At 38.5% G+C, this 72,089-nt stretch overlaps 1 protein-coding gene across 1 annotated transcript; it reads right to left on the reverse strand.

The window, feature by feature from the left end:
- Window positions 1–726: 726 nt before the first annotated feature.
- RBBP8 (RB binding protein 8, endonuclease) lies at window positions 727–30,230 on the reverse strand (the record flags this gene model as incomplete). Its single annotated transcript, XM_084211498.1, has 18 exons — window positions 727–824; window positions 2,747–2,888; window positions 6,042–6,138; window positions 7,102–7,171; window positions 7,784–7,936; window positions 8,838–8,952; window positions 9,332–9,432; window positions 11,323–11,449; window positions 11,533–12,418; window positions 13,353–13,480; window positions 14,090–14,187; window positions 14,890–14,991; window positions 16,405–16,571; window positions 19,647–19,722; window positions 21,248–21,360; window positions 23,418–23,513; window positions 25,051–25,093; window positions 30,119–30,230. The coding sequence occupies 18 exons, from the start codon at window positions 30,228–30,230 to the stop codon at window positions 727–729; spliced, it is 2,724 nt and encodes a 907-aa protein (XP_084067624.1).
- Between the last annotated feature and the right edge of the window lie 41,859 nt (window positions 30,231–72,089).

The raw sequence follows: 72,089 nt of genomic DNA on the forward strand, positions 1-72,089 counted from the left end.
AGAACTCTGGGCAGAGCTGTCACCCAAATTTAGAAATAACAATGCTTATCTCGATCAATAAATGAGACACATATATGCAAAGAGATTTCAAGGAAAAAATAAAAGGAATATTGGACATTCTAATTTAAACACTGAGGAAAACATGGTGCTATACATTTAACACCAGAATTGAAGAAAGACACTTAGACTTCCTGGTTTTCACACTTCCAAACTCTGAACAGTAGATACATTTCATATTTAATGCAGCTTTATTCCAAGTAGATACAACCATTATTGCAACAAGAGAAAAGAAATACAAGAAAATCCAGAGCAAAATAAAAGCACCCTAGAAAATTGTCATTTCTGTTCCCATTGACAGACATTTACTCTTGCAAAAAAACTGATTTCAGTGACTTCAAAGCAGTTACTCACTGACACAAAGTTCAGACAGGAATTGCTGGAATTTCAGCTGCTGGCCTTAAAGAAAAAAAAGTAGGAGACTTCTCTGACAGGTGCAAAAACAAATACAAAATGTATTAACACAATATGAAACAAACATACATTAAATAGTTGTGTTTCCTCGTACATCAGACTTGCAAATGAATTTTATAAAATTTACATATTCAATTAAACAATTTATCTATCATTGTGGAAAACACAGTTCTTTGTTTCAAGTTTATATTAACTATAAATATCTACGGACAGGAGAGATCCACTTCAGGCTGGCACTTCTCACTTCCCCATCCTTTATGTCTTCTGCTCTTTGCCTTTTGGAGAAAACATCACAGCATAAGGCTGCCGCCTTTTTGGACGTTGACAGGGAGCAAGGTCCTCTTTAATGTAACCTTTAAAAAGAATAAACCAGGGGTAAGAAATACTATATAAAAACATAAGCAGCTTTAATGTGTATTTAGCCTCAAAAAAGAACTTGTAAATTATTTTTCCTTTTGGGGCAACTGGTTCTGACTTCACATAAAAGTTTTGAGATCCCAAAATCATTCATTAAAATATGCAAATATCATTAATTAAAATACACAGCTGCTTTCTAGTAGGTGACTGCACAGTAATGCAATACTGACAGTTAACAGTGAAGAACAGAATGGAAACTATGAATTGTTGATCTATTTGAAACACAACTGCACTTTCCATTTTCTTTCTACCAAGGATTTTACATAAGAGTAACAAAGCACACAAGAACTGCTAATTCAATTCACTAATAAAAATCACTTGTGAAAATGTATATCCTAGTAATACAGAGGAAACTTCAGGGACGTGTTTTGTAGGTATAAACAGTACCTCCCTTTGTTTTAACAGCACACAGATTTATAAAGACTGGAAAAAGCTGAACATGAGCCTATGGATCAAACACACCTTAAAAGCTCTCTGATAAGAGAAGTGGGTAGAAAATTTCTGTAACGTGCTCAACTTAGCTAACACTGACGGTGAACAGACATTTTATGCAAGTCAGTTTCAGCACCTGGCTTTTATCAATTCCTTACTGTTGATCAGCAACAACATCCACCAAAATGAGAGTAGTAGATTTCTACTACTCTCAGACAGAATTTGGAAAATTCTATGTAACTCAGTTATTAAAAAAAAAAAAAAAACAACACAAACAGATGGTTCAAGGTACCAATAAGGAGTAGAAAATATCTATGCTGTACCCCACTACACTGGAGTGGCAAGAGCAATCGGTCATCATGGAAGCTCTCTTGCGTTTTAGTTCTCTTGCTGCACGGCTATAAAATATTTCCTTTTCCAAGGGAGGGTTGATCTAAAGTCTGCCTCTGATCCACTGTTGAGAACCATTAACAACTGAACAGATCTTACTCCAGAAGAACAAGGAGACAGCCAAGAAGCTAATTTTTAATTAGGCTACAAGCAGATTCCAAATCGGTAGTAACAAGTTATATGGTCCATAAAAAAATCAAGGCTCCCTGTTGTGAAAGATTAAGGACGACACTGCAACACTATCACACAACACACATACACAACTCTGGCTACATTTTCCTATGCCTGACCTGACACTGTTAGAAGAACATAAAAAAGCAAAGATTAATGTCTCACAGCTAATGCACAAGTAAATATATAAATGGAACTCAGAGTTCCTGTAGGCCTCCTCACCCCAGCACTTCACCACTTCTGAAGAACTGTACATAGAGTATGCTACAAACTCACTGTGTTTTAACATAATTTGTAAAACCTCATTTTTACACCAGGCTCTTAAGATTTTGAAAAATTATTTAGAAAGAACAAAGTTCCATGTGAAGATGCATTTAAAAAAACCCCAAACCAAACACCACATCTTTTCATTGTCACTAACAAGCAGGGTATATGTATGAAAAACTGTTTAGCTACACCTTACCTGCAACATTTCCATTATCACCTGGTATTATGAAGCTCTAAAAACACTGACAAACGACATCAATAGTGCTGTCTGTCTCCCCTAAGTAAGTACAATCTCTTGGTCTTTACCTCTGAAAATCCAATTTTTGCTTACAGTCAAAAATATATAGGGTTTAAATTAAGTTCTATGAAAATCCCAATTATTTCTGCCTTCTTTATCTAGGGTCTAAGAAATTCTCCTCATATTCCTTTCTTAGAAGTACAGGAACTGGTAAAACCCAACAATACTGGCTGCAGTGGCTGCTGATAAACAGACTTCAACAGGACTGGCTGAGAAAGGCTGCTATGAATTAGAGCTAACTTCAGGGGAAAAAAAAAAAGCCTTAAAAAGTACTTTTCAAGCTTTTTTTTTGGCACAAACCTCTTTCCACACAGGTTTGGGTGGAAGGAAATCCAACCTCCCAGAAATTTTCAGGAGTGTTTGGAGGAATGTAGCGAAATCTATGTCTTGAACAGGAAGCTAGTTTCTTCTCTCGCTCTTCTTCTGGAATGTCTGCATAATACTGAATGTAAGGATGGGAGAAAAATCCCAGTTAACCAATTCGTACATAATAGAAACTGCTTTACACAACTGACATTATCAATCACTGTGTTTATTAACACAGTTATCTAAAAACAATGGTGAGGACAGCCAGAGTAGAGATTCGTTATCCAAGTGACAAACAGCTGGCAATTATCCTAAAAGCTTACTGAATGTACAGACTAAGTATAACTTTATCGTGGCAAATTTGTTAACCTTCTATCTTTTAACATACCATAAGTAACAAGGTTGAGGCATGTGTACAATTACTTATGTCAACAGTCTACAAAGCTAAGTACCACAGGTGTTGAAAGAGATTGGAATTTTAAAATTTTTAAGTGTCAGCTTGCATCTAGAAATAAAATTAAAAAAAGGAAAAAAAAACCCACTACAAACGCCATGCTGCAGAATTATTTCCAAAATCCAAATTTACAGTAGAAACTGCAAACTTAAGTCAAAATGCTTCCTACTTACTTAGCCTCAAATTAGAAGTAAATAAAGAGTTAGTTTAAGTAGCTGACTGACACTGGGACTCCAGAAATTATCTGTCAGCTGAGCATTCTCTGTAGTAAATTGGCTACACTCTTCCACCCCTGTCAGCTGTACTGGGGGCTGCAGTGAGAAAAGTATATACTCTCTCCAAACCTTTTTGCTGGGTGTTTCCCCGAGCAGCATCATAGAAAGTTAGAGTGTATTTTTTTCCATGCAGTTTTCTACTGTTTTAATTTGTATTTCTAGTTGGATTTCCTAAAAATACAAATCTGGACCTTAGAGTACATAGAGGGTCAAAATATTTTAAAAGTGAATGCACTGTTTGATTCAACTGGTAAGTCAACAGTCACAGCCACACAAGAAACCTGACCTTTGTGAAAACAGTAAAACAATTCTACTGAAATGGCAGTGTTACAATTCAATAAGGCAAATTAAAGTTTATAACTCATTCAATCAGACGGAAAGTGACCTAGACTGGGGAACTCAGGAAGAGAACAGGATACCTCTATCAAAAGAGATTATTTCATGCTCTCAGTTATTGGCATGATTTCAGAAAATCTACTTGGAATTGTAAAGTATGCTCATTCAATTTTTACTGACAATTAGAAAGAAACTTCTTCTTTGGTTTCTTTAGAAATCTATTAGGGTTGACAGAGAATGAGAGTTTTAATCCACACTGAACATTCAAGCTAGCTTTTCCATGTGTGAAGATACTGCAATCTCATCCTGTCTTCCTTGTAAAAGAATTGTTTATAGAACTCTACAATTTGCAGTTTCAGAAAGTGAGCAAACCCTAAAAATGTTCCTCCCAATAGTTTAGCAAAAATTTGCAGAATAATTCCTGTAATCTAAATGCATCTAAAAATGCATCTGAGTGATCCTCCTACTACCTAAGTGTAGCTACACTTAATAACCCCACTAACAAATGTTACTTTTACAAGCTACCTATAACTTCTGCCTACAATCTTTCTCTGATAGCATCACAAGGTCATAAAAACCAAAACAAGACTTCTTATCAAAAGTTCTACACTGTAAAGTGAATGAGATGCTTCCACAAAGCTTCAAGATAAGCACTTATAAAGGACTTTAATATCAGCCTGCTGCAGCACGTGCAGAAGTTAAATCCCAGGTCTTCTCAGAGTGACAGTAACTGACCCCACTGACACCACTTGCAGTACAGGGCCAGAATCAATTTAGTGATACTTCCTAAATATTCCCTTAGACTTTGGCAGCTTTTCAAACCCATATGGCTAATCAGCAAGCCAAGACTTTTCTAAAGCATCATTTATGCTTTATCCAATACTCCCTTCTCTCACAGGCATTTAATTCAAAGCTAGTTTTATTACTGTGCAATGACACAGCCAAGCATTCCACACATTCCAAGGCATTAATCTTGAATGGCGTAGATTGAAAAAAAAAAGCCCCAAAAAGCCAAAACCAACAACAAACCCAAACTTTCCTAGCATTTAATGTAGAAACCTACTGTTACAAAACTGGAGCTGTGAATGTTTCCAGACACTATAGTTATCACTCCAATTTGACAGAAAGTGACACGAATTGGATTTACAGAAGGAAGATCTCTAGCTTACAGAAACAGGAAATTAAAATGCTTAACACATGGCTCTGGAACCATGAAACAGACTGAAGGCTGGGGGCTGTTTTGTTTTCTTTCAAACTCTTTAAATCAAACACATTTTTAAAAATGGTATTTATAGTTGACTGTAAAAATTAAGTATTTGTATTTAGTGAGTTTTACCAATATTTTTCAGAAAATATTTTCATTAAAAACATACTCTAATAAATTTCTTCAGCTAAGTAAATGGGACTTGACTATAAAGTGAATAGCAGGAGAATCTCTGAAAAATGTTGGTTCTATATATATGTGGAAAATAAGTGCAAAGATTCCAGAAATTCTTTTGTCAGTCATTAATCCACACTTCTACTGAGTCATCATTTATTAGCTCATAACTCTATTAATGGCTAAATAAAATATGTTCTTATTACACATATAATTACATCGATATTTTGTCTCTACACCAAGTATCTGAAAGCAGCTTAGTAAAGAGAAAGGGAGGAAAAAAATTTATAATGTGAAATTGAAAATTTCACACTTTTTAACAAGTATTTTAACCAAGTAACTTTAAACCTTTTTGCATGAATTTGCATAAATTTACACATTGTCTCCTATGCTGCTGTAATTATCTGAAAAAATTAACCCAGAAAAGAAAGAAAAAAATCAACCAAAATGAGATCTATCTACATAAAAGAACAATAGGATACAGAACTTGTTCCAGCACCCATAAAGCTCAGTAGAGCTTTTGATCTAAAGTTTGGAAACCTGTAATAGCTCTTTGACCAGCTAATGTATTTTTTATTAACAGTAATTGTACTGCAACCATGATGTAAGAAGCTCTTCTGTCATGCAGATATACACAAAAAAATCAAACCCAAGTCATTCCATGCTATATGTGGTTACTGCACTAAAAACAAACAAACCACCTGCAAATTTGGTAAACACTTCCCAGCTACTGTAGGTAATGATGACGATGAAACCAGATTAATAATTAAAAACAGCACTTCAGCACTTAGATACTGTCTGGAGTTAGAAGAATGGAAGACTAACAAATTTTAAAGCACTACTTACTATTTCACATTCCTTACAAGTGTGGCCAAGTAATTTTCTTCTTTCGTCTTTTTTCCGAATAACCTCAATATGAGGAAAATCTAACACAGTACTCTTTCTGAAAAACAAAAATGTTTTCACATAATAGTACTTTTATTTCTTCTACGTGATTGGAATTTTCTATTTTTTTTACAACACAATGATGGACAGACAAGTTAAAGAAATAATTCAGAAAACATCTACAAAACCCAAATCATACTGCCTTTCATAGTTGAATAAGGCAATTTCTATAAATAAAACAGTTTTCAAATGTAATATAAACTTTTACATAACCAGAGATGTGTGTCTCATTATTATGGCTTTTCATCGTGTAGAAGTAAATACTATATAGAAATTACTCAAATAGAGATCTTCTATAGAATATTTTTGTCCAAGACAGATTTGTGCTTGCAATGATTTCCATGAGAGGAACATATGTTGGGGTTCAAGATCAGTAGGTTCTTTTCAACTTAAGTGTTTTCAAAACAGTAAGCAAGTTTTTCTTTACAAAGAAAACATGCACTGAGATAAAATACAAGCTAACTGAAGGGCTTGGTATAATTACGAAAGGAAGACTCAGACTTCTAATTATGATTATACTGGAAGGGAACAGAGGAGGCACTAAGAGGTGCAGTTGTTGAACACTATTCATTTATAGTCTAGAGAGCAAGGGGTAAAAATACCAGAGAAGGAAAGGTTTTCATTTGTACAAGCAGCCCACAGGTCCTTGGCTCATAAATTCAGGCATGACCACATGCCTGTAAGAAGCCACATAGATTACAAAACACTGCACTCACTAAAATTATAAAAAGCAGAAGAGGCAAACCCTTCTCTTCAGCAAATGTAATAGGCATCTCAACATTTTTTTCCCTTGCCCCAGTTTTTGTCTAAAGTCTTTTATCTAATGTAGTGGATCTTCTGCTTCTGCATCTTTAACTGCTAGGCTGTTACATGCAAACACATTTATTTTATGGAAGATCAAGTTTCCTATAGGGAAGATACAAAGAGCCTTAAAATGCCCATAGAGAACAAACTAAATTACCTCTCATCACTTTTGAAATAAGGCTCCACAAAAGCTTTCTGCTTGGCTTTATCTTGTTTATCCTCATATTCTGTAAATAGACATGCAAAACAAAATATAAGGTTAACAGACTGCCTGCAGAAACTTCTGCAAAATTATTAACTAACTGTTAAGAAATCTAAAAATGCCATGTATATTTCAGTTTGAGACAACAGATTCAAATAGATACAAAAAGTAATACAGAATTGATAGAACCATCAATCAAAAAGCATTACTGGAGCAGAAGGAAAGCAGCAGTGACACAGGCAAAAAAGACAAGAACATCCAAGGAAAGGCTGCTTAAAATACAAAATACTGTAAAATCTTCTATAGAACCTAGAATAGTGAGAAGAAAGGAAGTAAATAACTGTAGCCAAAACCTGGTGTTTCCTTTAAGAGTCATTTTAATGTTCTGCTGCTGTGCCAACTTCCACTATACATTCCACATTTGTGTGGTGATAAATGAACTACCAAAAAAAAAAAAAAAAAGAAATTCATATTGCTTTATGTTTTGTCCTTACAAGTAATCAACTTTACCACAAACTGATGCAAAAAGAACTGGTGGTTAATTTGGCATATTTGTTCCTAAAGAACAGAGTCTGATTTCAAATCAACTCTTGTAGTTTAAGTAAGCTAATAAAGACAAAACCAAATTATATCCCACTCTTTAGTTTCTTGCTTGCTGTTGTTATTCCCTTATCCTGCTCTTCATCATGAAGAGTTTCTCTTTCATCACATGCAGGAGGACTATCTTCTGGTAGGCAGGATTCATATTCTTCATGGCTCGTTTGATCAAACATATCTGTTATTTCTCCTCCTGTTATTAAAAGCACAAAGAACATCCAAATTAGTGTCTCAATGATTTTAGTCAAGAAATTGCATTTTGACTAAATGTGTATCAAAAGAATAAACATTTGCTTACTGCTCCAGTACCAATTAACTCAAAGACAGCTACACCTTAAATCTTGCTGCAACTTCTCTGTCAATCTCTCAAATGTGGCCAATGCTCATTTATTTTTCAGATACCTTGGATCCCATTTCTAAAATCTGATTAACTGCTAAAATCACCATGAGGTACCATTAACCTTAATACTGGATATGTGAAAATTTTGTTCTTGTAATTCTGGACTTATCCAGCAAAAGGAAATACTTTTTGTGGGTAGGAAATAGTCACTGCCCTGCAGCCACGATTCACCACATACCATATGGTAAAAGTGATATAAACACATATGGATTTATTTTAAACATACTAGTTCTATTTATATGTCATTGAAAATGAAATTAGTCTTCTCATACAAAGTATGATGTGATTACATAGAAATCTTTCAAAGCTGTTTACTGCAGGTGAGATCAGAACTGTTATATGGTTAAGTATTTCACCCTTTAAGCACTGTAAAGGAATAGCTAGCTACTGGCTCTCTCAGCACAAATTCTCTTTTTTCTTAACTTATTTTTTAAAAAAAACAACCTCAAACCCCACCACCAACTCTCTAGGAAACAGACTGACCCTGTGTAACCTATAAAAATTCATCACCAGTTTTTTACTGCAAACCATTTTCTACTATCTAGCCATACAGGGAAAAAAAAAGTGCCCTTTTACTCTTTCCTCCTCCTCCTCAAAAAAACCAACCAAACAAAAAAAAACTCCAACAAATCCCCAAACCCCACCATATCATGAAAAAGCAAACCAAACTGAAGAGGAAAAAAAAAAGTCTTACGTGGACTGCTTTCCTCATTTTGCTGTTGATTTTTCATTTCTAATAGCACACTGTCACTAACATAAGTATAATCCATATCAACAACTTCCCCTCCAACTCTGGTCTGAGAACCACCCTAGGGAAAAAAGAAGCAAACATAACAATTCCACCCAGAGGCAATTGGTTAGTCAGTATCAGTGCCATGTATCTGTAACACTTTCAAAGCAGTTACTGGCTTCTTTTTGGACACTGATTTTTTTTCCTGCAGGTTACAGCCTCATTACAATTCTTTCTCACAACCATTTGTCCACTTTCATACTGAGAATATTCCTGCTGAGTTTATGAAATACAACTAAACAGTGGACATGTTTTAAGATAACTATAGCATGAACAAATATCAAATGAGCCAAATTTTATTAAAAAGTAAGTTTGGTCTGCCCAGAACAATGTTCAGAATACTGCTTTGCAGGCTTTTCCAACATCACAAAACATGCAGACTTATTATATAAGTTCACCTTTGTATCAATCACAGTAATGTCCATTTTATACTGTGAAAGGTCAGCTCCTGGGTCTATGCTCCACTGGAAGTTTTCTAAAGAAGGTTTATCTTTCAGGTCTGTATGCACAGAATATGAGAAAAATAGGACAAATAATTAGAATCAAACTCTGCCAGAAGCATCTAATCTGCTGGCTGTTCTGTATGTGCTTTATTATGGCACTCAAGGTGATCTGGGATCAGCCTGGGTCAGGCTGACAGGCTTGTAGTTCCCTGGATCTTCACTCCAGCCCTTTTTGTGGATGGGTGTCACATTTGCTCACCTCCAGTCAACTAGGACCTCCCTGGTTATCCAGGACTGCTGATAAATTATGGAAAGTGACTCGCTGAGCACTCCTGCCAACTGCCTCAGTACCCTCATGTGAATCCCATCTGGCCCCATAGACTTGTGGGTGTTTAAGTGGTGCAGGAGTTCACTGACAATTTCCCTTTGGATTATGGGGGCTTCAATCTGCTCCCTATTTGTCTTCCATCTCAGGGGCTGGGTACCCTGAGAATTACTATTAAAGATTTAGGCAAAAATGCACTAAGCACCTCATTCTTTTCCTCACCCTTTATCTCTATGTTTCCCCCACATCCAATAAAGCTTATTCTTCTTAGCCCTACTTTTACTGTTGCTGATGGATTTACAGAAATATTTTTTATGGCAGTAGCCAGGTTAAGCTCTAGTTGGACTTTGGCCATTCTTATTTTTATACTTTATATTTTATACTTTATATTCTTATTTTATGTGTAACCTCTCAACATCCTTGTAGCTTTCCTGAAACTGCCTGCCCCCTCTTCCAAAAGTCATAAACTCTTTATATCTGAGTTCTAGCCAATGCTCTCTGTTCAGGCTGGCCTTCTTTCCCATTAGCTCACCTTGCAGCACATGGACAGCCTGCTCCTACACCTTTAAGATTTCCTTATTCAAGAATGCCCACACTTCTTGGACTCCTCTGCCCTTCAGGACCACCTCCCAAGGGAGGACTATCAGGTGATCCTAAACAGGCCAAAATCTGCACTCTAAAATTCAAGGTAGCAGTTCTGCTACCTCACACTTCTTACTTCTCTGAGAATGGAAAACTGTCATGTTGTGACTGTCATGCTCAAGATGGCCCCCAACCATCACTTTACTTATCAGTCCTTATCTGCTTACGAACAACAGGTCCAGGAGGTGCCTTCCCTTGTTGGGTCAATATTGAAGTTAGATCAATGACAATGCAAGTGTCAGGTCAAAGCAAAGACTACAAAGGTGTCTGGTCATTGCTCCAAATATGCCTCTTGATTAATCTTTGAGGGGAATATTTAGATTCCAAGATACATGGCCACACCAACTATTGGCAAGTATCTTTTAAATTCATAATGCAAGTATTTCCAAATAAAGTATGCAGTGTAACAGCTTGGCTGAGGAGTACAGAAGCTTTGATTCTAAAATGCTAGTTCAAAAAAGTTAGTTTTCCGACTGGGAGCACTTAAGAGGAAAGAAGATACATGCTCTGGAAAGAATATATGACAGCCTGTGTTCATTATCAATGAAGGTACAAATTTCCTTACCAGATCATTAGGAATAATGAAAAATATTAACAAAATGACTTATGCTTACACTTGAGTAGTTTTCAAGTATCTGGTATAGATAGTTGAAACTCAAACTTCATGAGATTTTATTATTACACTGCAACAAAGAACAATGCTAAACAATCAAGAAAGAACAAGATTCCTAGCCTGTCAAATGTACACCTGAATACCAATGATATTTTTATTATACAGTGGCAAAAGTATGCCAGGAAGACACAGATTTGTACAGATTTGTTGAGGGTGATCTTTAGAAATCCCAAATAGAATGTGACTGAGTTAGAAGCAGAACAAAGGATTAAAGTAGAAGAAAGGAAGATAGGAAAAATTCTATTCAATCTGAGCACAGGCTGAGGGGGTAGGCAGGCAGTAAAAGGAATATTTTCATCAAGTTACCTTGCTCATTTTGCTGTGCTTTACTTTTTGATAGTCTACAAGGGTTTGGCTGAAGTACAGATGCTGGTTCAGACTCTCCATGTCCTGTCCTTGTTTTCTTTCTATTTGGTACATGGCCACTGGCAACCTAACAACATATTGCAATTTTACTATTACCCAAAACTTAAATAAAATACTTCAAAGGAGAAGAAAAGAGTCAGAAAAGCATACCTTTACATCATCAAAAAGTTCTTCTGTCTCTGCAGAACTCGGCAGTGGTGCAAATTTGAAGGGAGGAACTTCTTCTTTTGTTGGGATCTGGTTTTTCCTGTCAGGGAATGTTCTTCCCAGCACTGCCTCTTGTACACAGGATTCCTCTTGTAAATCTCTGCCAAACAAACTGCTCTCATTGTTGACAGTTTGAACAGATGATGAACCTTCAGGAATGGTCTTCCCCATATGTGAAAAAATGTCATGCAGAGTCACTTGCTTCAGTCTGTTTTTATATGTCTCCTCACTTCCTTGTTTTTTCTCTTGACCACGAACTCCAGAGAAGCGATCAGACAGATCCAAGGGCTTATCCCCTGTATGTTCCCCATTAACCTGCTGAACATCAGATCGAAAGGCCACAGAGTTCTCTTTGCTGAATGATGTTTGCTCACAGCTAACTGCATGATCATCTTCAGCTTTCTTTCTCTTAGCACACCTGCCTTCTAACTGCTTCTGGTATACACGGAGGACATCACTCTTGATCACCTCATTTTTAGCTGTGCAGGTGTTTCCAACACAGGTTAAAGCCTCATTAGAATTCTTTTTCACAACCATTTGCCTATGGACAGAGGCCTGGCTGATAACTGAGTTGATTTCTGTCCCAAGATTCAGAGGTGCAACAAAAGCAACATCTTCAGATTTTGATCTACTTTTATGAGATCTGGAACTGGATGGATTGTTGAAGAGGTTGGTTTTGAGATGAGGCTTCAATCCTGAATCTAAAATACAAGGAGCATGAACTGTATTTGAGTTGTTCTTCACGCTGCTAGAAGCTCCAAAAACAGGAGAAGCTACCCGAGAATCCCAGTCATCATGTGGTGGAGTGTTATGAGATGGATCTGAAATACTGAATACAATGAAACATGAGAGATTTTTCTGGTGTACAGATGGAAGCAGAGAAAGTGATATAAAAAAATATGTTTCCTATTGCTGATCTGCTTTAAAGCTGCATGAGATGCTAGTATTAACTGAAAACAGAAGGAAAAACAAAAATTAACCTATTCTAGGAATAGCTATTGTTGCACTTAGAGCTGTAGAAGGCAAACAAAATGCAGATCTTGTCCTTTATTTTGGTGTATGGTATGAAATTCTGTTCCACATTCAACTGAGAACCAAGGACAGAGTTAAGCTTGTCTAAGTATCTCTTCTCTCCAAGGACTCCCTACCTTCCAGTGCAATGAAAAGGAAGAAAGTGAGAATGGTTGCAATAGGAGTCTATTTAGGTTCTTGTATACATCTTAAAATCACAACAGATTCTTAAAGCTTCTGCAAGTGAAGGAAAGTGCAAGCTCCTTTCAGGTACTGTTTTTTACCTGTCATTAACAAAACACACTCAAGATGACAAATAGGGCCAAAAAAAAAAATCCAGTTTAGACCACAATGTCCTGAGGAGAGTGGAAAGGGCAGCAATCAATTGTTTGACACCTAATCAGAGCAATAAGATCCTTCTTGCATTCCAGCTCTAGGGCCACTATCCACAGGGTTGTGGGCCTCAGAAGATACCTTGCAATAATGAGAGGTTAGGAAAGAAGGGACGGTGTACATAAAAAGCCCAAACAAGAAGTTTGTGAATTAAGTCAAAGCCTACAGTTTTGCATTCTATGAGTTTCTTTGCTTCTCATGTTATTTACTTGAAAGAAAACCCTCTGATACAAAAATGCTTATTTCCATTTCTATACCTTTAAAGCAAAATGCTGCACGGTTTGAATTTCTATAAAGACCCAAACTCCTATAAGCCTGCTTAAAACAATTATAACAATTACAACTGAGTGGAAACACACCCTAAAGTGTTGTCATCATTTCTTGATTCAGAAGCTGGATGTTTTCTTGAGTCTTCACACTGCATGCTCTCTGAGGCCTGGCTCATAACTGTATTAGTGAGGGGAAGATTCAGTACACTCTGGGACTCCTTGCAAGTGGTGAAGGAAAACAAAGAAAAGAAGGGTGAGAAGATGTTGGATTTAAAATTAGAAATATGCTCGGTTGGCACATAAATACTCTGAAGACCCATTTAAATCAAAACATTCCAAACTCTGAAAAATCATAAAAGCTAAGAGATGACGAGAAGCTTTAAAGAACTCTTATGGAAACTGAAAAAAATCCTTCATGTGCATGGACACAAAAATATTCTTCATACTATAATTTTCATGGTAGTTCCCAACCAAAACCATCAAATAATCTCACCTGAGTCACCAACCAGTCTCATGGCCAAGAAACATTTTTCAGTGTCTTTGATTACTGCACAAAGGGAATTTATCAAACCCAAGGATTCAGATCAATGTACTAACAAAACTTGAAGAGGAACCATGTCTCTGCCCTCCACAACCCACCCACACAAGTCAGCACAGTTATATCTCTTCGTGCTCAAGTCAGCAAAGACTAAGCAAAAGCAAACCAAAGTGAGCTTACTGAAACTCAGAATACTTTTGCAGAATTTTAATGCAAAAGAGAAAAAACACTGTTTTTGTAAACAATTGGCCCAAAAGGTTGGTTATGTAAGAAATTTGGGAATACTTACAGATTCCTCTTCAACACTAAGTCCAATTGTTTCTGCAACGACTGCAGCCAAGTTAAAAGATGGCTTTGGAACAGGGTATCCTCCCACCCTCGGTTTATCTTTGTGAGTAGAAAGAGGATCACATTAAGCTACATATGCATTATAGTATCTTGCTCGACTCACAGAGATGGTACAAACACAGAATGAAAAAGATCACAAATTAAAACTGGCATTTATGGAAATAGTTTGATCTCTGTCAGATAAAAATTGTATCTGAAAGCAGTAAGTGGCAAAAGGGGCAAAAAAATTTCTGATGAGAGCAAACTGCTGTATCAGCACAGAGAAATATGTGTCCAATTTGAATAATACAGCTCCCCAGAATTAAAAATCAATGTATAAGTTGCCTTTCCCACTCCTGGTCCAGGGCAAATAGTCTGATAAAGACATGTAGAACAGAGATAATGTGTATTTAAAATACAATTCTTGTCTTGCATATTTCCTAACTGACAGTCACCATTATTTTTCATATGTTTTTATTAGGAAAACAAATGGATGAGTTTCTCTTCTATGACGGTTTAACATTACTCAGTTGATTAAACTGGGGCAAGATAATAAGATTGGAAAGCACAAGAATAGCAACCACCACAACCCTGACTTGCATGAATAATTCCATGCTGATTCTCAGTCATTAGAGTATTTTAAAAAGTTTGCACTTTATTAGGTCTATGTGTTAAAAAAGGTTAAAGAGATGAAACCTCAGTTTTACAATATTTTTGCCTTATTTTGAATGAAATTAGAACTAAATCTATTAATAAACTTACTTGGCAGGGGGGACAGTTGTGGATCACAGGTGTCTGTCACAAGTATATCTCCTCCATGGTGAGTGCTCACTTGTGTGGAAAAGAGTGGAATTTTTCCAAACTCTAGGAGATGTGGAAACATTTTCACATGGTGAAATTAGGTATCCTGTTGTGATAACTTTGCATAGATACAGACAATGACTCAGATCTTAAAAGCCCTTTAATAAAGCATGATTCAATGTTTCAGTAGACCCAGCAATGTAAGTACGTCTGATAATTTATGACAGTGATATGTCAGAATAAAAATAAAATTATACATATTTTATATTAATCCTTTTCTCACAAATATGACTTCAGCCACTCAGCATTAAAACAATACTAACACCAAATAAAACCATCATCTAATCTGACCACATAAAAATAGTTATTCAAGCTGTATTTGGCCTGTTAATAGAGCAATAAAATTATTGAAGGATAAAACATCCAAGGCAACAATGTTCTGCATCAGCTAAGGTGAAAAACCTGACATCTGAATCATGACAAACATATGCCATACAGTCCTTTTTACCTCGATGACCAATAGCTTTTCAAAGCCATTAATTGTGATAGGTATTCACACCACTTCTTACATATAAAACTTTGGATTCATTTAGTAGCTCCATTCTTTATACAGAATATGGAGAGAGAACGGTATGCTTAGAAAGGAGAAACTACTCACAGCACTAAAAATTTCAAATGCAAAATAAAGGGCATGAATAACCAGCCCACCCTTTTCATCCCACAGTTTTCCTATTTTTATTCTTGGGAAGAGGCTTTTAGTCAAGACTAATACTTAGATGTACTCATACTTAAAATACTTTTTTTATGCCACAAGATAAATTGACCTGGATTATAATATTTCCTGTGTATCAATAAAATACAAGCACAAAGTGCCTTATTTTACAAAAATACTTTTTGTACACAAAATATATTAGAGTTATTTCTATGACACAACAGAACAAAGTCTGGAAATTAAATGCACACAATACTTCTGAATTTAAGACACAAAACAAATGCCATCAGTGTAGAATACAGACAAAGAGAGATGATGCAGATATCTACCAGTTTCAGTAACAGTACTTCAGTTGCAGAATAATTTCAGAATGTGGCAAAATATGTTTCACTCTCCACTAGGTGGTGACATTGCTGCGTGCACAAGTTTTCCAGCCTATATTTCAAACCTGAACATGCTTTTACAGCAAATTTGCATGTAGAGAAGAAATATAGGCTGGAAAACTGTTACATTTGCATGTGCACATGGATGAATAGAAGTAGAAGGTTGAGATAAGTTCTGAGCATATCACTGATATAACAGTTACTGCTACAGACTTTTTTCTCTGGACTCATGCATTATTGCATAAAAAAGAGAAAAGGTAGAGGAAAAAAAAGCACAAGGTTGGTTTTTTTTTTTTAGTTTTTGCACTTTGCAGTCAAGTTCATACACCATCTTTCTCTTTAGCCCTTAATAAATTACAAAAAAAAAAAAAATACTCTTACCACTGTTGCTTTCCCTAAGTTCCAAATCTGGGGGTGTATGTTCTGTATATCGGACATGCCTGTTCTCTTTTTTTCTTCTCATACGATTAACCACAGAAAATGAAGATGTTAGAACTGGAGAATCTGGAATAACTTCTTCTGCCTCCACTGCTTGCTGCTTTTGCACCCTGGAGACCAAATCAAGTGGTCAAATAAAACCCCAAGTCAGCAAGATGAAGAGTTTTTACTTCAGCAAACAGGACAATCACACAGTACCAGAACCCAACAATTCTGGAAATACAGCCACCTCAATAACATTACACTGTAAAAAAATAATACTCAACCCAGTTTTTAGATACATCTAACAAAAGATTGACCATTGCTTCATCAAGCCCAAGAACACCATAGAACCCTAGCTCTTCACATTTGAAATAACATACAACTGCACTATGGAAGCCCCTTTGCCCCAGAAGAAACTAGGTACTGCAGAGGTTATGGCTTGTCCTCTGAAGCAGGTGCTTCTTTAGCAAAAGAATGCTGAAATGGATGGATCAGTGTCTCCCCCCTGTATGGAAATCCCTGTACATCTTCACAGTTTATGACCCTGTGATTGGCTGAGTTGGTTAGAGCATGGTGCTGGATAACACCAAGATTCTGGGTTCAATCCCTGGATGGGCCATTTGCTTAAGAGCTGGACTTGATGATCCTTGTTGGGTCCTTTCCAATTCAGAATATATTCAGTGATCAGAAATACTGCCTTAAATACAAAAGAAAAGCTTTTGGAAATTTTTTAATAGTACTGAATAGCACTGTATTCAAAGCAATCCCCCTCCAAAGCATTAATGTTACCTTTAACTCAACTCAAAAAGGTCTTCAGGGAATAATGTAACAAAGCATGGAAAACAAGCAATGTACAATACAAGATGACGTATGAAGTTTACCTTCTCTCACACGGTCAGCTCTAGCAGCCTGCTGCAGAGTCAGTATATAAAAACTGGTGTAACAAACAACAATGTCTTTTCTCTCCAAAAACTCTATCTAAACATAGTGAGGAAATAACAAAAAAGGACTGATTTTGGATCTTTGAATTTAAATAGTTTGTTTAGTACTTCATGAGGGGCTATCCACCCTATGGTGGTGGCAGTGAGATGTAGAAGAGGCAGTAAAAGAAAAGCACATAGAAATCTAATTCAGCCTGCTTGGTCATCTTCCTGCAGTTGCATTTTCCCTTAAGACTCTCAAGAGAAAACACAGGCCAAAAGATAATTTCCTAACTATAAAGAGAAGGATATAAGGTTTTGATTTAAGGGAAGAAGAGGAAATACAGATAAAATTTTGCTTGCATTGAAGCTGAACCACAACATCTTATATAAAATAAGGTAATGGAAAACTTTAAAAAGCTGTCTGGCTTGAGACAAAAAGCATTTTTGCAGTTAGGCTTTTTACCACTACTAACTTTGAACACTTAATGACAAATACTGATGCACTGATGTTCTCAAGTCTTGATGAATCCCTTGTGTGATTTTGTAATTCCTCTTTTTTAGCACATTTACAAAGAAAGCACTGGAAAACTGTATTATCTACTAGCAATATCTTAACACAAATCAAAATAATCAACAGAGCAATAGACTAATCAATTTACTTTGCAAATTTAAGCTAGCTGTTAGAGTTCTCTTTCAATTTACTGGCACACGTGGCCTTGTTTGAGAAATGAAACTACTAAAAATACATTTTTCTGCAGCTTACTTCTATATAAACCAAGAGGTAGTTTCTACATACCATCACAGAAAAAAAAAACCATCATATGAAGCAGCTGCTATACATACTGTGCATCATAACTATGTAATAAATAACTTTTGAGTCATGGATTTATCTGAGACCCCAGAAGAGGTTTTTGCAGAAATTTCCTTGCTGTTCCCATCCATGCATAATGAAATCTCAATGTCATAAAGGATCAGATAATATAATTCTTCTACACTTCCATTGATTTATATGGAGAATTCTCAGATTTTTATTCCTAATACTATAACTTGGTTACAAAATACAGAAGACTGCAAAAATCTGATTTCATATCATGCAGAAGAAACAACCTGCTACTTTGCATCTACAATATGATTATATTATATCAATCTATGTTGCTAATTCTAAATAAAGTACCATGACTATAGCTTAAACAAAACAACCAAATGCAGTGACTGTATTAAAACTGCAGTACCATCCTTGTAAATTACTGTTTATCCACTCAACTCTGCACTTATTTGAATGATCACCTAACATGCAGAGCAAATAACATATTGGGACACTGGTCATTGTCAGCTTTCCTGCACTGGCCAGAGATTTTTAGTGGAAGCCGGGGTCATGAAGTATGTTACCCCGAGAAAATTAAATACATACAGAAGAAAGAAAGGACAGTGAAGGTGCAAAGATGGGAGACAAACCAAGAAATACAAAGGAATAGGACTACAGTCATTCTGAAATGAACTCTAGTTGTTTCACACCCTACTGAAGTTGAATTCTGACAGAGACTAGAAATAAAACGCATACGTAAAAAACCTTCTGTATCAAGTCCACACATCCTGTCCCATTTCTCCCAGGCATGTACACAACTTAGTCACAGATAGGGAAAAGTGAAATAAGTTTCAGATGATGTCAGACCACAATAAAAAAGGAACACTACCTCTGCCTTGCACAGTACACCACATTCACATATTAACCACAACATTAGATGGCACATTCTTACTACAGCAGAATAAAATTTCACAGTCAATTTGTAGCTCATTATTTCTATGTCTTGTTTTCAAAATTTACTACAATATTTTTCTTTTTAAATTGCAAAATTATAGTAAGTTTATTTTAAAAATGTATTGCAAGATCCTGGGACTTTCTGACTATATAAGTAACTACTTTTCTGAAGTCTTAGTCTAGGAAGAAACAAAAGGTAAAGAGGCAAACAAGGAATAAAAGCATGAGATGTAAGGCTTTGCTATACACCGTGATCAGAAGTCAAGCAAAATTTCTATGATAAATTCACTTCTCTGAGTTTTACTCCCATTTTAAAACAAGATGCACACAGCCAAAAGAAAATAAAAATCTGCACAATTGAAGGCAACTGGGCTTATGTTATGTTGTGGCAGTAGGCTATCTTGACACAGTCTATCTATCAGAAAGAGGAAACAAGATTTAAAGACTTAAAAGCTGGTATTTATATTCCCAGACATTTCTGCTGAGGAATGGGGGAATATCCCAAACAACCCAAAACTTACTCTAGCTCCTTCTGTAATTGCTGGAACTGTTCAGTTAACTTTTTATTCTCATCCTGTAAGTTGTTTTTTTCATTCACTGAAATTTATAGAAAAGAAGTATTAAAAAAATGAATATACTGTATTAACATGATAATCTTGTCCTTGAAGGAAACAGAACCAATTGTAAAATGTAATACCATACACCTTCTCTGTGGTTTACAAAAATTAAGTTTCAAGCTAGTTATTTAAAAAGTAGTAAAATGACATGTTAGAAAAGGCAGAGGTGACACAATTACTGTATCACAACATTAGTTCTACACATTCATTAATTACTTTTACACCCAAGTGAGACTGTGTTGTAAAGATGAGTGAATTGCTCACTTGCCTCCATGGACAAAATTGCTTCCTTAGGCTAAGGATAACCTATGAAATACAAAGCAATTTGAATTTGGTTTTAGCCACTAAAGCAACCATTAAGCCTTTCTTCCATGCTGCCTCAAACTAATGTAGTGATCGCTCCAACTCTTCCGTCTGCTTTAATTTTTATGGTTTTGTTTTTATTTTGCTGTTGTCTATTTTGCCTCTAGATTCCTCAAATGATCTTTTTCATTTTTATACAAATCTCAACCCAAACCCATGGGAGCCTACTGTTGTGTCACAGCTCAAGATTTGTACCTAATAGGTGCCACCTTGATTTTTAAGGTTCAAAGCTATATTTAGAGATTGGCTGTACCGTGTTTGCTGTTCATCATTAAACTCACATCTCAGAATAATTTTATGTAAGTACTCAATATCAGAAGTCCTTGAAACACTGATGTGCTATGTATTAGCATAGTATTTCCATAATTTAATTAAGCACCAAAAAGCTATTTTTTGTCTAGCATTTCTTGTATTTGAAATCTCATTTAATGTCTGTTTGTTCTTGACAAATAAAGACAACTAAATGATACAAAATAATTAATGGTAAAGATACCATTAACATTCAAAAATTCTGTCCTTTATTATTCTATGCTTTATACAACCAATCTTTCCAAACTCTCTTTATGAACATATTTCTGTCCTGCTTGTGTATCACCTGAAACAAACAGTTTAATTTGTGTCACATGTTCTATTCCTTGATTTCAAAATGAGTTGGCTACAAGCTGCCTGGTACAAAGCCATTTTTTGTGTCCTCAGTTGGTTATGTGACAGTTATGGGTTTACTGCAGTTAAAGTCCAAGACCAACTACAGGACACAAGCTGGACCCACTTCTGTCTGAACTTGATACTTTGCAATCACAAGCTCCTTTTGAAGTCTGGATTTTCTTAGGAAAGCTGGCAATCATTCTAGCTGTAGGAATAAACAGAAGCAGTCACATTTTATCTAAAGTAGCTACTTTACAGTGTAAGATTTTCCACGTCAGTTCACTTTCAGTATCAGCACTTCAATCTAAGAAGGTGGGTCAAATGACTAGTCATTGGTATGTTAGATATTTTCAGACTGTACAGTTAAGTATCCCCTGACTGAACATTTTGGGCTTACTAAACACACCACATATAAATTATATCAAATTACAGGAATTGCTGGAGAACTAGTTTAAAAAATAGCATGTTTTGTTTTCAGGCTTGGGGATAAAACTCACTAAGCTCAGTTATAAGTTTGAGATTCTGCTGCCGGATATTTTCAAACTCTTGCTGCTTCTTTCTCATATGTTCTTCGGTTACAGCACAGCGATCACATAACCCCGCTCTTAATCTACAGTAAAATGAAGAGAAAAAGGTCCTTCTGTTAAAAAAATATTGCCATGCATGAAGCAGATACCAATGTTTAACAGACCTTTTGAACAATGAAAACCAGAAAAATTCTAACAATTATGCAGAACACCACTAAGTACTGTGGTTTTATATGTTCACATAACAATGTTTTGAGATTTCTGAACTATCTAATACTATATGCTCTAACATTTGCATAAATGATTGTAGGTACTGGATACTTCTAAAACAACACACATTACTTCATATAATAAAGTGGAGCATGCTATACCTTGGCACTGAAATCCTTTGTAAGGCATCCTACTAAAAATACTGTTGGATATAAATCACCATTTTATGTAAAGGTCATTCAAGAAAATACAAATAAGCAAATCACTTCAGTAAATAGAATTCCTACCTCATCTAAGAAGGATATGTACTGTCACTAAGCAAAATAATAAAATAAAAAGGACAAATAGTAATTTCACTCTGTAACAACTGCCAAGCAAATGTGAAACCCTTTATCTAAGCACCAATAACTTGAAGTGGATCCAAAAGTTCATGAGAGGCGTTGACTCCACTGTCTCTAATAGTTTAGATTAGCTGTTTAATACACATTCATGATCAGAAAAGGACTGGTTAGAATCACTCCATCTTACCTGACACATTCATTCATGCAATGAAATATGTGTTCATTTTATAGTTGATAAACGGAATGTATTTATTTCTGGTACACAGCAAAAAGCTAACAGTAATACCAAAGTGAAAACCAGACTCTCTTTTGCCTGCTAAATAAGAAACCAGTTAGTCAAAAGTTCTGCACTGCTGATGCTACTACATCAAGTATTAAAAATTCCCAACTAAACAAACTATGTAACTTTCCAATTTCACAGCTGAATACTGGAAGTAAAAACTATACTTGTTTATTGGTGTTTTAATATTGTGGAATTATGGCAGGAGTAAAGTACTAAAATGCCTTTTCATACTAGCTTATCTGAATGTGTAACTAACACAGCATTATAATTTCCTGGTATTAAATCAGTTGAAATACTGATTTTATTTTTCACAATGTGAGTAATTCATCTGCCAAGGGATTAGAAAGATCCATCCACACCATGAATGCCTCTCTACTTACATGGTATGAAAGTTTATTATCTGCATGGCTACAAGCTTATCCCTAATGCCTTTCACAGAGAAATGGAGTTGAAAGTAAAAGTAGAGTATCACAGCTCAAAATTTGAGGTAACACAGGAATAGTGGAAAACCATTTACCATGTAATGATCTCCTGTTCCCAGAAAGTTTCTGAGAGCCTATTAAAAAAAGCAAATTTACCATATACTTTCCAAAACAGGTATAGTTTTTAAAGATGAAAAAAATGCACTGTAATTTCATGGCTATTAGTCTTGTTCTTGCTGTACCAGATTAAACAGGAACAAATAAGGAAAAGGCAGAATGGATCAAAAGGTGAGGAGAACGCCTAAGTCCAAAAGAAGGTAACAGACTGAGCCTGTGATCAAATTTAGGCAAATCAGGCAATTGGCAAAAAAGACCTCCTCAAATCTGAAACATTTCCTAGTGAGTTATGTCATTAGTTTCACAACATATTATAGCCTTTGGGTTTTGTACTTGTATTACATCTTGATCAGTATAAAATTTAGCTATACAAAGATGGATACAAAAGAACAAACCTTAAAATATCTGTTTGCCTCCCAAGCTGCTCTGTTCTAACTTCTACTGAAACTGAACTAAACAAGCTAAGCGCTTTGAAAAAAACAATACAACAGAAATTATTTATTTATATTCATTATTGATTTTATGTTTAATTACATAGATGAGATAGATAAATAAATATCTATCTTATATATTTATTTATTGTTCCTCAGTTAGAAAAATGCAAATTCTACACCTTTCTTTTTAAAACACTATTTGGATTGCATTAGAAAAGGACTGGCTTACTAGGGAAAAAAAAAAAAATCCCACACCAAAACTTGCAAAGTATCCAGAGTTATTCTGCAAAAGCAAAATTCAGCAAACTCAAAAGCCAGAAGACACTACTTCACCTGTCTTCTAAAACCTTGATAGTGTCATGAAGTGCTTTTTGCTGTTCTCTGAGCTGTTGGTTCTTAGTATAGAACTCTTCAAGCCTCTCTGCATCCCTGAAAAGAAGAAGAGGAAGAATTAGTTCTAGCTTTAAATTGCAGTAATTACTTTTTCACTAGAGAATTTACTCTGGCATATTTCTTTCATATCTTTGGGAAATGTGATTATCATCAGCACAAATATTATGTTGAAGATACACGAAGCTAGTGCTTCTGATTAATAATAATTTGCAAATGACAGAGGAAAGATGCAGCTAGTTTCTAATTCATAATACAGGTGATCTTCTGTTATGTCTGATTTTTGTTCAGGTAAAAGCTAGAATGACATTACAGCAGTTCAAGAAACTAGCAATCATAGGTTATAAAGTGAATGGGACAGCTGAAAGCTTCTACAGTGTACAATTACAAGCATATTTAAATAATCTTTAAATTTAATTACAGATGCTTTATTTTTCTGTACTATCACACAGACCCACATGTGCCATTCCAACTGCATAATCAACCTATAAAACAGCTACATGCAAACAGCATGAGGGACCATTTAAGGCTTATACTTTTACTTGAGAAGCACAAAATGTTAAAGTTCTCTTACTTCAGTTCACTAACCAAGTACAGCCAGGCCATGGCAAAATTTGAAGTCTGACAAAAGCAGATTGTATTTTCCTGATGTTTAGGACATAAAAAAATCCCTCCAACAAAAAACTAAAACCACAAAAAATCCCCTCATTTTTTCTGTTTATGCCACTCACAGGAGGCTTAAAATAGCAAATTTAAAAATTGTTTCTAGTTAATTGTAAGTCATTCTATGGTATATGGCCATTTGCAATAAATAAGTAAGATATTAATATACACTAATACTACACGCCTTTCATCTAAACCTTGTAAAATGCCCCATGAAGACAGCAAAACAACAGAAGCAACTCAGCTCTTGGTTGGGTTTTCTTTCCTTAAAATTCCAGTGCACCTGATAAACATGACAGACGTCTCTGGCTATGAAGGCCCTGCATAATGGCTGGTCTCTGACCTAGGGTTTACAAGTCATTAGCTCCAATGCTGGAGTGGGATACAAAATAAGGTGCTCATTGTCAGCTGATTACCAAGTTTGAAATACTAAACCCCATGTATTCAGATGCAGCAAGGAGAACAAGACCTCCTATGTAACAGTACTGTATCCACAATGTGGCAGCTGTAGAAAGATTCCAACAAACAATGACTAACCTATTTGGTATTTGTTCAGTGACAGCACTGATAATATTTCTCATCTAGAAAACTGACTAATCAATTTAAGATTCCAAAACATGTAAGCAACTTATGATACAGCAGGCTAATATCAAAAGCAATAGATAATTTCATCATTTCAGATTAAAAATGAGCAGCTACTTAATTTATGAATTATACTTAAGAAATAACATACCTTCTAAAGAGCTCTGTACATCTTCAGAGAACTTTAGCTGAATTATTAAAGTAAGCAGAGTTTTTTTACACATCTAAAGGAAGATTCCATGAAACCTTAATTGATCTTACAAGAATTGCAGTCCATTAATGGGATTCTGACTCTCCTTTAATAAATTATATCATTAGGATGAGTACTTACAAGCATCTTTCCTTTTTCAACTTAGATATTTTCAGCTGTAAGCCTGAAAAGTGGAAAGAAGAAATTACATGTTATAGAATTCTGAAAAATGAGTGAGACAATAAATCAACTCCCCATTTGCCTCTGTTATCTGCAAAGAGAGACAAAAAATGTCACTAATCTGGAGAGAAAAAGGTTCCTTCTGGACTTTTTGAGTGTGTTCTACAGGATCTTGAAAACAAATAGTCATTGTGATCTCCAGGAAATAAGAACTTAAGCAAACACATAGATTTCCACTTACACAAGTAAACAAACACCTTTGTGAAATAACCACATATGAATAGCCAGCACTGTCAATATATTTTCATTGACTATGCCCACAGAAGTAGCATAAAATATGTTCTGTGTGCACATAAATTCATAATACAACACTGGAAATGAAACACCTAATGACTGAACTGAGAAATGCTTTACAGCGTATATGCATAAAGGAAACATTAAAAATATGTGATTCAAGGCTTTAAAGCATAGAAGGACAAGATCCTTATTTGGAGATATGCTAGCAGACTCTCTCAGTCAAAGCTTCCTTGGACTACCTGAAGATGAATTGAAGAATGATATTTCATCTGTGGCCTTTCTGCCCCTTAGAGTACCATGCTCCTAACTCTATATTCTGAGCAGAAGGAAAAATGTTTTCAAATACAACTGATGGTCTCAGCAGGAGTGGCCAGCTGACAGCCCAGGGGACTGTCCAACCAATCTGCTGGCAAGGTTTTGGGGGCATTTGTATGTGCACAGAGACAAGAAGATATTTGTGCACAAAACAATTTAACAAGCAGGACACAGCGCTATGGAATTTTATGTGATATTACCCCCACACAAGCTGGTCATTCCTATTCCAAATAAGCAGAAATAATCAGACCCCCATGACAGAACAGTTTCTTAAACAGAAATCCAAGAGAAATTTTCATATCACATCAGAAAATAACATCTCCTAGTACGGTTATTTTCTTCTAACTATGAAAGGTTGCTACCAACTTTGGGTTGAACATTAGGTGTCTTGTAAGCCCTCTTGCATTTAGGATAGCAGGATAAACTTGTAAAACCAGAACACTTGTAAGAAAACTTCAGACTATTTTGAATTTTAGCCTAAATACAGAGCTGATACTACTACATCTCACTATAGAAAATGTAGGTTAAGGCAGCTAACAGACTATTTCTTCTCCACTACCACACTCAACTAGGAACAGTTCTAAGGGAAAAATTAATTGCTTGAGAAGGTTCACTCCTCAGGCCACTTAAAATGTCAAGCCAGCCACAGACTCAGTGAACCCATACTTGCTACAAGATGCCAGTGAGACGATGAGTTAAAAATGCAGACAGACTACTTAAAAAAATTGTTAGGAAATATAACAAGATTTCTTTTATCTCCAAGTGTTCAGCACCTGTGAGAAGTTATGTTCTATCATGCAGATCAGCACAGAAAGAGGGTTTATTTTTTTAAGCAGTTGCTATTCATCAAGTCAATTAGGCATCTGCAATTAGAACCCCTATAAAGCTTGCTTTAAAGCTGCTCCACGCCCATCGGAAGGAATGAAGCTGCACAACAATGCATCTCCTGTATGAACAGGTAGTCTGTTCAGCAAGTATTTAGGATTGTAACTTTGGCAACCAGAGCGACCAATTGAAGAGGCAGGGCTCAAAAGGCCCAGTACTGTGCTACAGGTAACACTATCTCCCCTCTCACCTGAATTCAGGAGGAACTAAACTAGTTACTTAAAGGTTGCATTTTTTCTTAGTTCAAATGACTGCAATGAGAAGGCAGGAAACCCGCCTGTTACATTTATCCAAGAGCCTTGAATTTCTACATCTGCTGTAGTCTCTTCCTTTTGCTTTTCCAGAGCATTGAGAATTTTTAAGCATGCTCATTTAAGGAGCTTTGCTTTTTCACATTTCCTTATTTAACATAGAGAGTACATAAAACTCTGTGGAACTACACTATGTCCCTTCCCAATTCAATTTTATCTTTTGCACAATATTTTTATGGAATAGACAAGCTGTAGACTATATAAATCTACATTACCTAAAGCTTTTAAGTGCATTAGCAAATGACACTTTACACCTATTAAAGCAACAGAGACTTTCTTTAAACTACCATAAGGCAGATTATTTAAACTATTTTATGAAACTTGCTATTTGATTAGACTATACAGCTGTAATATTTCAGTTAATGGCTATGATAATTTCTGCTCTGATGAATTTTCAAAAGCATTAAATGCACTTCCTTAAAGCTGACAGTGCCTGGGAAGACCACAAAATCTTTATCACTGAAGATTTCTTGAAACAAGTTGGACAAGCTACTGTCAGCAATAACACAGACATAATCCTACCTCAAGGGTACAGAGATGGACTAGATGACCTCCTAAAATCCCTTACAGCTCTGTTTTCTATAATTATTTACTTTTGAGGAACTTCCAGCCATTTCCTTTCCTACAGCAATCTAGCAATGAGATTGCTTTCCTCATAAGTGTCTCTCCTTCTATGACTACAGTTTTTTGTCCATTGATATCTTCTGCTTTTCAAGAGGTAAGCAATAACTAAAAAACCTAGACCATTCTTGTACATAAAACACTGCACATCTCTATGCTGGTAGATATTTTTAGAGTTTTAGATTTAAATTAATCCTCAGAAACCATCTCAATCCATGTGCAGCAAGCATCTATATAATTATTTCAAGCAAGAGGTAAGAATTACTACCTGTAGAAATAAATCAGTTTACAAAAAGCCTTATTAAATTCCTTTGAATCTTCTGGGTATTATAGAAGTATCCCACACATAGGAAATAAAAGCAAAGAGTTTTAATGACCATTATTTTGAGTTGTTGAGTGCTTCTGAACTCCATGAAGAGTCAACTGACACTGACCATACCAAACATCTTTGGAAACTGGGATGTAGGTGTCCTACCCATTGTTTCATGATGACTTTAAGTTAAATAATAGCTATTTTTGGCTGAAGAAGGCCAAAATTTGGATCTTTTTGGAAGCGACCAGTTTAAAAGAAAAAGAAATTGGATTTCTTTACACAATGGTGAAAAATCACACCCCTTACAATATAGTAATATCAAAATTCAATAAAATCCCTTTCAAACTGCATCAGTTTGAAGTATTTTTCAGTCTACATTCTATAGATATAACTTGCACAGCATGTCTGACCATGTAATTTTAAATATGGTCATTTTAAATACGAATTCCACCATTTCAGTGTTCAGTACATTGTACATGAAAGAAACTTTTTCAACAACTACTAACTTTCCCTTAATCCACCTTTTACCACCTTTAAAATAATTTTTGCTGACATTCAGATTGGAAACTCATGAGTCAATTTTAATTCTTATTTATAGACTTCAGAAACAAGCAAAGTCTAGGCAAGTCTGTGTTTGATGTTTCTAAAATATCTTCCAGTACCATTTTCTATAAGAGGATCCCCACCTTCTGAAAAAATTAACTATCCTTCGGGCATGTCTTTGATGTTATCATGGAAGACCTAATTTTACCTAACACAGTGTGGGACATACTGACAAAGGGCTAGGCATGAAAAAGACTGCCTGGTGGCAAAATTACCTGGCCACACCCTGCATGCATTCTAAAGAGTATCTTGCTTGCATAAAGAAAACCCAAACTTGAAAATCACGTGCTGTACACCCCAAGAAACTAGAGAAAGGGTCACTTAACACAAGTCTCTACATCAGAGCTTTTTGTTTGTTAAGTTTTTGTTGTTCAGACATGCCATAGATTGCCAGATCCCATTCTGTCAGTACTTCCGCGTTTATCTGTGGTTGACATCACACCCACTCCAAAAAGAACCATCAACAATTAAAAAAATAATCATTAAAAAAAGTTAATTTTTTGGGTAAAATTATAGCCCATATGTTAATGTAAAGAAATGCTACTGTCTGCTATAGTTTTTTTCCATTTGCCATATTGGTATATGCTTTTTGGTTGCTTGTTTGGTCTGTTTCTTTTTAATAATCAACAACAAAGTGTCACGGCCTAGTGCTGCAAATAATTGAATCAAGGCTTTCAGTAGGAGGCATGGAACATCTATTAATTATAAAACAATCTCCAAGAGTTTTTGAAACCAAGAAGTGATGGTATAACTGGGCCAAAATGGACAGACCTGAAACTGTTTTGAGGCTGGTAGAAACAACCAAGGCCACTGAAATGCTCTGGATAAAGATCCCCTTGCAGAACTACAGCTCTTAAATCACAAAAACTCACTCACTTTTATTTCCACCTACTATATATACTATTTCATACATAAAGATAAACTTTAGAAGACACAGTCTAATACTGCTTTAATTCCAAAAAGAATGGATCATGTGACTAGACTAGCAGAACAAAACATTAACTTAATGTTTTTAGCAAAAAGCCCTTATGAATACTCCTTGTAAAACAATATTACAATAACAATACATATAGTGCAATAATTCATCTTTTCTGAGTTACTGAAGAATGAACAGACACTAACAGCCAATCTGTAGTAAAATTGTTATTACAAGTCACATAATGTAAGATTAATCATATTATAAAAACATTACAAATTTTGCTGAGAAAATTTAGAACACTAAAATCTAAAGAAATAATTTTCACTTCAGTAACATTAATCTGCAGTGTGATTTTGCACAAGTTAAGGGAAATAAACAATGCAAATACTTGTAATGCATCTGAAGCAACTAAAGCAAAAAGCAAAATAAAAGAATCCATTGAATACATGGTTTGGAAATTTGAATCACATTCCATTAAAGTAACACAGAGATTTTGTAGGCAAGCAGAGACTCCATGTAACATTGTGTTACTTTTTCTTCACTAACTTAGCAAATCATTTATGTGTGTTGATAGTTTAATCCTGTTAAACCAGGTTTAGGCGGTCAATCTCTAAGGATCATTTGTAATCATCGGGTACAACTTTCTGCATAACTGAAAACATTAAAAATCTATTTAGTTCCACGCAGAGTATTTTGGTTCAAAGTTTTCCTGTGGTAACTGACAAACACCAACTTTAACCTGAAACCCAACCTTCAATGATTTACCTTGCACTTCTTTATCATGACATTCCTTCAGTTTGGACCACAGCTCTTTGAAGAAATCTCCTGTAGGCTCTGCAGAACTAGGGCTGCCACAGCTTCCTCCAGATGCATTCATCTTGCTTTTTCCTGCTCCAAGCTTCTTTGACTTGCAGAACAGGCTCACTCTCAAACTTTTTATTTTAAATTACATAGTTATGAAACTGTTTCCAAAGAGGGGTGTACGTCTGTAACAACAGAAGGAAAACACTTACATTTGAATTTATCAGAGCATAACTTGTAGCCATGGATGAAATGCAAAGTTTACTGTCTATCCTTGCTGAGGATATACATTTTTATACTTTCACGCCGACAGTCACCCTGAAAACTTCAACACTGCTAAGTATTTTGCTGCAGGTCATTATAAACTAACAGAATTTTCCTCCCCTTAAAAAGCAATCAACTTAAAATTAGATTAAAACACTTAAGAGTCTTTATTTTTTTCTTATCTAGAGTTATACCAAATTCCTGTTTTCCAAAAGTAAGCCATAGTGACAAATTCTGGCTGTCAGCAAAAGCACTTGTCAAAAGTTTTATCAGAGATGGATTTGTCTAGATACATCCTTTATATAAACTTGGATTCAAATGACATGCTTTTGCAAAGAAAAGCTCGCATCCCCTTGAAGTGTTCACAATTCTATATTAAATGATTCCCATTCCCTGATGAAAAAAATAAATAATTGAGAGTAATCACAAAAATCTATAAATCTCCAAAACATTAATATTTGAGAAGAACAATCAAAGTCAGCTAGCTCTGTCTTAGAAGCTTGACTGCCTACAAAATTTAGGATATTCTTATCCACAATTCTCACTTGTTTTGAAGGGTTTTTTTACAGAGATGATGCCCTCAGGCAAACTACAGAGGAAGCATGGTACTCAGATCTGGCTCTGAGCCAAGGCTCAAGATTCAATTCTACTGGCACTAGGTGTCCAATACTGAAATACTCCTGTAATCTCTGTCCTTCAGTTCCCTCTGTGTGAAACTGGACATTCTAAGTTTTCCCCATTTTTATGCAGTCAGTTTTAAACAAACACCTCTGAACAGGGACTGTCATTACCAGGTGGACATAGCTATCTCTGTGACCTTGCAATATAAAATGCAGTAAGGATATTTTGTGCTATTCCTAAATTAGCAACTTGAGCAAGCAAACCACCATGCCTATACTGCCAAATGGAAGGAACAATTTGCTCTCCAATTTTTGAGGTATAAGTTATAGTTCAGATGATACAAGGTCTGTGATTAGTCAGGAAGCTGCATTTCCTATCTTGAAAGCCTTCAAACAACAACTTAGAGTATCTGAATGCAGCTACTGGTTTAGCTGGTCTCCCAGATTCACCACAGCAAAATGTTCAGTCCAGTGGTCAGTAACCAAGTGTAGGGCCTGGAGGCTTTGGTTCCACTCTCCTGTCTCACCCACTCTCTGTGCACCGTTTTAAGTCACTTTTTTCAGTCTGGCTGTCTTTACAATGGACTAAAAATAATGGAAGAAAACATTATTCTCAACTGAAACACTTGATCTGTATGTTTTCTATAGTATAAAGATATTTAAATGTTACACTAATGAAGCCAGCTTTAGCATTTGCCTTAACCTGCTCTGTCCATAGCAAATTCAGTGGGTATTTCAGGATATGGCTTCATGTTAGCAAATGTTATCTTCAGATAAATCCTTAATAAGAAATAAAATTACCCTTTGAAATTAGCAATGCCTACAAGTCTTCAACAGAAGTTGAGCAGTGATTTGCTTGCATCTTTGCAGCTGAAATGCTCCACTTTGTGTGCAGCCACATTCAGGATCAAGCTTTTTCTCTATCAAGCACTAGGGCAGTGAAAACGCTTGCTTTCTCTTACTGTTTGAGATTTAAGTATGTCAGATGACCCATCCCCATGGAAAAGTCACTTGACTCTAGACAATAAATGGTGTCCGTAGTACTTGTTTTGGGGTTTTTTTCCCCAAGGTGACTGCAAGAAAAAAAAATACACAAAACCCGCTCAAAGTTTTTGCAAATTATTAGTGCATCAACCGGCTACAAATAGGGAAAAAAAGAGCAAGGCATTTTCCTAAGCTTCATCTGCTTCAAGATGATACATTGCTTCCTGCAGGTGTTCGACCTCCCCTAAAACACAGGGCCCGCAAGAAGTGTTCAAGTCGAGCCTTTGACAGGCCTGGGCAGCTGCACAGGTGTAAAAGTGATGGCTTAGTCTCCAGCCCTAAGGAAGCACTTTCCAGTCCTTATGGGGAAAAAACGCCAGAGCTGGAGGTACGGACACTCGCAGGCAGGGCCAGCACGGGAAGCCGCTTGGGGGTGAAGCACAGTGCCAGCCCCTCTCCGCATATCCTGCTTTGCTGCTATCCTGCCGACTGCCGCTTTCAAGAACCACCTAAAAGCGTCCATTTATTTCCCTCTTCTTCCACAACCCAACTCCCTCCGGCACCGTCAGGCTTTGGACGGCTTCACCAGTGATCGCCTCCAGGAATCCATCAGCACCGATAAACGCGCCGAGGCTGGTTATCGGTGTTGATACCGTTCCGCCGGGACACACCGCCCCTCGGGGAACCTGGGGAGCACACGGCGCCCTGATCCCCGCCGGCTGCTCCTACAAACTCAACTCTCCTGCACTGCCCGGCGGTCAGCTTTGCTCTCCTTTCCCTCTTGTACACGAACACCGCACAGAAAACTCACTCGATAGACACGCAGGGATGCTCTGGGAAATCCTGCCATGACCAACACCTGGGAGCTTCCCGCCAGGCTTGGGTCACACCCCGCAGCCGGGACGCCAGAGGAGCGGTATGGCATGTCCCACACGCCGCTTCTCCCGAGCGGCGGGAGCCTCCTAAACGGAGAGAACGGGGCTCCCTCGGTCAGGCGGGGCAGTGCCCGAGGAGCGCCCGGCGGCGGCCCGGGGCCGGGGGGGCTGTGGCGGGCCCGTCCCGGGGGCGGAGCGCTCGCGGTCGCTCCCCGGCGGAGAGCGAGGAGAGCGCGCGCCGTTACCTGGTTGGCTCCCGGCGGCTCCGCGCGCCAGCGGCGGGAAAAAAGGAAAAACCACAGCGAGCGCCTTCCCCGCCCGGGGAGGCGGGGCCGCGGGCAGCTCTCGCGAAGCTTCCGCGCTGCTCTCGCGAGAGAAGGAAACGTGAGGCTCTGAGTCCCCCGGTCCGGGCGGTCGTCGGGAAGTTCGGGTGGCGGGGGAGACGCAGGGTCACAGGATGAGCTGGGTTGGAAAAGACCGCTGAGATCATCGAGTCCAGCTTCTGACCGAACACCACCGTGTCAACTAGACCACGGCACTGACTGCAACGTCCAGTCTTTCCATATCACATCCAGCGAGGGTGGCTACCCCCTCCCTGGGCAGTCCATTCCCATGTCTAATCACCCTTTCTGTGAAGAAACTCTTCCTAATGTCCTACTTAAGCCACATCTGGAGCAACCTGAGGCCACTTCTTTTTGTCCTGTCACGTTGCCTGGGAGAAAAAGTTGACCTGGCTGCATCCTCTTTCCTGGTGCTTGTAGGGACTGATAAGGTCTCATCTGAGCCTCCTCCAGGCTAAACAGCCCCAGCTCCCTCAGCAGCTCCTCATGGGACATGTGCACCAGACCCTTCAGCTTTGCTGCCCTTCTCTCCACGCTCCAGCACCTCAATGTCCTTCCTGAATTGAGGGCCCCAAGCCTCACGGCCTCACCAGTGCCAAGTACAGGATCCTGCTGGCCACACTATTTCTGACACAGGCCAGGGTGCCATCGGCCTTCTTGGCCACCTGGGCACACTGGCTGGCTCATGTTCGTTCATTGATGTCACCAGTTGTTGTCTCAGCCCTCTCCTCCTCTGGTCCAGTACTTGGGGTTTTCCAGAGAGCTGCCAGAGGAAAGCCAAGGGGATAAGCCAGGCCCTGGCTGGTGCCGCAGTGCAGTGTCACAAAAGGCACAGAACCCTCTGGAAAATCAAGGGTGTGAGCAGGAGCCTGCATTGAAACAAATGCTGCCCCTGCCTTCCTGAAAGTTCTTGCTGGTTTAGATGCAAAAAGGATCATTGGTGTGTACAACAGTGCCAGAAGTGGCCTTGACTTTAAGACTATGCTGTTAAATCTGTCTGTGCCCCTGGATTCGTATTCTGGTTGCTGGGGCTTACACACAGAAGTATGTGGGGGGGCTTCCCCCCACCCTCTTGATCTTAACAGTTTCCATGGCTCGTCATTTTTACTGTACAACAGAGCAGCTTAGGCATATTTTTGTGGTTTATGTGAGTATGAGAACCACTAGGCACACATGTAATTAGTACAGTATAAGGCTGCTGAACTTTTTTGTTACTTCTCAATGTTTTGGGTTTTTTTTGCCCAAATTTCAGATCAGTGTTCCTTCATTCATTGGGAACAGCCCTGCCGTCTGCAATGAGATAAACCTCTTGATTTTTGGTAGTTCTTAGTGGTGAAATAGAAGCAAAACAGAGTTTTTCACTATTACTATTCTGCCTTCATGTGGTTCCACTGGACCATTTTGGTATGTATAGGAGCTCATGCAGTGACAGCTTGGTGGCATGACCAGAAGACATAATAGTGATCAGTTTGGAAGGGACAGTTCTGCAAACATAAACTTTCTGTATTGTTAATAGCAATATTTAAAAAGTTAAGTGTTCGGGTATTTCATAAATTGTTCGTAGCTGTTTCATCTAATTCTTTTTACATTACTCAGATCACTCAGGTCTCAAGAAAACATAAATAAGGAGCTACAGCATAAATAAAACTGTATCTGAAATACTATTTCAACATTTTGGAGATATTTTGAAATACTATCAGACAGGAGATGACGCATGATTCAAGCTTCAAATCTGTTGTTCCCCATTGTTGAAAATATTCTTGGTTTCCCATCAAGTACGTACAATGAATTCTGAAGTATTTTGAAAAAAATAATGTACTTCACTTTTCTGCTCATTCCTCATCATTGTTTACCCACTTATTTTTTGACTTAAATAAGAGGAACATGTTGATCAGGAGCTCAGCAGTAGATTACTTATTGTAAGATCAAATTGTAAGTTTGATCCATTATCAGATCACTAGATATGGTAGAACTAAAGTTAGCTAGATGTTTTGGAGGAGGCTGTCATGTCATAATAGGTTGTGATAGACTCTCCAGTCTTTCTAAATAATGCTTGTTGGCAGCTTTTCATTCCACTTTTGAAGCTTCTGTAGTCTAAAAGTTTGTGATGTAGGCAAGCAATAATTTCCTCACATTAAGAGAAGCAGATATCTTAAATCTACGCACAGATCTGATAAATAGCAATAAAATAGCTCTCATGCTGATTGATCAGATATTTTACCATAAACTGTACCTTTCCTACTATTTATAGGAAGCACTCTGGCAAATAATTATGTCATCCCTTTTATTTCCCAATAAACTCTGAGCTGTTTGTTTTCATATTCTCTCATGTTGATCTTTACAGCAATATAAATCCACTGGCTTCTACAGTGTTATCCTTATCTACTCCACAGTAAGTGAAAACGGATTAACGTTAACGGTTGAACTTTACTTTTATCTCCCTTCCAGATTTATTTGATTTTATGTACTCCATAATCACATAGTTGGCCACTGAATAGATTCCTGGCTCATTGAATGTGCTAGAAAACTACTGGAGAGTCTGATATTCCACATTCACACACTGGGTGTCTTGAGATGACTAGTTTAACTGGAACTGCGTCTCATTCACCTCGTAAGAGTAAACACACACACCTAGACAATAAAACTGTGGGAAAAATGCTTCACCGTTGCTGCGCTTGAACAGATCTAAAACTTCCTGTGGTGTCATGGCTCGTGTCCAGATTTCAAAATAACCCTTACTGTGGCACATTGAACTAGGTGACAGAACACTTATCCATGAGCAATTCTGCAAAGAGGGAATCTTATTTTGTCCTAGCCCATTTTAGACCTGGATGGTCTGAAATGTTTAGTCCTATAGTAGTAGGTGGAGCTGTCAATTTTCAGTTACAGTTTAGTGGCAATGCCTTTCTTCTTGAAGACTGGACTATTTACCAGCAAATCAGCTAATAACTGAAGTTCTATTGTAAGAGTACTGCAATGATGCAGCACAGATAAAATTAAAAATAGCCTTTAATTCACAGACACCCACCTCCCTTTTTGAGGGGTAGTAGAGAGGCTGCATCAGTGTTTCTAACTACTCAGGTCGCAGCAGACGATGTAGTTCACTGCATATGCATACAGAGTAGGGCTAAAAGATATTAGCAGAAAGCTTATTTTTTTTTGTTTCTAGCACTTTAAATTTAGATATAAAGATTAAAACCAGATTTGAATTACAATGGGATGTCCAATTTAAATATTTTATTTGCTTTATGCACAAAGGTAATTATTTCATTCTTTGCATATATGTATGCATGTGTGTGTATAAAATGAATATATATGTGTGTATGTGTGTAAAATAAAATAGTGAGGTCTTTATGCACTTGCATCACATTTAATAGATCACACATATGTATACATGGCCAGTGTTTTTGCAATCTCAACTTGCAGATCTGCAACTGAAGGATAAATATATTGTTTAATTCTCTGGTCATGTTAATTTAATGCACGATTCCCAATAGGGACATCAAAGGAGCCCAACCTCAGATGCAGCAAATAAGAGTGTGTGGCACAGCTGCTACCTAAATGGGATTTGAACTGGAAGTGTTGGAACTGGTAGTGCTCTGAGTAGCATGATTTCTTACAGCTGGGAAGACACTAAGATAACACCACTGCTGTCTGGCACAGGTGGTTGCTTTCTCTGGAAAAATAGGGAGGAGCCACTCCATCACCCCACTAGTTGAATTTGATTCTTCTTAAGCTGCTTGCGTAGCCACGTTTGAAACTGAGCCACGATCAAATTTCCCGATGCCAGTAACACTGTACATTTTAAGGAGCCCTGTTCTTTGAAGTACTTTCACTGCTCCTCATCTATAGTCAGAAACTGCCAGGGCTTACTCAACTCAAACTCTCAGGTCTCTTAGGAAGACCTGATGGAAGGGGAAAAAACCAAAAAGGCAATGTGAGGGATGCTGTTGCAGGACCCCAGTGCAGTGTTCCTGGTCTTCAGGCTCTAAGCAGCAGCACCTATTTGTGTTAGCTGCATGTGGAAATGTTTTGTTCATACTGATGTTACTCAGGGTAACATGACCAGTTTGAGTAGTTATGCATATTTATCTCAGCTTTGGAAGCGTGAAGTAAAAGCTAAGACGTCTGTGCAAAAAATCATGCCACCTACCTTTTACTGTAGTAAACAACATGAATTCAGGGACAGAAAAGAAACAACATATAGGAAGTGATATTTTACTTACCATTTGGGAAAAAGAAATTCCCAAACAACAGCCTCTGCGCTTCCAGCCCCCTAAAAAAAAAAGGCAGCTGAGGAAAACCCAAATAAAACAGAACACATAAACTGGAGAGGGGATGGCAAGCAGCATTTTAAAAAAGTGGTTTATTTAGTTTGAATTTTAAATATATTCAACATGTTCTCTGTTAAAATCCCATAGCTTTAGAAATCAATGCTCTCTTGTAGCATTTTAGAGGCTCTACACAGAGTTCTTATGCAAACCATATAGCACAGCCAGCTGTGATCTTTCTTTGGAGAATGGTTTATCCCTTAGCAAGTTTTCGTTATGCATTTGATAGCAGAATCCTGAGAATATAAGAAAATAGAACTTTTTTTCCTGATGAGTATTATCAGCCTCTGTGAGACTATAAAATTTTCCTATGTTCTTTTCTGTTTATCTACACTTGGAAGAAAAAATTTTACACACACATACAGTGCTGCTAATGAGAAAGTGATTTCAAGTCATTGATTTTTTTAAGAGGCTCAAGAGGCCTTTTTCTTGGCACTCTACAAAAGAATAATATTAATTTTAGCATCAGCCTGGAAATAGCTGGCAGTAAACATAATTGAAGCTTCCTGTTGTGTGACTACCATAAAATCTTACATAATCCAATTTAGATATTTTGTATCTAGTGGTTTGTATCCACTGATTCTGATATGGGGTTTTTTCTCATCGCAAAAGAGAATGGTAATTGTTTTGCTTAAAGTTAGACAAAATCAAGAATTCCTGGGAGACGGAAATAGCTATGCAAAGGTTTTTAAAAATGTTGCTACACAGATGTTGAGAAGATTCACATTTACTTAAGTTAAAGAGTTATTTTGTCCTAACAGGCATGACAAAACCTGTCTTCATTCCTTTCTATTCAGCTCAGCAAGTAGTTCTGTGCCCCAGTAGTTAATCAGTTACCAGATTCCACAGCTTTTGTTTTCATACTGTTTAATTTTTCTTATTTGACACAGAACCTGTGAATGGATTCAGCTGCAGATACAGGTACAACTTTCAGGTCAGCCTACCCTTTATGACTAGCACTGCTTTTTATTGCCATTACCACCACCGTTACTCATTCTAAACAGGTAAATTTCTAATAAGTATGTAGAAAGAAAGCAGTAAGAATGACAAGTAATTTTACTATCTTACCATGAAATAGGTGAATCTAGGCTTAAGTAGCTCACTCTATAAAATTGAATTATTAAAAAAGTTAGTCTGGCAAGAATTAGTAACCACACATCTTACTGTAATGGCAGTGTGCCTTATTGCAACACTGCTGTTATGTGACAGGGATTATAAAAACACTGTATAAAAGAGAAGCAGTATAAGTAATACTTAAGTGAACTGCTCAAAATACCAAGTCATTGGCTGTGGAGTTTCTATCTCTCACTGCTGTGCTAAGTCCATTGAACTGTGTCTGCCGTAAATACCCTGCAGACAGCAGATGATGTTGAGCTGCACGCAGAAAGCTCAAACAGCTGCAATTATCAAAATTCTGTCAACCAGTGCTGTAGAGACTCAGACACATTAAGGAAATAGACACTGTACCACTTCAAGCATCAGAGAAATTTTTTGCTTAAGTTTATCTTAAATTAATTTTAAAGAAAGATTTTCAAAACTCACCCTTCTGTTTGAATTGTGAAAAGTTCTGTTCTTGGTCGGGGTGATAAATATTTACTATTGACTTCCCCTCCAGCTATAAACCTCAAGTGTAAGTGAGATGAGGAAGCCACTGTGGACCACACTAGAGAATGCCGAGAGGAGATCTGCTGCACCTAAGATATATACAATGTGCAATGGATAACCTAATATGCCTTTCATTTAACTGGCTGGGCAGGTTTTTGCATTCTGGAGAGCATGGAATCATACCAGAATTTGTTGGCATAACAGGCCCGTCAGACCGGTTCCCGGGGCACCCAGGAACCTGCCCAACCAGTCTGCATCAAAGGCCAGCCCAACATGCTGCAGCTCAGCTCGGCTGGGGAGGCTTCTCCGCTGCGAATTATTCACGCCTCTGTCAACTCCCAACATACTACTCTGAGAGAATGATGTAGCCTCCAGCAAAATAATTTACTGAGGGGTGGGGGAGTGATACATCCTTATTAAGTGTAGCAAGATCTTATTGTTATAAATTTTGTTTCATTTTATATGCAGATGAACTGGGCTAGAGGTCTGCCCAGCATAAGTGCAAAGAGAAACAGAGAAGAAAATGCCTTTTTTTAATAATACTAACAGTACAGACTTATTATAATGTAACACCAAATCTTTAGTGTGACTGGCTAAACCCCCCCCCCAAATTATGCAGTAATTCAGATTTATTTCCATTGCAAAGTATGTATATTTACTGTGTGCATAGGATTCATCATATCTTTGTTACCACATGAGAAACGGCATACCGGGAGCTTGCATGTGGAATATCCACCTTGTGACTTTGGTGGAACCCTAGGTCTGTGCAAGCTGACCGTGAGTTACTGCACAGCTTATTTCAAGGTGAAACGGGTCAGAGAACATGGCACGTTTTGGCCATGCTTCCATAACTGCAAGGAACTACAGCAGTTACCCTGCTACAATAGCACATGGGCTGCAATGGCAGCTGTGCTGCTTCTTGTTCATGGCTGTGGGGCAAGAATACTTGCACGGCAGTCCTGCAGATTGCATAGTTATTCAGGCTGTAGGCAGAGATCAGCATATGCCCCGACAGAAGCCTGCATCTGTGTAAACTTAGTACTCTTTTTTTTTTTTCCACATACAAATATAGGCCATAATTTTCAGATCTCCTGCTGTGATTGTCAGAGATGTTGAGTAAAATCAGTAAGAGCTGTAATTAACGCTTCTGGAAATGTAATCATGGGTACATATACAATCAGTTGACTAAACGTGTGCTTCTTTTTTGTTTAGGCACCCAGAATTTAAACACTCAGACTTGAAAAGGTTTGCTGTACTCAATGTTGTCAAAGGCTGTGAGTAACTGTAGAAAGCTGTGCTTGTTCATAAAATGATTCCACAGTGATATTCATAATTTTTACATCATCTTTTCTTACTTACTGGTTTTAATAATAGTTACTAGACAACCTATGATTAGAACAGGAAGTTACCACCAAATTCAAACAGTGCTGTGTAGGATAGGCAATGGTGTTTTCACCATTGACCTGTACATGAAGGACAAGCCGATATTTGAATATACTCAAATGATGTTACTACAGGAAAGTAACCCTTCCTATAAAACTCATCTTATGACTGCCTTGAAAGGAAGGCTCTTTTCTGAAGAAGGCAGCTAACTGAGCTGAAATGCCAGATGTATGCTGTTTGTGCTTGCACTCACACCACCTTAGGCTATGATTGCATACAGCTAAGCAGGGCTGGGCTGGGTCAGTACTTGGGTAAGGGATTTACAGAGAGTCCGCTGCAGGAAGTGGTTTTGGTGATTCAGGAGGCTATACTGAATAATCGGGCATCACTGCCAAATGTGATGGAGACATTGGATTCTGGGTATGCCCCAGCCTTGGTGCCATATTTAGTGGAAGTTTTAAAAATTCCAAAGGTCTTTACACTAGCTCTTAATCTTGAACTGCAAATCCCTATCCAGTGTGAATGTACTGTTGTCTGCCTACGATTTGGTTTTATGGGTGTCGCATAATTGGATAAACTGTAACTGATTTACACAAGTAAATTACCACCCAAAATAGCTATAAGAATGTACAATGTGGCTAAGGTTCTGCTTGTACACTAGACTTAAGGAGGGCTGGTCTACTTCCAACTATGTCAGCTGGTCTCATAAAAGATATGGTCTGAAATGTTCTTTCTGCGTCCTGAGCTCACCATTAAACTTGGAGTCTTATAGTGAACCTGATGATGGGTCTTTAAAGGCATTGTACTTGCCATTGAACTCTTTACTGGACTCTGAAAAGCCTAGGGAAAAAGGGATGTTTACTACCTCTTTCTTTGACTTGAGAGCTTTTAAGGAACTTGTTGTTTCCAGACTCTTGTTCCCCCCAAACAAAACCCACCATGTACACACCTTAGAGATTCAGCAGGGGCTTTTCCTTAGTTAGGGCTTCTCATACAGAGTTGCTGTCAGGACTGAGATTTTAAGTTATGCTTTTATATTCATTTCCAGAAGTTACAGAAATTTAATTTTTCATAAGTAAAAGGCAAAAGTATAAGACAAGGAAGTTATTGTATGTATCAACACATATTTTGACATCTGTTGACTCTTGTTCTCAGCCTCATAACTCATAGCAGTTCTAAATGTAGACTTACCACAGATATAAATATTGTAGTGTCAGGCTTCCTTGGAGTTCTCTGTGGGGGAGATCATTTTTCTCCTGAAGAAGGCAGTATAATTATCTGAAGGACCTATTTCTCTCTTATTTCAAATATAATTTCACAGATGAATTCTCTTCAAAATCAAACCTACTAAACAGTTACATGCTTTTCCTGTTGAGAATAAAGTATAAGTTGTTTGTCATCTCCAGCTTCCATCAAGAAAAGTCATGTAATGCTTGTCTGTGAACTCTACCAATTTATACAGTGATCACATAAAATCTTCAGGAGAGGAGTCTCAGAGAGGTGCAATTCTGAAAAGTAAGACAATATAAATGGTGCAGGCTTCAACTTGTTCTTATAGTGAAGGTATGCACAAACATTCATGTCTACAAGTATTCATTACAGAGAGTTTACAACATACCTCCCTGTAGCTATCGAGAGCTGTTCAGTACATTCACAAGCAAATTCAGATAACACACATGCCTCCACCCCTTATCACAGTTAGGTAATATTTCTTTCCTCTTGACTAGTTGTGTAGCAGTATAAGGGCAGGAGACAGTTGGTTCATAAAGGGCATAATGAAAAGTAGGCCAAGTCCAACTTTGGAAAAGGAAGAGAGGGAGCAGCAGTTAATTTCTGACCTAGAGGCTAACTAGAGAAAAATGCCTTCAAGTGAGCCAAGGGACGCAACCTAAAGCATTTTTGATGCTTTCCTGAGCAAAAACAGGTTTAGAACTTGTTGCAACTAATTTGTTGATAACAACAGTTTCTCCTTTACCTCTTCTAAGGCAGCAGGATATAAAAATTAATTACAAGAGAACTATCACTATTCTCACTATAAAAGTAAGCCTGATACAAAATCTTGCAATTTTTCTCTGAGAGGAAAAAGTCTTGAAGTGTCATTATTTTTTGATGTCTTATAGACATTTAGGACTGCTTTGCCTTTTTTTTTCATGGAAATTAATCATTACAGAAACGTGAGTTTTTGCTGTAAAGAGAGAATTATAAAGCAGGAACCAGAAGAGTCATTGCTGTCATTGTTTGAATGTCTGAATAATAAACATTTTTTTGTTAAGAATCTTCTTTTTCAAATGATACTGTATTAAGGAAAAGGCTTTCTGTATGAAGACATGGAAGCATGGGATACCATGGACCTCACAGTTATCTTTTCACATGCTGAAATCAGATACTTAATTTTTCTGGTTTGTCATCTAGGCCTTCAGTTATTTTAAATATGAGAACTACTTTCCCATCCCTTAACTGTACTTATGGTATCCTCTGCAGGCCTTGGTCAAAGACCTTGGAAAATCCAAGTAGATTGTCTACTACTCATTTGTCTGCTGTTTTACTAATACACCAGATCATTTTGTTAAGGAGCTACAATTTTCTGTTGTAGGAGTCCTCCTGAAATATTCTTAGCACATTAGATCTCTCTTTGTGTCTCATATGTAAAATGAAAAGATAGTTTAAATCAAGCTATTACTGAAGCAAGACTCACTGAAATTTTCAATAGGTCTGCATTTAAAAAAAAAAGAATATGTTATTTGTTGCTTTCTGCTTCATTGAGTGAGAAAATGTGTTTTTGTTCTGAAACCTAATGGTAGTGAGACAATATCTTTTGTTAGAAACTTAAGATGCCACATTGGTATTAAGCATCTTCAGAATTCAGAACATTGAGGGAAACCCAACCACTCTCACATTCCGTTACTTCATTCAGCAGTCCTGTTGCAGAATTTTTTCTTCCAATATCTAAATCTTTGTTGGTCTCTCCTGGTTCTTATACTTAGAAACAGCAAGAGGAAGAGGGTATTAGGCAAACACTAGTTGAATGTAAATATATGTTCCAACTTTTCAAAAGCAAAGCTTTTGGCTTTTGCAATGAATGTCTTTCACAGAAAATTCCAAGCTTCTAAAGTTAGAAAAAGCTTTGCTAATGACCTTACTGAAGCCAGATTTTTAATCCTCTTTTGTCATCTTTCTTGTATGATAAAAAAAATTTGAAAAACTTCCTGTTCCAGTATATGTTTTCTGGCTTGAGCTGTTAAGGGAGCTACTCACTTTTTGAAGCAAGGGGGAAATATAAACTTAGACAGCCATTTCTCTTTGCTGTTAGTCCATACACAGTATACAGAACCACTCTTTATTGTGACTCAAGATTCCCTTCCTGGCCATGCATGATAAAAATGGAAAATCAAGACAGACCCTTCAGGCCTCCACCTTTGACATTTAACCCATGACTTAAACCATACATATGCTTGTATCAGTTCAGCACATCACCCAGCAGATCACTAGCTCTACATCCTCTCCCTCTCGCACTTCTGCAGCTTCTGTCATCTATGATCAGTTGTTTATTTTCAGCAGCTACAACAGTCACACCATTTAACCTGTTGTCAGCTCTCTTAGGACTTTAAAGGAGAGAGTTCACAGCAGTCTTGCAGCATTATTGAAACTGCATGAACAGAGTGTCTTGTTTTTATGCCTCATTCAGAACCTCTTTATCCTCTTTCAGATTAGCTACCTCTGGGAAATCCCAGGAGGAGATATCTTGCGGCAGAAGGAGGGGAAGAGCAGTGGGAAAGGTGTGGCAGTGCCTTTCCCCAGTGCAGGTCTCTGCAGAACTTCTGTCCACCTTCCTCTGAGACACATATCTGAAGCCCTGACATTCACGAATGGCAGAGAGGCTGTCACTCACCTTTTTGATTTATCCAGAAGCCAACTTTGCCCTTGTCTCCAAAATATTCCAATGAAAGTGTTGGTGGGCTTTCTTGGTGGAGGGGATCAGTGAAATAGTCTGCTTTAAAAATTTTATACTTAAACAAAAGGAATTTTAAAACCACAATTATTAAATAAATATAATAGCACAGCCCCACAAAAACTGTATCAGGATAGCTGAAGTACCAGCAAACCTTGGCAGGGCAGACAAAAGTGGTGGGCTCACAGGATTATTTTTTAAAGCAAAACATATTTCATTTTGAAACAAAGGAGTGGTAGCATGTCTGAGGGGCGCATGCTCCAAACTTTTCAATATATGAAAGAGATCAAACTTTTGAGAAACTGGCACATGCACAGTGACCAAAAACTTTACTTAATATGATATGAATGCTGTTAAAGGCCTTAAAATTTCATGAGGAAACTGTATAATGAACTGACAGCTACAGAATGAGCACATTACTGGACTAACTCTAGAAATGATACTATACTTTTTCCTCATTTCCACCTGCTTATCACTAAAGAGGTGGGATCAACTGAAAAAAACCCACAAAAAAAGACAAACAGAAAAGTTAATGGTGATTTAACAGTATCTTTTGTATAATAGTTATTTTCCTCCCTCAGGAAAACTGCGTGGCTAAAACATAAACTCTTCACCTGCATAGGAAAGATATGAACTTTGAAGTGATTCTTCATTATATGATGCCAGTCAAATTTTGTTTTTCACTCTGTTTACTGTGCTGAGCATAACACCACAGCTTTTTCAATGCTCTAGTGATCAAAAAAAAAAAAAAAAAAAGCAGTACAATGCACTTACAATGTAAGTATTGTTGTTTCCTAAAGTACTAATAAGCTTCTGAAAATTCCAAGGGAAGTGTAATTTGCCTTAAGGAAAGTGTATTTTTTTCTGGTGCTTCCATAAGCTCCTGATAGAAGGCAGGATTGTCAGGACTGATGGCTCAGGTTGCCTTTATCTGGTCTTCCACCTAAGGCAAGGTCAGAATCCAGCTGATAGCTAAGGATTGAGTCATGTTGTCTGAGAAAACAGATACTGCAGGATTTTAGTGTAGAAGAGCTTTTTGGATGATTCACTTAAGCTAGACCAGATTCATCTGCAGCCACTTACTTTGACTTCCATTCTGAATCAGCTAAGCTAAGACAGGAAGTCTGGTTTTGAAGGTGAACTTCAGTGATCAGACTTTTGATTTGCTCAGTGTAATCAATTTAAAATCTCTTCTTTCATCACTGTGACTAACATAGGCAGATTAGAGAGAAGTAAGATAAGGTGTGAATTTACAGCACTCTGGATACCTTGTCCTAGTCCCTTCTGAACAAATTCTTGTAGGAAGTGTCAATGTATCCTACTGTCAAAGTGGACTAACCAGTGAATTCTGATGGTGTTCCCTAGTCCTTTTGGCAGTGGTTACCTTTTATAGCTGGGACTTAATCCACTGAAGCTTGCTCATATCCCACTCATGAGATTAATTTGTATTCCTCCATGATAAGCAAAAAGTGGGCAACAAAGTCAGTAAGGCTGACCAGGAGCATGTCCTCTAAATTGGTGCTTGTACAGGTAAAATGTGTAATTTAATTGATGCTATGTAATACAATTATCTAAATGGAGTTGTCCTAATCATTCTTTGTAAAGGTTCTTGCAGTATGGTCTTCTTTAGGAAATAAATGTTTCAACAGATGATTGTTTGAAAGTAAAATAATTGAAATTTGATCTAGAGTTTAAAAAATGGACTTACTCATACAGTGTGGAGGCCTTGAGTGTTTCTATTTGCAAATTAGCAAGGTGTTTTTCTTATGTAAGCATCTAGAAATGCAAAATCAGAACACAGTGATGAAACCATTCTTTCCTAGGCACAACACCTAGAAAAATCACTCTGATGCACTCTCTAGAATTAACACAAGTACATTTCTGCAGACACCCACCCCATGCTCCCCAATAAAGTACTTCTAGTCAATAGTAACTGTGGAACAACTATCACTCTCCTCACTTGGCCCAAACACTAATTCTCCGCCTACCTTCCTAAAACTGGGCTGACTCATATGCAGTCAGGACCAGACAGTATGCTCTGTAAAATGGCAGCAACTAGAAACCTAAAAGAAAGCAAAGAATACTGACCAACAAATGTTTTTTTAATTCAGTAAATGAAAATGTGTGAGCTAAATGGGAGAACATTTTTACTCACCCCAACAAAAGAATGTATGGAATAGTGAATTGTGTATTTGTACCTTTGATATATTTTTTCTAACACTCAGGTCTGTAGTTCATTACTTTCTGGCTTGAATTCAAGCAAATACAGGAATATAATTAATTCTAAGAACAAATATCAGGGACTTACATTTGAGTTAAGCTTTAAAAGGCAGTGAAACAAAAGCATAAAGTGTCAAACCACATCTAAGGTATTTATCTAGGCTCTGCTACTGTTAAAGCAGGCTTCCATGTTAGAAATTAAGGGATTGTTATTTCATTGAGGAAGTGCATAAAATAATTTTTCATCCTGAAATGGGTGATCTCAGTGTAGGTGTATGAGGAAATTGTCCAGTTGTGCTTTTTCCTTTCATTAATTTGCTGCTCTTTAGGTTTTGTGATTTAGGACTCTTCAAAGACTTATCCCTGTTTAGTCTGTGGGGGCACACAGAATCAAGGAATGAAATGGGGTCCCCCTGTTTCATAAACTGGGCTGGCAAGGATTCTGCTGCCTGAATGCCTGTGCTGGAAAGGACATCTGCATCCCCTGTGCAGCCAGCTATCCAGCTGCTCCTCAGTAAAAGGCCAGCAAAATAGATGAATGGGGACTCTTTTGGGGTGAGAGCAGAGCAGAAGGAGGGGTGATTGCTTTTTGCAGGAGCAATCTGATGCTTCTGCTTTCTTCGCTGCAGCAACAGGGGTTAAACCCTCAGTTCCTGAGTTTTGTCAGTACATGCGAATTACATTAACCTGTTCTTAGGGCGTCTCATCTTCCCTACATGTTGAGAAGCCCAGGGACAGTCCAGTGTCAGCAATACTGTTTTCTAAGAATTCTGCACCCTTATATACTTACTTCTCAGATGATATCTTTATTGTTTTTCCAATCGTGCTACTTATACTTTTAAACACAGAGCAGTACAAGGATTAATGGAATTGGAATGTGCAGACTGGAACATGGCCTGTTTGTTACAGGAAACCTGTGTCACGCGTTACTGACAATCTGACAGCTCGATTGTCTGCACTGCAGCGTAAAACGGGAAAGTTCCCTTTGAGGAAGTAGAAACCATTTATCAATGGCTAATCTCCAGGTTGTTTTCTTAATGCCAGTGAGAAACAATAATTCAATGACAGAGAGATGTTGGTTTTTTGTCATAGGTACTCTACCTGGGTCAGCAACAACATCAGTTTCTTCAGAATTTTTTTTTCTTTTCTATGTTTTTGCAGTGCTATACCAGAGGAATAGTGCACACACACACACACAAAAGAGATGTTCTGGTCTCAGCAAATTTCAAGGCACATGGGGCTGATTTCAACCAGTACTGGAACTGGTTTAAAAATTGCTCACAGTTGCTTTGGTTGACCCCTCTCACCTTATTTAAAGTTTCTAGATCATGCTTGCCCATTTCTGGGCTGTATAAAATCCTGAAAGCTGAAGTGTGCCCTGGGCCTCTATCACTTTGTTGGCTTGAAAACAAAACAGGGTCCAGCCCAGCCTCTGTCATTCAGATGAAAAAACCCTTTTCAACATAAAAAGTATTTTATTGGTGGGACAAAGGTCAAATAATTGTTTCTTTTAAAATTAAAATTGTTTCTTTTAAGGGACACCAGAAAGACTGAAAATTCAAATAATGTTCAGCTTCAGTAGAACTATAAGAGTTTCTGTCTGCCACAGGCATGACATACAGGTTAGACTGAGCCCCTGTGGGTGAGTAATATCAGGAGTGATCAAGGGCAGGAAGCCTGGACAGGGTGCTGAGTTTTGTTTTGCTTCAGGCTTATGACAGCCCTATTGCACTGGAGATTTGGTGTCTTTTTTTTTTTTTTTCTTCCCTAGCTAGTATAATGAAAGTCTACTTCTTCTTCTGGATGCATTTGTGTGGGTTGTAGGAACAGGGGAAACATACTGAAAATGCATGTGGGATCACAGAGCCAACTCCAAGGCACTTGGCTGGTGACCTGCCGCCTGTACAGCAGCCCTGTGTTAAGTCTTGTTGGAGAAGGCAGCAGCTGACAGCAGTTGTTGAGAATAAGAGAAGGAGGGCATGGGAACAGCAAGGTTGATAGCTGACACAGCAATGGAAGTATGGACCAGAATACAGGTGAGGGGAAGGAATTTGGAGAAGAGTGCAAGGTGTATTTGAGTTTGAAAGGTTTCTCGTTGTGAAAGTGAATGCCTGCTGCTACTTTCTCTAAATATACTCTCAGGGGTTTTTACTGTTACCCAACTTATGAAGCACTTCACCAGTCCTGGTCAGAGGCTACCTGCATATTAATTTTCAACAGAGAAATTAATCTTATTTATGTGGAGGAAGTGATTAGCACCTTTGATAAGCACATTGCTATCCAGAAACCAGACAATTCCAACATTTGAGAAACAACAACATGAATGTTTCAAATCATCTGGCATTTTCAGTGGTATCAATCAAGCAAAAGAAATCAAGAAAACATCTTTGTCCAAGTAACTTTCTCCCATTTCTATTCTGGTTCAGATTTTCCTCTGATTCGACTCCAGAATAGCCACATTATGGCAATTGTTAGCAAGGCTGTAAGAGTTAAACCAGGGTGAATATGGCCCTTTTGTTTGTGCTATCTGTACTTTTTGTACTCTAAAGCCCAGGGTGACACTTGATATTGTATTTAGTCAAAGCCTTTCAAATGGTGCTCTCTGTATCAGATTAATGATGCTCTGAGTTACACAGGCAGCAAATCAACCAAATCAATACACATACAATAGTTCAGGTGGCTTTTTTTTTTATTTTCCCAAAAGAATGAAGGACTTGCTGCGACAACAGCACCGGAAAGATAGAAATATGTGGGCAGATGGCAGGAGGGCCTCATTTGGACAAGTGAACAGCCTGAACTAGTGTCATCTCACCTGGTATGTGACCTGAGAGAATTTGGCTCTGAGTTCTTTCCTCCCTTTTGCATGCCCTTTGTTCATTGTCTTTCAGCAGTGGCTGATGTTTGAAATACATGTGCTACTGCTACTTACAGAGCTCTAGCACCTGAGGAAAGCCCTGGTGCATAAACCTGAGCTTTAGGCACACTTTTAAAGCAAAAGAACATAACATCTTTCTTGGCAGAGCTGTTTAGTCTGGCCTCTTTATAAAGTTTTGCCATTGAGAATATTGCAGTTGCCTAATTTTGAACTGCCATTACCCTACTTTTACTTTGAGGGGACACTCAGCTCAGCTGGGATCTCTGCACTTCCATCAGGCCTGTCTCAATACCTATGTGAAAGCTGTTATGTGAAATATTCTTTTAAAAAAATCTAGATCCTATGAGAAAAAAAGAGATAAAACTGCCCATTTTATGCAAATGGGTCAGAACAAGAAAAAAGACTCAACCTGAGGTGTTTGCTTCTACAACATCAACTACAAAGCCTTTCAGAGAAATTCCAATGAGATTGTTGTTACACATGCTAAAATAGCTTTTCTGTTCCTTTCCTTTTTTTTTTTTTTTTTTTGTTTTTTGTTATGTTACCTCGTTTTATCATTCAGAAAGATCAAAAGACACACAAACATCATGAAAGAAAATTAAGAAAAGATGCAAGTGCAAAGAACCTGGCAAGAGACTGCCAAGTGAGTGGTGTTGAGGAGACTGAGCTGGCTTCTGGCTGGGTCTGAGATTCCAGAATTAAATTGAGCAAGGTATATGCACTGGCCACTCAGGAAAGGAAGATGTAATGCAAGCGGAATTTTATTTCTGTACTTCATATTTCTTTGTAATTGGAAGACAGCTAATAGCAGGAATGCTGTTGCCTCAGATCTGTACTGGAAGAGATGATTTCTTAAGGCAGAGTGTATGTGAGGAAAGATGTTGGCTTCCTATTCAGCAGTACTTCCCCTGTTTGTTACACAGCATGACAAATAGAACAACACCTCCATGATGTTTATATGTTCTATAATACATCCTAGCAGTAGAATCAAGACCAAGTGCCAAGATAGTTAATTAATTCCACTTTTCCTGAATTACCCATAAGGTTTAAGTTATGTATGGCAATTACCTCCTTTTAATTATTAAGCGTGCAGAGGGTGGTTATTGCCTGCTGTCTCTCTGTCTGTGCTGTGGCAGGGACAGTGAGCCTTGTTCTGTGTGTCTTGTGGTGACACAGGAGAGCCACACGCCCTGCTGCTGCTGGTGGAGCCGTGATGATCTGCACCGGTGGCCCCGCTGTGCCAGGCTGTGCTCCTGCAAGCAGCTGCCAGCAGCTTGCTTCCCGTGGAGCTCCTGTTCCAGGAGGTGAGGCAGGAAAGGGTAAGGCAGCAATGCATCATCATTGTGGCTGTAATGTGAAGGAGGAGAAAAGACACAGAGAGTTGAAGTGACAAGTCCAAGGTTGCCCTGAGGAGATGGAGTCACTGCAAGGAACCGAATTCCCTTTGTAACCTGTGTCTCCAGCCTGGGATCTACCCACAGAGTTCTGTGTTAAATCACACAAACCGTAGAGATTTCGTTACAGTTTAGTTTCATCACGCTGCTAAAACAATGCCAGTACCTGGCCATGCTTGCTCCATGTAACTTCAAGGACTCAGGTAACTTGAGCAAACAAGGAAAACCACAACCAATGGGTAAAAACATGCTGCTCCTTGCTTGGACTTCTAGTCTTGTTTTTTCAGCTGAAGGTGCCTGGTTGTTTTTTAATTATCTTAATCTGATTAACTTTCACTGGACCTGTTTAAGAATAATGAACCTAAACTTGAACCTAAGTCTGAGACTGCTGTGTGTTTCTGTAGAGTGATATAGTACCTCCCCATCTGCTTGCAGGACATTTTACAGGGCTTCTGCACAGAAGCTGCTGAAGTTAAGTGGTTCTGGTGCATTTGGTGTTTTATACCAACAAATAACCAGATGTCTGCAGTGGGTCCCTTGACCCTGACAGACCTCCCCTAAGCCATATGTGAGGCTTCACTGCACAGAACCAATGTACTTGAATCTACTTTGAACTGCACTGTTTCCTTCAGTGGTTCTTTCCTGGGCTTTATGGCATGCTTTGAGATACAGCCCTGTGTCAGTTGAAAGGGTAAAGATGATGTAGCTATCCATATTTAAAAGCTAGACCACCATCCATCCCAGCAATCCATGGTGATAAGGCAAAACCAGAGGGCAGTGTACTAGCAGATGATGAATTTCAGCTCCTTCCCAGAGAGCTGTGCACAGAGAAAGGGGTATTCTCCAGATCACACCTTTCCCTGCAAGTCTAGGGACCCACAGCAAAGGGAGGTGATGGTTATGCTGCTCAAAGCTTGTAAAGCTGGCATCCCTGGAGAGGGATATTGCTATAGAAATGCCTGCTCTTAGCTTACTAAGAAAAAAAAATAGTTAATGGTGAAAAATTAGAGTGTTTTTATGGTTGTATTTAAAACCCGAGGGGAGCCTGTAATAGGCTAAATAGACTACTTAGAGAAAAGCCCTCATGTTTTCCTCTTTTTTGTGTGTGTTTTAATTTACTGTGTGTAGCTGCCATTATCCATAAACCAAAACTTACGACTCTGTTACAACAGGAGAAAAGAACACTTTATTGTCTGCTGCTGGCAGATCACCCAAAGTCCCCTCCCAACTTAACAAGCGTTAAGCTTCAGTAAGACACAAGACACTTCAGAAAAAAACATCGCCACAAGGGTAATGATGACAACAGCTGCCAGCAAACTTTCCATTGCAAGCAAGTAAAGACTTGAAACAAATTTTAGCTCAAGTTTTGTTTTAGTAGCATCAGTGACATGTCTGTACCGGCAACGGCTCAAATCGCATTCCTTAACACTAGGACTGAAGACCTATCTCCTGGAGTCATTACATTGCAATAGCCTGGTAGTCACAACCAAAGTGAAGTCTTTGACGAATCTGACCTTTTTCTTCTTTTTAGAAGAGGTATTTATGCCCTAAAAGGCCAATGAGACCAGTCACTAGAGTCTCACACAAATGAGAATTTTTGCATGACAAAGAATGTTAAGGTGCCTTTTATGCTTGGAGGAAGGCATGAGAAAAAGGTTTTGGGTCTCAAGGAAGCTGAAGAGTCAAGAAATGTGTAATTTTGTTTACTTTTGTGATACTAATTTTCTTCTTAACAAGTTATTTAAAGCCCACTGTACATCAGTGACCATACCTACATGAATAAGAGCTTTTTACAGTATGGGTAGTGAGGTATGACCTCCCTTCATTCTTCCAGCATACAGTGCAGTGAAAATTTTATTTGTATACGTCTCTCTCTCAGCTGGATGAAGTTGCTCTATGTGAAGTTTTTCTATACAGAAAGATAATTAGATGAAATCTGCACAAATCCCCTGGTAAGAGTAAAATGTCTAAACAATATAAGTACAAGATGGTAGAACACAGGTAGTGAGAACAGACTGGGGGGAAGAGAAGTTCACACAGTCTGTTTTTGATGCACTCTCTCTTCTCACAACAGCTGTTGACACTTTGCTCGGCACCTTCAAGAGCTGAAAAGATATAATGAACAAAGGCGAGATGAAAAGCCCTTCTGACAGCCTGATTGTCTTTTCTGTCCTGTGAAGAGAATCTCCACATGGGGACTGTTTTTCAGAGGTGGAGGTGGTCATGAGGTAAAAATAGAACTTACTTTACAAACTGTATTTTTTCTAAGAAGAATCAGGAATTTTTGGGCCACATGGGCTGCATGTCCCTTACCCCTGTGGATAAAGCACAAGACAGAAAGCTGTGTGAAACAAATGCACTTTCTCATCTGTGTGTCTGCAGTTCTGGCCCTGAAGTACAGTTCAACAGTTTACCTATCCTTGCTGCAGGTACGAGCCTTTTTAGAAGGCACCTAGTCTGCCTTGTCTGCCTTGTGTAATTTTGCTGCATGTTTGAATCTGGACTAAAGAATAGTATGACTCCAGATCTCTGTTTGAAGCTCTGTTTTGGGTGTCAATATTGAAATTATTTGGACATGAAGCCAGTTTGAGCTTAAACATGTGCTGGTACACAAGCTTGAAATGCAGTCTAAAAGTGACCATTGTGATGCCCACAGCTGTGTAGACTGTAGCCCAAAGTCCTCTTACTGGAGCCACACAGGGGCACAATGATGTGACCTCCTGCTTCTGTTTATTTGTGGTACAGATACACCAAGTAAAGCACATACTTAGCAAAAGTACAGACCTCCTAAGCTTCTTCTAGCAAATTGTTTGATTTTTGTGGTCTAGTATGAGCAGAATAGTACAAAATAGGCAAAAGGAGTGTATTGTCAAGGAGTTACACTGACTAAAGTAAAAAAAAAAAAAAGATAATTATAAAAAGTGAAGAAGAATATTGGATTTGAGAGTTTGTGCTGAGTATTTTGTACAGAAAACCTTAGATTAAAGCTGCAAAGAATCCTGATTTGTATTTCAGGGATGTAATCCTGAAAGCATTACATACAAAATGTTTGCCTGTCTTGGTTATTTAGGATATGTTTCTCAAATTAATTTCTTTTAGAACAGAATAAGACCAAATTTCTATGTTCTTACTTCAAAGCAAAACTCCCACATTTAGCCTAAATGAAACTAACTTGGCTTGATTTATCTTTTAGTCATTTTGTACTGGACATGTTGTGTTATTAATTTAGGCAGAAGGCAGAACACTCATTGTTTTCACTGGAGAGTCCTGCTTAAAGCATGGATCCACATGACACTATCCTAATGATGAATTTGGAGCAAGTAATCAGATCTGAAGAAGGAGACAATCTGATTTTGGAAATGTATTACTTTATATGCAACTTGACTTTAAAAAAGGAACAAAGAGACAACGTTCAGTTTGAATCATGCCACTTTTCTAAATGAAACTCTCTTCTCTGAGAAGGAAACTTTATTTGAGGGGAGGGAAAAAAAAAAGAAAGAAAAAAGGGAAAAAACCCAGAATTGCATCCTCCCACGAGGACATTTAATTTAATAAAGCAGCCTCCTCAGGATTGCTCCACTGTTGCTTAGGCGCCTCGGGGGCAGGATTCTTCCTCATGAGGGGGAGGACCTTGGCCAGGCATGAGGGAGACGCCAAGGCTGGGTGTTAGGGAGTGGATTTGTCCCTGAGGGCAACATTCCCCTCTCCAAACAGCTGTATGAATTTCTAATGCAAATTCTGTCTTCATTATGTCTGTGAGAGGACTCATTTTTAGGTAGGTCTTCTGTTTCACACTCCTTTCTGAATTCCCCTGGCTAACCTGCTTGCTCTGGCAGTTTGCAGAAGTGCCCACCCTGTGCCCTGGTGTTTACCTGCCACCCCCCTCCATCCTTGCCCCCCGGTGATGGGATGTTGGATAACAACAGGCTAAGTGAATTGTTGGCAAGTTATACAAAGGTAATCTGAGTTTTGGCTTTAGTGTGCCAGTGTTGGTAAGCCCAGGAAGAACAAGTTAGCCCTTCTGCCTTTCAAGGTGGAGTCAGTGGAGTCCCCTGCCCTGTCTGTAGACGGGGTCTCAAGTGGTTTAGTCAGCTGCTCCCCCAGCATCAGTCACCCACCAGCTCCTTGTCACACTGCGTCAGTAATTTCTTCTTACAGCATCAGTTTACAAGGTAGTAGCCAAGGACAAAATCTGCTGTATGCTCCTAAAGAAGTGGAAAGGAACTTTCTCTGCTAGCCTCAACATGAGCAAGACTGAGAAGAAGCCTCCCCCTGCCCTCCCAGCCTTTATGATAGTGCAAGAGTCTTTCAAAATGTGCAACAGATGCCTGCTTTTGGGAAGCTCGGGGGGTACCTGTTGCACACTGCCTTCAACACAGGTTGAAATGGCAAAGCAGAATCTAGAGTTTTACATACACAAATAATACACTCTTCTATCCAGAAGGAGTATTCTAGGGATATAAAATAAGTTGTCATTTGTTACTAAAGCATTTCAGGCCAAACAAGCAAAGAATGGAGACAGGAATGAGAAGATTTGCAACAAACTTGCATGGAAGAAAATCCTTATTAGGTGGTTGGCATTTGCGTGCAGCATCTTGACTGATGAGATGCATTCCAGGCTTTGGGGAATTTGTGAAGGACTAGTCCTTTGTTATTGTTTTGGTTTGGTGTTTCTTTTTGTAAGGGGGGGCAGGATGGACGGGAAGAATGGATGTGTGATTTTGTTTGTTTGATCTTTGTGCTTTTGCCTCCCATGGCAATCTCTCTGATTTGTCTAACCTGTTTGATTGAGTTTTCAAGAGGAAGCCTAAAGGAGGAGAAGCCAAGAAACTGTGAAGAAAAGGGCATTGAAACGCTCTTGCATCCAGAAGCAGGAGTGCATCTGGCAGCACATTCGTGCCTTTAAGCCAAAACTTCTCTGGTTAAATGTTTTTGGCTAAAAATCAGAATTGATAAGTGCATTGCATATTGAACTCCTTTCCAAAAGCACTACATGAAAGGAGGAGAAATACTAATCTGTTCAGCAAATCTCGATGGTACTGTGTTTTAATATCTATCTATGCATATTGTAAAACATGAGAAGTGGAGGTGGCCGGGGTCAGGGTCTCGTAACCAGACTTTTTAAGAAAAAGCCGACAATAAATAACGCCAGATGGCGCTTAAAGCCCAAAATAGCGCTAAAATTGCCTTAACCGCAGGGCTTCCAGTGCCACCTAGTGCCGCCCCCCACCCTCCTGCTCCTGGCAAGTGACATCTCCGGCAAGGGGACCTCCCAGCATGGCTGATTTCTGAAGGAGCAGGTTATGCTCTCTGTGTTCATAATGTGCAACATAGGTGATGGTTTGTGATGGGGAGTCTGTCTGGAGGAAATATTACCACCTTCCAACATTCTAACTCTGTTCTTGCACTCCTCCCAAAGCATCATGGACAGTGTACTGATTCAGGTACACTTTTCACTGTTCTTGTGTTATTTTTTACAGCATTGAAATTTGCTATCAAAAATCAGTGCTGCTATCAAAACCCTAAATGTATAGTAAAAAGAGGCAGCTTGTGAGGAAATAAATATGTCCTCTTCAGTATCCCTTTCAGAGTGATACTTTGCACACTTACATGCCTCCAACAGAGGTTTTACAAACAGTAATGAGTTGTTATTGTTATTATAGCTATTGCCATCATACTTTGGTTGTTTCCTTTATCCCATAACTCACTAAGTGAAGCAAACAGTAGAGAATTATTGTAGACAGTCATTTTCAAGGACTCATTTGGAGCAGCAAGTCTTCAGTTCCTTCTGCTTTGCTGCTGAGCTTGCAAATACTTGTTGGCAATCTCTGTTGTTCATCATGGGGAAAAATTTTAAAGCAAATGAACATCAAAGAAGCAGTGAGAGGGAAGGATTGGCAGTCTCCACATTAGGCTAGCCTATGTAAAAAAAAAAAAAAAAAAAAAAAAAAGAGGAAAAAAAAAAGTTGTTTTATCTCTGAATGGATGGGACTTACTCATCTCTCCACAGCTGCCTGTTTTACACAGTCCTCCAGCCTGCCTGAGCATGCATGTTTTCTGAGTGGAAAATGTCCTGTCCTGTTGTATCAGCTGCTTTTCTCCTTGGGGAAAAAAAAATAAAAAATACTGGCAACAATGTTCTTTTCTTGCAGAGCTATGATTTTCTGTGCAATGATTTTCTACATTTAGTGGCTTCATTGCACGCTGAGCATTATCATTCCAAACTGAATGAAAATCTTCCTCGTAGTTGAAATGGGTTAATTGCAATTATTTAATAACAAATGCTTACAGGCATTGTCTAATTAATCATTATTTTGCATAGCAACCTGTTTGCCTTATGGTATTGTTTCCCTATCCATGCCAGTTCTCTATTCCTCCCATGGATCACAATCATTTACCCACAAGCAATAGGCAAATAAGGCTGTTGCTGTGTTTTTGGGCATCTTTCCCCCCTTCATCCAAGTGTTTGTGGTCTGCTTGTTCTGTAAAGGACACCTGAGCCACCTAGAGGGCTAAGGGGAAGGAGACTTCCCTGGGAGAAAGTCAGTGAGGGAGTGAGAAGGAGATCCCCAAGGGCTCGCTGGTTCTTCCTGGGAGACACACAAGGGGCACAAAAGAATTCACAGCAGTGTCACAAGCCAGACAAGTAAAGTCTTGCTCTGAGTTTTGAGTGTGTAACAAAATAAGGGAGAAAATTATTAACTCATCTGGAGAAAGTGTGGGGGAAATAGCAGCCAACTTTCTTGCCAAATTACATTTTTTTAAAAAACCAGAAATGTTACATTTGTGGTATAATTAATATGCATTTTGGCTGTCACTGTCACAAAGTGCAATATGCAAGTCTCAAGCCCCAGTTTAGGAGAAGACAGTGACAAACACTGCACTTCTGCCTGCTTCAGTGGAATGAATTCTCCAAATTAAATGCGTGCTAGACATTTGGGGGTTAAGCACATCTGTACTGTGAGAACCCTGCATAATTATTTTGCTGAGTCGGAGCCTGGGACGCATGTGGACCCAGACTTGCATGTAAAGTAAGGACACCCAGTAGAGTAGAAGCATGACTAAGAATGTATTCCCTCGAAGACACTTGGAACAGATATTTGTGCCTGCAGTAAAGATTGTCTGATGCTTCCCAGTGAGAAAATGGGTGCAGAGTAAGTGGGAACAGATGTGGGGATAGAGAGACAAGCCAGGGAGAATAAGAACAGCAGAGTTTTCCAAAAAGAAAATACATTTTTCTTCTGTGATTGAACTGCGCTTTCCCAACTTTCATCCTTCATTTGCTGTCTAACAAATAGCTTTGAAATATACTCATTAAAGTTCTGTCTCATCTGCCTCCCGTGGTTGAGCATAGACAATAGTCTTCTACTGTGTCACCAAATGCTCAAGCAGATTAGGACAATCGTAGGCTGTGCTGTGGATCTAAGCTTTTGGGACCTGATGACTACTCATGAAGTTGTCCAGTTCTCTGTCCCTCATTTTTTTTTTCCTTTAATGGAATTGCATGTAAAACCTACATTATTCAGCTTGCAAAACAAGCCCTACAAAGTAACAAAATATCAGAAATAAGTTGTCTCTGTTACATTGTCTCTTCCATGTCCATGACATTTACATGTTTTTTCCCCATAGAGTCCTTAATTGCACAGTCTGGGCTATATTCTCAGAAAAAAAAATAAATTCAAGCTTCTATTAGTCTTATCTCTGGAAAAATGCAGAGGATGGACCCAAAGTTACAGTCTGGGCCACTGAAAAGTTTCAGTTTCCTATAGTAGTTCTGTTAAAATCCAGCTGCAAGAGAAATTTTCTGGAAAAAATTATTTTTCTGGAAGAACAGCAATCAAAGGCTTACTATTTTTCATCCTCCTTTTCCTTTTGAAGCCTATAAAACAATGTGATTTTGTGTATACTTTTTGAACCAGGCAAGTGGTGAATTCCCAAGTGGATTTTGTGTTTCCTGAACCCTCTGCTGTTTGGTTTGGCTGGTAATTAAAATCTTGGGTAAATTACATGGAAAATCTGTGCTGGATGATTCCTCTCATGGTTTAGGTAGTCCAGGTGGATCAAGAGGTGGCTTCCAGTCAGATGAGAGCCATCAAAGACTATGGAGGTTGTCACTGGTACTTGCTGGTTCTTCGCAGAGAGCATATGAAGATCACAGTCCTTCAGGTGCTCATTTCCAACAACTGGTTTCAAAACCTCAGCTAAAAGTATGTGAAGGGTTTCAATGTTATCCATGACCTTTCTGGGCCGCTGAGGCCAAGTAGCTTTAAGTAGATGGTATTTAGAATATTTCATTTGGTCTTCCCTACTGAAGGTACCAGATGTAGGTGCTTCAGGAAGGACCAAATGCCATAGCAGATGTGTTTTGGAGGTTCCTGAATGGAGATCCAAGTGCCACCTGAGATTCATCAGAGAGAAGACTTGTATGCCTAAATGTATATTCCTGTGTATGCTTCTCAGACTCAGGAACAGAGTACAAATTTGGAACCCTGGGCCTCAAACTTGTGGCAGACTCATCCCAAACTTGTGCCTTAACTCATCAGATTCCTTCTTCTCAAAGAAAGCTGGATGGAAAATTGTTGTCAACAGAGTTGAGATGATGACTAAAGCTTTTTGTATCTGGTGGGCTGCTTCTGCATCCCTGTGTAAGCTAATTCTGACTTAAGGATTCATATAAAGGACATTCAAATATATCCCTAGATCCCAGCCAGATGCCATGAGTCAACAGTCCCAGAAGGAATTATCTCCCTAGGAATTATCTCCCTAGGAAGAGAGGGATGCACAGAATAATTTGCTTTACTGGCTGAGGTAAACCATAGTTGCAATATGCATGACCTCTGGTTCTTTTTCTGGGGGAACATAGCTGATATCTGTTAGGCTTAGACAAGAGTGGAAATTTTTGCGACAAAGAGATATTTTTACAAGTTTGCTAATCCTTCCCTGTTGTAAAATTTGTCTCACCAGATGAAACACATCTTTAAATTCATCAGATGACTTTAGTTTTAAAAGCATACACTAAATTATTTTTTGAGTAGCCAAATAAGACCCTGGTGTTGCTTTGACTTGTCATGGAAGGTCTTTGAGGCTTCATCCACACTTAACAGTAAATTGATAGTCACCCTCTGGGTGATCTGGCACAGAGGAGAGCAGGAGGGGCAGTGCCACTGCTGCCCTGCAATAGCAGAGCAGCTGCTGGCAAGGTTTGGCTGAAGAGCCTTTACCCCTGCTGCAGAGATGTTTTATGAAAGCACTTTCAGAATTGAATATAGCCATTCATCCTTCTGCGTGCTCTTCTCAATAAAGGATATAACTGCATTTTAGGCAAAAGCTGAGTGAGGAGAATTTTTTTTTTGAAGTCAAAATGCCAAAGTGATGATTTGAATACAGAGATAAGGAAAGGCTGAAGCAGAAGATATGTCCTCCTTTATCCTTTTTGGCCTTGCCCTAGAAACTTTGTTCTCCACTTAAGGAGAGTTTACTTTAAGCACAAAAGAGTTCCTGAAGAGTAAAGAATTAAGATTTATTTATTTGAGCCCTGATTTTTGATGGCATTAAAATACATCAGAATATGTTCTAAAAAAATGTTTTCTTAGCTTCATTACCAGAATTACCCATACTGAGTAGCAGTTTCACAGATCTTTGTACTCTCCTCTCCTGATGTACCTCTGCTGGATTCCTTTCCTCCACTATTACTACAGCTTTTCTTACTTACAAAAAGAGCACACACTTTGTTTATATGAAATTGGCATATGAGGAAAAACTTGGTATTTAGAGAGAGAAAACTTGATCTGAGACAAAATCAAGTGCACCCAGATTACTTTCACTTTCAATCTGCTTCATAAAGAAATGCCTATGTTTGTCACGCTCCCCAGGTGCCTATCTCTCAGGCCTCTGTAACTTTTGAATCTCACAGAATCACAGAATTGTCAAGGTTGGAAGAGGTCCTCAAGTTCATCTAGTCCAAGGTGGTACCACTATATCCATCGAGTTGGTACCACTATAACCACCCCTAAACCCCTATCCCCAGGGGCCACATCCAGATGCCTCTTGAACACTTCTGGACCTGGTGACTCTGCCACCTCCCTGGACAGCATATTCCAGTGTCTAGCTGCTCTTGTAGAGAAAATTTATTTTAATATCTAATCTGAACCTCTCCTGGTGCAATCCTTGAATTTGCCAAAGAATTTCTGGTTATTTGACATAGGAAAGCTGACAATAATTTCTTCTGTGTTTAGTGAAAATTAGTAGCCAAGCAGAGTTGAGGGGTCCGACTTATTTTTCTGCTGAGGGAAAGACTTCATTATGAGCCAAACATTATTACTGGACATCAAAAAATCTTGATGGGAGAGAAAAGGACCCAATAGATGCCTCAACCTCAGGAAAAGTTTCAATCAGAGTTTGCATCTTATTAGGCACAAGTTAATTCAACCACAAGACACAAAGCCATAGGAAACTGGACTTCATTTTCTGTAGCTGTTTTCTTAAATCAGAATATTTGGGGTTTTCCCCTCTCTTCACTTCCAGAGAATTATTACTGTGCTATGATCCTGGGCTTTGAACTTAGAGCATTTTTATTTTTTAATTGCAGCTCTTTTTCTGTTAGTTTGTAATGCTTCATGAACGTAAAAGTTAATTGGGAAAGTGTGGATAGTAAGTCTGAGTATTCAAAATGTATTGGTGATGTCTGTCTGCTGATTAACTGTAGAGTTTTACTACTTGTAAACATAGTAAGTAAAAGTACCTTTCCAAGGGTTGATTTAATTTTCCAAACAATAATGTGTGTGCATATTATTTATAGTAGATGCCATGGTTGTGGCTACATCAAGATTTTGCTATAGCTCTTGGCTTACAATTCCTTGAGGAGAAAAATGTACTTTTGAGTTAAATTGTCTGTATTTATTTAAAGCCCTGAGGATTAATTTGCTTGGGGGAATTTTTACTGTTTATTAAATTATTTATTTGGTTTTATAGCATTTATTTAGTGGGATCTGTTTTCACTCTTGGCTTACATATGGGAGGAAAAGCAGTAACAAGCAAGATTAAATATTGTTTATATGTATTTCTTCATTTCTGTGTGTGTTCTTTCCTAGAAGAGGCAAGAAGGGAGAGGGGAAGACTTTTTTCTTTAAGCTATTAAGTGTATGAATTAATTTATTTACTCTTTCTTCTGTTCTGATTTCCATGTAGCGAGTTTGTTGGTGCACGGCATGCTTCTTTGTATGGTAAATCCTCTTCAGTCCAGTTCAAATCACCATCCAGTTCGGGACTGCCATTTAACACTTAAATAGCAAGTCCTTAGTTGTCCCCAAAGGAAGCAATGTAGTTAAATTAAGCTGTCCACAGCCTGAAGAATTATTGTAAAATAATGAATATTCCATAGTAAGGAAATGGCGGAGGGGAGAAGACGAATCATTGAAGCCTCATGAAATGTTTGAATTAGCATCTGTATCAAGACCTAATTAATGTTTCCTTTCTGAATTAATTTTCCATCTAATTGGCCAAGCTCTGATTGGGAACTGGAAATGTCATCCAAAAATATTTCCTCTTACACGACTACTCTAAACAGAGTGATTGTAGCCTGTCATTATATTCCCGGTTTATTCTCAGAACATTGTATTATGTTCTGTGCTTTTGTCCTACAAGGATTTTCAGCCATAGTCACTGTATTTGTGGCTACTGTAACTGCCTCATCTGGGTTAATTTTCAGTCCCAATTAAATTGTAAACTGAACTTAATTTTGGGTCAACATAACTCAGATGACATAAATGGTGCCCTGTGCCCAGTGTCAGTGCCGTGTGTCCATGTGAAGGACTCGGACGGGCGGAGTTAAGCTCCCTACCCACCGTGCAGACAAAGCTGCGGTTCAACTCCCAGCTTTGGTGAGCCATAAACCAGGGACAACCTTGTTTAACATATCACTGGATCTGATTGATATGTTAATATCATCCAAGTTCAAAGCAACACGTCCTGGCAAGATAAATGCTATTTTTTTCTTGTAATTTACCATTTCCTCCTTCCGTAAATCCAGCAGACAAAATAACAATGGAGAGGGGGAAGGGGGCTGGGTCGGACCAATCCTTTTAAAAACTAAGAATGCTTTGGCAAAGCCTCTCTAACCTGTTACTGTAAACATCAGCAGTCCTGTCACTGTCTCAGCCCGTATAAATATGTTCATGGCGCCCCACCTAAATCAGTGAAATATGTACATAGTTCAGACATACAAGTTAAATCCCAGGCAGCAACAATACGGAGTAGGAACCCGAGGTCTTTTCCCAGGTTTTATCTTTTACAGGCATCAGTGCTGAGAGCGTAGTAATGCAGTTACTAAATCCTTCTCAGCCCGAATCCTGCTTCCTCTGTTTGTGTGCCACTTCCTCCAAGTGTTGTGGCTGGGGCAACAGAGCTGGGCCCAACACAATAGTCCTGGGCTGAGATTGTTGTTACCTGTCCTTGTTTGTCTCTTGGTTTTCAACCTACTATACCTAAGTATGAAAAGGAAAGCCCATGGACAACTGCTGGCTTTTTTTTGGTTTGTTTTTTCAGAGAAAGAGATGAATTGTATTTACATGACCTTAAAAAACCAAGTCCTGCTCTGTGCAGTCAGGGCAGTGGTCTTGCCAGTGCTCTTTCTCCCAGACTTCTCCAAAGTTTGTGTTGCCTGAGACACGACCCCTGTAGTCAGTGCTGCTTGAGAAACGTCGTGGTCATTCATTGCTTATTGTATCAGTGGCTATTTTAGAACTGTGGGAGAGAAGTGTTTAAAATTAAGTCCTCTGTGACTTCAAAGGCTCTGCTGGCGTGATTAAGGGTTAGCATGCATTTAAAGTCTCCTCCTGAACTTCAATGGCAGCATGAGTGATGAGAACTGGGATGAGAAACCAGGCTGAAGTCCAGTCCTCATGGACTGCTTGAGAGGACTGAAAAACAACTCTTACTCAGACAGAAGATATTTTGTACTGGGAGATTTCCAGTTGATTAGGTGACAGGAAAAGTTTAGTCAACACTTTGTCAGAGTACCCACTTGTGTTAGGTTGTAAGGTGTTACAAATAATTTGGGGGGTCCACAGTGCTGCTCAGGTCTCTTGCTCTCCAGCTTTCACCTGGATTTTTTTAATTAGAGAGAGAGCGTTAGGTGACTGGGATGATGGATTGACAAGTCTGAATAAGTTGTAAAGTGATGTGAAGTGCCAAAGTGGTACTTTGTGCAGTGCTACGGCCTGGACTTCATCACACAGCAGTATGTTCTGCGGTATCACTTGTGGCCATTCTGCAGGTACAGCCACTGCCTGGCAGCGCTGCTCTGTTCTGCTCTAGATGAGGCTCTCCTGACCCCAAATCCATCACAGTAAACTGTGCTAATTGGTGTGGGAGGTCCCAAGGGTGTGGGACCACTCCACTAACACGTACGCTCAGGAAGGAGCGTGGGTGTCCCCCAGTATGGGCTGCCTGGGTTCCCCTGGGCACCAAGAGCCCAGCCTTGCCTCAGCTGTCTGAGGCACCCTGGATCAGGCCAAGCCTCTGCCTGGGGGATCTTTGTGAGAAGGAAAGCGGTGGAGGAGGCTCTGCATCACTTTGGGCATCTCCTCTTATCCTGAGCTGGCACCGGGGAGTCAGTGGAGGCTGCCCTTTGTGCTTGGTACAGCGGTGCTGCTAAAGCGCTTCTGCCAGCTGAGCTGGCGGCATCTCCTGAGCTTTTATGGGGCCTTATTCCAACAGCAGAAACGGGTAGGGGGTTTGGATTGACCAGCTCTGTCCCAGGCTGACCCCAGGGGAGCGCCCAGAGTACTGAGCAGTGCCTCATCCACTTGCCCAGGAGAAGGGTGTTCGTTGCAGGGGGACTGACTGGCACGCTGCTGGGGGGTCACTCTTGTGAATGCTTAGGTGGTTGGTTGTGCTCCTTACAGAGCAAGGGGGCACAGTTCCTTCTGGGACAGAAAGGCTGGTGATTTATGCTGCTTGGGGAAAATGTAAATAATTACAAATTTCCATCCTACTGTCCAAGAAAGCATCATTTTCTACGTTTGTTTTGGTGCACTATAATTATAATCACTATTCTGGAACATTTTTGGAAAAGTTATTGTTCTTTCTGAAACGTTAGGTCACTTTAATGACTAAAAAGTTAGTAAGGGTCTGGTTGTTCTTATTTTTCATTTATTATCCAATTACTTCACAAAATTGGCTCTGAAAATGTAAAATGTATTTTTATGGCATAACAAATGCTACAATTAAGTTTTAAAGAGAAGATTGTTTTTAAATTCCTGTGGAGAACATTAAAACTGAATTTAAAATATTAAAAATGGAATCTAAAAATGAACAAAAACATTAGAATGGAATGAAAACAAGTTAATAAAATTATTGATAGTATATGAGCAGGGAAACATTAACCCTCTCACCATTGTAGTTTATTTTAATTATCACCACTTTCACAGGGAGCTGACTTGGCCCCCTTTGTCTACCTTGCCTCCTGCTCACAGTCACCCACTTTAGGACTGAATAGCACCCTGAAGAATTAAATCAGCCCAGGTGTGGTTCTGATCTTCATTTAAAACTGAAACAATTATTGTCATCAGTAGAGCTCTGCTGGTCAAGGTCTGGGTTTAGTGCATGTAATCATTACTTTGAAATTTAATGCACTTTACAATTACTTGCCTTTCTTTGGTGCACTCAGTGGATTTCTGGGTAATTGCATCCTATTCTGTGTACAGATGGAATTTTATTGAATTGCCAGTTTGTAAGAAATGAAGCAAAATAAACATATTGATGTTTCTATGAAGATGTGGAGTGAGTTCTTCTTCCATGAAGTGTCTGGGAACTGAAGTCAAGATCCTTCTGTGGGAAGGTTGATGTCTTTTACATCTCGTACAACAGGACTCTGCCCTGCTGGGCTCCATCAGCCACTGTATCTTTTGCGGTTGAGAGCTCTGTTGTCTTGATAATCAAAGCAAAAAAAGGCAATAAGGAACATGATAGGGTAAGCACAGTGCTCAGTTGTCATTGTCTAAAATCCCCCATATGTATCTGGGCAAGCAATTTGAGAAAACCTGTTTGTTAACATTGCCATCTCCTTTCTAGGAAACTTGAAATTATTTATTGAAGTTTTTCATGAATCTGCCTCCTTAATAGGTAGTTTTCCAACAGTGAATGGTCCAAATTCAGTAGTGAAACTCTGCAAGCAATCAATGTCTGCTAATTACGTAAGTAGGAGGTAGGAGGGGTGTAAAAAATACAAAAGAAAACATGACTTTTGAACCATGAATTTTATTTGATAGTTAATATTCCTTGTTTGCCAGTGGCATTTTCAAATTTAATACTCATTTATTATAGTCTTCAGAAAATGAGAGGAAAAGAAAACAATATTATTAGAAATGAATGGCAACTCATAGCTGTGAAAATACTTGAATTTAAATTTGACTTTGGATTCAAGTATGAGCATTTTCCTAAGCCCATTCTTTTCACATGATTTCTAAGACTTCACAAAATAGTTCAAATTAAGAGTTAAACTCACTGATTATCCTGTTGCATTCTTTAAATATTTGCATTGAGGGCAAGTTAATTTCTTTCTCCATGTTATTAAGTTTATGAAATCTTTTAAGATTAATAAAAATTCATAGTGCCAAAAGGGAGTACCCAGATTCACTTGTGTATAAATTTGCAAGTTTTTTTATTTACAATTACAATGCTTTTTATTAACATTTTATTTTGTGTCAAATATTCCTGGCAAAAGAATGAGTTCAAAACTGCTTCTAAGCTAAATTTTCATGTGACTAAGTCCGTGTCTGGCTAAGAATTGTTTTGCCATACATAATATATAATAATTCGTTATTGTTTCATGCTCTGGTGGCAGCTGAGCAATTGTATGTCAAAAAAATATGACCCCATCTTCTGCAGAGGCCACCAGCACTGAAACATTGTCCATATGAACAAAAACTTTCCACTGGCATGCTGGTATTTCATTCTCTCAGCATATGGGCATATAAACTTGGACATTTCCTAATAGGACAGGAGATAAACAGTCCCAAGGAAAAAAAATATCGAGGAACTCAATCAAAAATCTTTCTCATTATAGCATCTTTATTATGAGGATGACTTGCACACTGATTTATTAGAAAACATTGCCAGCTAATAAATTTGCAATAGCATATAATATTGTGACAGAACTGGCTATAAATAGGGTAGGTAGATATTTTTTTGTTCAAAATTCTGAGTTCAATCCAAAGTTAAAACATAATTTATCCATTCTCTCTACAGCTGTTTTTGTATTCTTCTGGAAAACTACCCAAAAAAATGTGCCATTCCACGACCTTTAGCTGCTTTTCCCAGGTATTTCCTCTTGTCTCTTGGTGAAAATGGTGGCTGATGTTTTGCAGTCTGTGTCCAGAATGACTTGCTTCTAGTTCCCCTTATCCAACCCTCCTCTCTCCTTGATTAAAAAGATTTTGTGAACTAATGATCTGAACAAGCCTGTATGTAAGAGATTGCTGAAAAATTACAAGATGCTGCAGAAAGGACAGAGAGAACATGGAAGAGAAGGGTTTGAAACTCTTTTTCTAACTGTGTGTGAATCTAGCAATGTCACATTCATAGTGTGCTACTCCTAAAAGAATAACCTCTGTTTCCAGTAGTGCTAAATACAAACTGTTCTCCTTTGGTTATGGGACTTAAACCATGCCAGGATCAGGGAGACTAGGTTGCTCACTCTCACCTTACTGAGTTTCCCACATGTCCTTGCTGAGTAGATGCCAAATACTCTTCTAGCTAAATAATTCTGTGGGTTTCTTTCAAAAATGGTACAATATCTCAAACGATAACATATATCCTGCAATCCCATGGCATCACATGGCAGGAAAAAGCTTAAAATTATTCAACTCTGATTTCATTAGCATTTCATCTGCTGACTTTGCTGGTTGCTGTAATGCTGCAAAGCAATTGTTTATATGCTAATAAATACCTGAACTTTTAAACACATCTTTCCTCACCTCTTTGTCCATCCCACTAGAGGAGCAGAAATCTGTCAGCAGTACATGTTGTGCTGCCTTGCCCACCAATAACAGATATGTAGAGTATACAAACTTCATTGCCTGAAAATAGTCTGGCCTGGGGAACAAAAATAAACTTTCCATTGCTCTGAGGTCCCCAAGTGCCATCTCAAGGACACAGAGCTGTTTTCCAGATTTCCACTAGCCCTTGCTCGTGCAGTTTTCCACCTGCTCACAGCATTTGCTCAGGACACACGAAGTAGTTCAGTAGTGTACCTAATGTTATAAACTCTACCAACCAGCTGCAACAGTTAACACAACCCCATCTAAAACCAAATTCAAGAAATATTCAAATGGATTATTTCCTTTCATGAAGAGTCACAGGCTTCTAAATCCCAAAGGAAAGAAATGGCTATCATATAATCTTTCCTGTGGATGACTTCATTTCAGACTGCTATCAGAAAAAATCCATTTAAAATAGTAACAGAATCTCAGCTGGAAATAACATTTTGAGTCACTTTTCCACGTCTCCTGCCTGCAAACTGAATTCTGCCATTCTTTGAGGTTGTACTGCAATTATTTTAACCTTGATAATTTGCTGGGAAACCTGTAGCTGGAAACAATCACCTCAAGGTCTTCCATATCAGGGTGTTTCAGGTGGTGGCCACCTTAGGGGTTTCCACTCCCACAACAGAACTTTCAGATTGCAGCAGGACAACACAAAATCTCCCTGCAATTATGTGCACACCAGAGACAAATACATAGCTGCATGAGAATGCGGATTAAATAAGAATAGTTTCTTCTGGTTTCATCCAGAAATGATTGCACTTGTTGGTGAAGTCCTACTGAAGGCTGGAATTTCAGCCTAAATAGTAGGACAAGTATAAGGTGTTTTTGCTGGGAAGACCCTTTGGCTGCAAACAAGGTTGAAATCATGGTCTCATCTCAATGTGAACCCCGACTTAGCTGTTGCATTACCCCTCTTTGCTCTCTTCCTTGTCATGAAGCTTCTGAGAACTGACAAACTCTTTAAGTCATCTCTAACCTGCTGGTCAATAGATTTGAGATGAATGTGAAAGGGACAGTGTACAGAGCATAAAAACTTCTCTTTCAAATCAGGCTAAGCTACTTATTTTGGACACCTTTCTTCATGCCTACTGTACATCAGTCATCGTGCATGGCATCTGTTATGTTGCGCCGATGTTAGTAAACAGAACAGGGGTGGGGCAGAAATTCAGCACTGGCACATCCCTGCCTGTGGTGTTCAGCTGGTACCACAGTACCTGTGAGGTTTTGGCCATGATACTTGTGCAGACAACATGCAGGCCTCTTTCAGGGATGTGGGACGAGACCATTCCCATCAGAGGACATGTGGACAAAGACAGGTTTTCCTGTAATGGGTTGTGTTGGGAGCAAGGACAGTCTGACTGAAAGCCCAGGCCAGATGAGAGCTCTGGATCTTCTTTACTGGCTGGTGTGAGTCCATACAATGGTAGAGAGTCAATAAAAATTCACTCCCCACTTACAGCAGGACAATCCACAAACTCACAGATAAACTTCCTTTTGGCTTTGTATTTCTCTTGCACCTCCTGTGGATAAAATGGTACTTCTGCCCCTCCATGAGATGGGAGTGAAGTTCAGTGTGATGAAGGGTATGCAAAACACTCCTCAGACTGAGAATCTCAGTTCCACAGTGTCCATACTGCAGAATGCTCCATGAGACAGCAGTTTTAACCACTGGGCAGCACTGAACTTCACGTCAGCTGCAGCTCTCCTTATCCCAAATCCTTCCCCAAGTTCTAACATTGCCTCAAGCTCCGATTGTTCTTTCAAGCTACCTTTCGGTCCAGGGGTTCAAACCAAGAGCAAATTTGTTACCACAGTCAATAAAACAGCTGAATGAGGTCAGAGGTCCCTCTGTCTTTTCAAAATATCTTTTGTATTGCAGTTTAAATAAACTCTCCAGAGGAACTGGGTCTTCTCCAGTCTTACCATCAGCTTGACAGGAAATAAAGGGAGGTGTTTTTTCCCACTCACATGCTCTCTCTCATACACACATTTTGTTTTCTATAGTATTAGTCCCTGATGGAAACATTTCCCCATGTTGTTCAGCAGACCTGTTTCCATCCACAAACAAGAGGGAAGGGGTATAAACACACTCTATTAATCAAAGGGATGAAATTCAAGCAAAACATCCGTTAGCTCCAAAGAGCACATTATGATTCAAGAAAACTTCAGCCCAGACTTGATTAGGACTGTGCTTTTAAAGCAAGCTGAAGGCATCATACACTCTGTTTTACTATAAAACATATCAGAAGGCACTGACTAAGCAAGATTTATTCTATCTTACCCTGGCGTTGTTTCTCTTTAGTGCACTGAAGACAGTTCTTGTTCAGAGAAACCAGTGAACATGGATAGCAGTCATTTCCTTCATCTGGCATCCAAGTTGTTTAACTTTTTCCAGCAAGAAAATGTAAAAAATCTAGTGCAGAGCAAACATCTTTTTTTGATCCAGGTAGCATCTCTAAGAAAATCAGCAATAGCAACAGAGGCAAACAACATGGAGTTTGTTGTTTGAATATATCTCATACATATAAATGAATTTGCTGTAGGGAGTGATGTTCATTCTCCCCCAGGTGTGGATTCAAACGAATTTTCAGTACCAAAGAAGTCACATGAGACAGTAAATAAAAACCTACCAAAAGAGACTGATATACAGAAAAGGTACCCAAGGAACAAAACAAATCTTGCCTCTGTCATTGTTTAATCCCAGCTAGCAACCAAATCCTATGCAGCCACTTGCTCACTCCCCTCACAGTGGGATGGAGAAGAGAATGGGAAGGGTAAAAGTGAAAAATCTTGTGGCTTGAGATAAAGACAGTGTAATAAGTAAAGCAAAAGCCATCCATGCACAAGCAAAGAAAAACAAGGAATTATTTCATCACTTCTCATGAGCAGGTGTTCAGCTATCCTTGGGAAAGCTGAGCTCCATAGTGGTTAATGGTGACTTGGGAACACAAACACTATCACTCCCGAATGTCCCCCCTTCCTTCTTCCTCTCCCAGCTCCATATGCTGACCATGATGACATATGGTATGGAACGTCCCTCTGGTTAGTTGGGCTCAGCTGTCTCACCTCTGTCCCCTCTAAACACCTTTTGCACCCCCAGCCTGGTCACTGGTTGGGTGGTGTAAGGAGCCAAAAAGGCCTTGATGGTGTGCAAGTGCTGCTCAGCAGTAACTAAAATATCCCTGTGTTATCAGCGCTGTTTTCAGCACAGATCCAAACCATTGCCCCATACCAGCTACTATGAAAAAAATGTACTTTATGCCAAACCAGCCCAAACCAGCACAGCCTCTTTTTATTCTAGAAATACTGTCACTAATGTAACATTTGACTTCTGTCAGTTGTTTCAGTAATGATTCTCAGAAACTGAGTCAGAGTCAAAGCATTTAGTTTTAAATAAACAAATCTGAAGTCGCAGTCCCAGTTCTGCAAAATTTACAGAAAAATATTTACTAATACCCCTGCTTTTCTAGCAGAAGCCTTTTAAAACATGGTAGATTACTGTCCACATAGACTTAAAATGAGTCTAGAGGTACAGCATTTGAGCAAATACCCAGCATTACTTTTGTCATCCTCTGAGAGCACTTCTTCACCTTATCAGTGGGGCATACAACACACAGGTTGTCTTGTTCATGCTTACAGATTTTGTGGTGATGCTGTGACGATGGCAAAAAGTAAGAAGAAGATAGCACATTCCCACTACCTACTGAAAAACTGTATGGCTGGAAATACAGAAATACAAGCATATTGTGGTACCAAATTATTTTTCATTTCTTACTAACTACTGGTAATTTCCATGCTTTTACTGTAGTTTTTTATGCTATTCTAAAGCAGAAATGTGTTTGCCTCAATGCTGGTTGCTAACAGCAACTGCACATGGAGGTGGTCCTAATAACACAGATTAGTGAATCTTATTCTACAGGAGGGTCTTGTAGACGTATAGGCTGAAAGGCAGAAACATGTGAAGAATATAAAGAACAGCCAGTGAGCTTTCCAAAATGCACAGACATCAGTCAATACATTGCATTTTTTTCCCTCGAGGTTCTAGTTCT

The sequence above is a fragment of the Fringilla coelebs genome, assembly GCF_963513975.1.
Source record: "Fringilla coelebs genome assembly, chromosome: 1".
Lineage (NCBI taxonomy): Eukaryota > Metazoa > Chordata > Aves > Passeriformes > Fringillidae > Fringilla > Fringilla coelebs.